The following is a 72089-nucleotide window of genomic DNA, read 5'->3' on the forward strand; positions in this document are numbered from 1 at the left end:
GTTGCGTGTACAGGTCCGTATATCCATCCCGTACACGCTACGTGTACGGGTCCGTATATTCATCCCGTACACGTTGCGTGTACGGAGTCCGTATATTTATCCCGTACACGTTGCATGTACGGTGTCCGTAAATCCATCCCGTACACGCTGCCTGTACGGGGTCCGTATATTTTTCCCGTACACGTTGTATGTACGGGGTCCGTATATCCATCCCGAACATGTGAGTGTACGGCCTCGTACATCCATACATATATTTTTGCCAAACAATGTTATGCTAAAAATATGTATTTCTTCAAAAATACGTGAAAGAAAAAAAAAATTGTCTATATACATTAATAACTCCGTATATCCACGGGTACGGGTATGGATATACGGAAGTCCGTACACGTGGTGTTCCGTATACGTATTCGTGTACGGGTCCCGTACACGTTTGTTGTACGGGTCCGAACACGCCCGTATATTCAAGATGTACGGGACCGTTCTTTCCCGTATATCCAACCATTTTCCGCAGTGTGATCTCCTACATTAATAAGAACAAGCCTAAATCCACGATAGACCTGATCTGTCAACATTTCTCACTCTAACCGTTTTGTTTACACGTCTCATTCTTCTTATTGTTTCCATTTCATTGCTTACTACAGTTCACCATTCTTCTGCCACATATCCCCTATCTCATACATTATATCTCATTTTGTTAATATTCCATTAAACAAAACAGCATTTACACCATTATGACAACGGAATGAAAGAATCACGTGTCTACATGTATTTTGCGGCTATGTCGCTTTTTATATAATGACTACAGGAATTTTGAGCAGGCTGACAATGCCACACTACACAATCTCCGTTCGAGACCATGTACCCTCAAAGCCGATAATGGCTGTGTTAAAAAATTAATGGCTGTTCTTGTTATCATTTCAACAACAGTGTTTGCCATCAATACATGTTCAAATTTCTAAATTCTTTATAAGGTATGCACAAATAAAATGAAAATATCATTCCAGGCCTGTATTTTTTGCTATTATAAAGTAAATTGTGAATTCTTCCGATAAATAGTTTCCAAATTATATATTATAAAACTATGCATTGTTCAATCGTAATTTGAGTTGTAACGTTCTATTTTTAAACAATTCGACACATTCAGTTTCCAAAATGTTCAGATCTAGATGCGGACGATTACTTCTTCGAAATATGTCAAGATAATCAGGTTACCAGTCGACTGTACTGCAAAGCCAGAAATGTTTGTGAAAGCTTATGAAATGTCAACTAAGATGATACAACTAGCAGAATAGAAACAACAAGATAACATCAAAGTAATCAATTCAATGATGCAACATAACAACAGCACATTATGTTAGCCAAATAAAGATGCACAAAGGCCAATGTGTATCAACATTACGCCACGAAACGAAGATTATACAAGTTAAAGATTGTTATTTGATAAGTTCTCAAAAGTAACTCCTAAGTAATTTTAACATTCATAAAAATGCAGTTTGTAATTATTGCGTTGCCCATGAGTCGGTTTCTTTTATTTAAAAGGAAAAAAATCCTACACCACATGCCTTGCTATGGCTTTTACATATTTTTGTGGAAAGACAAGTTTATTTTTGTCAAATTAAACTTAGAATTATTTTTTTCACTATGTCACTAAGATGTTTTGTTTTTTTAAAACAGTCACTGGTGATAAAAAAGTCATCAAAGCCTTTAAACAACATAGGACTAAACAGTTCCTAAATATTAGAAATATTAGTACAAAAACATGTCAAATAATTTAAAATGAAATGGATTAATTTCAGATATCGCATGTTGGCGAAAATGTGTTTTAACGGTGTTAAGAATGACTTTTGTTTTAATTTACAACACCATTTGCATACATATTGCTATTCAAACAAAACATCGTGACGTCAGGCCTAAACTGCCCAATGCCATTACAGTTTCAGTTTCAGGCTAGTGGCAATAGCAGCAAATACACGCCTATGCCCAAATACAATCATCCTTATGTATGCACATATGGCTATACAAAAGAAAAAATAATACATAGTAAAATCTGACAACTATATACAAACTACATATATACAGTCGAAACCCGTTGGCTCGAGATCGTTTGGCTCGATTTTCTCGTTGGCTTAAATTGGATGTAAAAGACCGACGTCTTTATACTGGAGGTAAGCATTCCAGCTTGGCTCGAATTTTCCGCGCTCGAAGTAATTTCTCTGGTCCGTGTGAGTTCAAGCCACGGGGTTTAACTGTAGCTCAAATAAATCAAGCAATACATTGCATTAAATCAAGAAGCAACGACAGCAAGAGCATCAGTACGTTTTGTCATGGGATTAAATTTTGAAAGATTTCTAATATTCTGACTGTTAGTACTAGACATTATGTATACAAATTTATTCATAGTGTTAATAGATTGAATCAGGATTATATTTAGTTCTCAGGTCAGTATACTGAGGACAACTTCACAAAAGTGGTTATCTGATTCAACCATATTGGTATTACATATTTAACGATTAAATAAACATGTTGCAATATCAAGTAACATCTGTCATTGTTTAAAAGTATTTAGAAGAAACAATCTAACTTGTAAATTTAATGTAAAATTTGTCCCTTTATCATTTTATACGTGTACACGAATTCTCAATTGATGGTAAACTAATACTTAGCTAGAAAAAAACACGTGATGGTCAAATAATGTCTACACATAAGGTCTAAACATCATTCTGCTAGTTTTTTTAAAGCTGAAATCTCATAGATGGAACGTTTTGACAACATTTTTTTTTTAAAAATTTCGTCTTGGAACGAGCCCATTTTTGCGAAAAATGCATGGAAATCAGAGATATAAGACTGCTGACAAACAATTGATCGCAGGTTTTCATATTTATGTTAAAACATGAGGTTTTAAGCATTTTTCGTAATGCGTTAGTAATGCTTTAGGCCACAAATCATTAATTTTCGAACATTAATATAAAAAACTGAGATCTAATCTTTTGTCAGCAGTCTTTTATCACTGGTTTTTAGATAGTTACCCAAAAATGGCTCATTCCAAGAAAACTTAAAAAAGCTCTTAAAACGTTAAATCTGTGAGAGTGCAGCTTTAAAGATTCAACGATATCAAATTTCATTTCGTCACACTACGGTTATATCAAGTGATTCAGTCAAGCAGTATGTGAGTGCCACAAATAAAAAAAAAATCACCTTTGAAGTCAAATAATATTTATCTTAACATACTTATATAGCTATGAATTACGGAATAACGATTGCAATATTCAAAATATGTAATCGAAATATACGATCATAGGATCTTTACATGGGTATCCTGGAAATACGTGCATAACAATTCTCATTTGAATGTAAACTAATACTGAAATAGAATTAGAAAAGCACTTGTTGGTCAAATGATGACCACACAGAAGGTCTAAACCTCATTTTGCTGGTTTTTTCAAGATTTCAAGTAATCAAACCACATTCCATCTCAACTTATAGTTCCCGGTGTGTAGTACCCGCCATTCAGGTTCGCCATATAGAAGCACATTCTGTACCACCATGCTCCCTGACAGGTAACGGCACTATTACCGCCCTAACTATCATTGTCATGGTCGAATGTGGAAAAGGCAGAACCGTTTGCGTTGGTATTTAACGGTTGAAACCAAATCGGAAGGACTGCAACTAAACATTAATATTTCGATTTATTAAAATATTGTTAATTGTTTGCATATGCACTGCAATTGTTATTTTTCATTCGAAAGTTGGCATTGTTAACGTTTACATTGAACTAGTATTGCTTTGACATAATGGTCATATAAGTTTAATGTTACAATAGAGTTTGTTACGGTACATAATGTAGTTCCATGCGAATTTGAACTTTTTTATTTCAATAAGTAATATATATATATATATATATATATATATATATATAAACATATATACAATGTGATTAATTCGCAAATTGTATATCACTTTGTAATTTAGTTTTTAAATTAGTATTGAAATTGTGTTATTTTGAGTGTTGAATACACAAGGAAAACAACTTGTTTCCTACGCTTTTCGGATGCGTAAAACATTGATATGGTTAAATGGTATCGTCATAGCCAAAATTGCAACATTGCAACAATCGTTTATCATAAAGAAATGATTTCCAATGCTATTCTGATAATTTGAATTATCAACATCTAACCTTAATGTACTTAATTTGACCGTTAACCACAATTCACAAGTATACTTACGTCCACTTTCTGAGCGTGCATTTCCTACATGTAAGGTATAATCAGACCCGGCTCCCACACTGATGTCAGCGTATACGATATAGGCGCTGCTGTCATTGGCGCGTGTGATGTCAATTCTTAAATCATGTGTTGTTCGGGATGTCATCTCATGCATCAATTTCAGACCTGAGAAACATAGTTATTTGCATTAGATTTGTGTGGTGCCAGTTGGCCTTTGTATCATTGATATATTTTCCTACTTCACGCTTTATGATACTCAGCGATTTATATTTAGTCCATTTAAAAATGTGAACTATGCAGTTCTTTAAAACGAAATTCGCCAATGTAAATTTCAGCATTTTTTAACTCACTGATATTTTGTTCGTCATAAATTTTATTGGAACTGTTCTATTTTATTTCCGAAAAATATGTATCAGAATTAAAACGATTATACTTTTTTAATCAGCAATATGTAATAAAAACGTTATCTACAAAGAATTCACATTCAAAAAATATTAAAATCCAATAGGGAGGTAAAAGCATGTCACCAACATTTCGTCAAAGAATCGAACATAATTAATATGTGTATATACATTTTGATCACTACGCTGACATACCCAACCAGAATTCGCCCTGCAGAGATCAAAACCCATTCTCGTATGAGGAGTAGTTGCGATAGAAATCCACACTTCCGTCCACACGATGTTGAAACAACTACAAAGGAAAAAGAGGTAAAACTACGATGTCTCTTGACCGAGTATTATATTATATACACTACGATCTTCTTTAAATAGTAAATACGATATGCACTGTAATATCAACACTCACGGTCCAACCTCCTTGATCGGTATCCATATCACAGAACATACTGGCATTCTTGTTTGTTTTCCATGTTGTGATGTGATAGACGCCAGAGGGAACTCCTCCAATTTTTTTCCTTATTTCCGAGCAGTCAACAAAAGCTGAAAAATAAGAAAATAATCTTATCTACAGATTATACATAAACACAAAGACATACACCAAATAAATAAAACAAGATGCTCTGCTTGAATGTAACTGAATCGTCGTGACGTGTTTAATGATCCTAAAAGTCCAGAAACGCATAACATTTAAACACGTACTCGTGGCCTAGTGAAAAACTTCAGATTAACGATTTTTGAGATTATCAATAATTAGAAAATAACAACGTTTGAGAATTACTTGTGTCGGAAAATATTTGGAAATTGCAATTTGGGCTACAAGTTACAAACACGTTACATCGTTCAGTATACATGCGCTTAAAAATACAGTATCGTTCGGGTTATTTTTTTAAAGAATGGTGTGAGATGTCTCGTTGCACTGATGTCATACTTCTTCTTGTAAGGTTTTGAAATATGGACCCGCTTAACACCCTCCCCTTTCACTTCCGATCCAGATATCCGCCCGGGGTGAGAGACATTTCAAATGATATTCAGATGTATATAAGCTTATTTATACTCGCACTCGGGCCTTGCCCATTCGGCGAGTGCCTTTAGTCATTTTATGTTTTTGGAGCATAAGGCACAGAGAGGTTAAAGCTACTCTGTTTCTTTAACTTGCACCAGTGAATAGCACTGTCTCACGGGACCCCCATTTAACGTCCAACCCGGAAGATAATTATTTTTTTCTTTGCTGCGGGGAATCGAACTTGCGATCTCTGGATTGACAGTCATATTGCAACCACTACACCAAGGATCCTCCTCGATATTCAGATTGGATAAATCAGCCAATTTATACCTATTAAGCCACCAAAAATTAATCTCTCATTTTCTGACATTGATGTTTGTTAGATACGTGTGCTCAAATTTATGCGTTACCAAGCGCTTAATGTGCTTTATTTACATTCCAAACACATGCGTGCTAATGCCGTATGGAGTGAATACGGTGAGATAATCGAGTTCGAAAAGAATACTGATAAATAGGTGTTAAATACGGAATCGGACCGTAATTTAAACTACGAAATAGCGATTTCGGCTTATTGATGAAAATCTTGATTCAAAAAGACGCAATGAAAATTGGACCGAAAAACAAATTCGAAATAGCGATTATTTCGTATGAATGATGTTCGGAATAACCATGTAACCAATGTTCCTGCACTTATACTGTGGACGCAGCGCGATTTGTTACAGCCGTTAGCTTGTACGTGATATCACAAGTATCACCTACCTTTACATATGACTTCTAAATAACAATTTAAATTAACAGTCCTGTTCATTGACAGAAACGATCCGTGCATAACTTGATACGCCCCCTTTTTACCAGCAACCCCCCATGATTACCTACTACGCCCCCTTTCACCAGCAACGCCCCATGATCTCCAACTACGCCCCCTTTTCACCAGAATTGCTCCATTATCTCCAACTACGCCCCCTTTTCACCAGCAACGCCCCATAATCACCAACTACGCCCCCATTTCACTAGCAACGCCCAGTGACCACCAACTACGCCCCCTTTTTACCAGCAACGCTGAATGATCACCAACTACGCCCCCTTTTCACCAGTAGTACCCCCCCAATATATCCAGCAGCTTCCACATATCACAAGTAATGCCCTCTTACCGTCAACAAAGCTCCCATCTAAATTTTAAAGCACTACATCCCCAGCAACGCCCCCTTATCACTAACTACGTCCTCATTTCACCAGGAACGCCCCAACATCAAATACAGCTTCCCTATATCGTAAGTATTGTCCCCATACCACCAGCAAAGCTCCTATCTGAATTTCAAAGCACTGCATCCCAAGCAGCGCCCATATTACGCCCTGTTATCACTAGCAACGCCCCGGTATCACCAGCATATTGCCCATATCACCCAAATATCCCCATATCATCTGCAATACATCCAAATCTAAAACAATTCCCTCATATTACTTGCACTCCCATATCACAAGAAACATTCGAATAATACCAGCAACGACTGATATCACTAGTTACTTTCCTTTACTCCAGCAACGCCACAATTCCACCTGTCACTCAATCATATCACAAGTTACGTCACATATCACGATCTTCACCCTCATATCACCAGCAACGACCGTATTCCACATACCAACAGCAGCGGCCAATATCACTAGCAACACACCAATAATCCCAACAACACCTAATTTTATATGTAATTCTTCCATATTATTAGTTACGTCCGCATATTATTTGCAAATTCCCCGAATCACTCCCTCATATTATCAACAACACAACCATATCATCAGCACCGCCCCTGTATCACCAGGAACGCCCCTTTATCACCAGAAACGCCTTTATATCACCAGCAAGTTCCCATATTACCTGCAATTCTTCGTATAACTTTCAATCCCGCTTTATATTAAGAAACGCACACATATCAAAAGCAACGCTTCTCTCTTATTATCAGCAACGTCAGCCAGTTATCAGTAGCGTCCCCAACAACACCACAAACGCCCATCATATCACAAGCAACGCCTACATTTAATCAGCAACGACCCAATATCACCACTTCCAATAACGTATAAACATTATTTTCGAAATCACCAGCACCACTCTCATATCATAAAAAACGTCTCCACATTACCAGCAACGCCCTTATATCACTTGCAGCGCCACCATAGGCTAACATAAAGTGTGTGTTATAACTTTGAAAACTACCATTACCAGGGCAACGGAGGCTAGCATAAAGTGGATAAGTGGATATTAGTAAAGGTATTAGCCATCAAACATTAATTTTCGAACGGAAATATGAAAATCTGCGATTTCATCTTCTGTTATCACTGGTTTGCAGTAAAAAACGATATATCTGTGAGAGTGCAGCTTTAATGAATACTTGATCTTTTGACGAGACGTCATAAAGAATTAGCGGCGAAAGAACTGCGAGCTATATGGCAACGTTTTAATGATTTAGTGGTGTAAATCATCAAATTAGTATTTTAGATATAAACCGAATATAATTCAATACGATTTCGTTAAACTTATACTGAATAAAAGAATCGCCAATACTCGTTTTTATCAATTCTAGAAAACATTTAATAAATAATTATAATAATAATAAACTCCGTATTATGTCACTCTATTATCCTCTATTTGTCACTTGTTATACCGTTTCCCGTTAAAATAGCAATTGTTTAAAATAACCATCACTTATTTGTCTTTATTATATGCCTATCAATTTCCTTTTCCATATCCAACAGTGAAAAAACAGCTCGCCGTATTGAACAATTCGTACCACCATACTGTCGTTTTCTGATTCTGAATCATGCTTGTAAGGTATGTAATCCAGGAACTACTTTGCGTTTTCAAAGATAGCGTGACACAACTTTAATGTATAAACAATATCATGCTGGTTTGTTTACTCGACTATATTAATTAATAGTTTAACAATGTCGAGGATGTCACTATGATCTTCGACAGAAATAAGGCGTTAAATCTCGAGTTAACTCATGGACGCTATCATCCATCTATTTGTGACCGCTATGCTTAATTTCGCCGCGACATTTGCTTAAGTTTAAAGTAATATGTCCGGCGATTTGGGCCAGCCAGCGCCTTTTTATGTGATTTAGACGTGTCGCTGAATGAAAATTGACGCTATCGGCCACCGTACTTGAGGTCATTATTGCATATATCCCAGTAATTGCTGTCATTAATTTGACAAATATGAAGAAGGTGTAAGCTCTATGATACCATTGGAAGTGTTTCCCTAAAGTAACGTCACAACAAAACGAAGCATGTTTATGACATTAAAATATCACAATGACTTCACATGTTATTTTTAAACGGAACATAATATGTCATGATTGAATTTTTAGTTAGAAGTAATTGTCATTTTTTAGCTGACGTATTTATAGTGCATCATTTACATTTTACGTGAGAAGAACAATCGTTGCTATTATTGTTGGTAAAAACAGATAATAACGGCGGAGTAAGAAATAGTCTCCTAAATAACGGCATATTAAAACCCGGTACATTGTTCAAGGGCGTTTGGTATTACTGAATAAATGAAAGAGCGTGCATTTTATATCTGAGATATCGATGTAAATGTACCTGATAGCACTTTTTTATTGAGGATACTCGGTTTTCTATATTGCTGACATCCGACCTAATCACATCACCTGACGACTTGTAGCTTTGCAAATGTCCCTCAGTTGAGCTCATTCTGGAGTTCAAGGATGATATTTTGATTTTCTGGTTTGTTTGGACTACGCCCATAGCATCTGACTGATTTTCAAACCTATAGTCCAGACTGCTAAGATCTGCCCTAATCGAATCACATGACGACTTGTAATCTTGCAAACTTCCCTCAGTTGAACTAATTGTAGAGTTCAGGGATGTTATTAGGTCTTCCTGGTTTGTGAATCGCAAGTTCACTTCACTTTGCATGGTTTCTAAATCCTCATTGAGTGTCTTCTATAAATTAAACGTTATATTCCTCGTTTCCTCTTTGATATCATCTATCGCTTGTTTAAGTGATTTTTGTGCATCACCAAAATTACCTTCTAGTTGTTCCCTTTCATTACGTACATCACTGATAAGTTCGCCTATATCGTCTGACTGTCTTTCAAATTTATAGTCCAGCGCTTTAGCTTGATTTGTAAAACGTTCAACCAAACTGCTTTGCGCATTTTCAAAATCAATTTTCAGTTGATTTGCATGTGTGTTTGTTTCTATCATAACATCACTCACGTTTTCTTTCTGTGCCCGAATATGTTCTTCAATTGTGATGCTCTGATTTAAAAAGCGGACTTCAAGGGTTCTCTGTATGCTTTGAAAATCGTCATCTATTGCCTTTATATGCTTATTCATTTCGGTTTTCAAATTCCTTAAAGCCAATTTTTCTCGCTTCATGGAAGTACTAATTGCAATGAAATGGGTCTTCACCATTTGCGTCACGGTGTTGGAAATTGTCGACTGAATATTCTTTGTAATTCCACCTAGTTTGGGTTCGTAGTTTTTCTGTGTCTTTGCAATACGTTCCAAACCTTCGGCTAACTGCTTCTTTAAGTCTGTAAGCGAGTTCTCAAGATTTATCTCTATATTATCCATCCTTGTATCAAGCAAAAGCACTTTTTAAATGTTTGCATCAACAACTCATTGGTATTTGCACATCGGTTTAACAGCACAATGTAACATATTAATATAACAAATAGCATATTTGCCTTGCACACAGCCATGTTAAAACCTTCCTGTAAGATGTGAGCATGATTCACAAATGAGACGAAATGGATTTCGAGCAGAATTTACGAACCGCGACGAGTAGAACAGTGTTATAGTAAATATCCCGTGATTGAGAAATACTGCATCGCGGTTTCGTGTGACTTAATTCCGAATTGCGAGTACCGTATTGTGTAAGGTTTATGTGGCATCAGATAGTTTACCAGTGTTTTTTTTATTAAAATCATGTTCGAGGTGAGCAATGCCCAAAACTGATGATTTCATATTTTCAAGACCCTTTCTGCTTGTTGTTCTACTAGTTTAAACTAGTTTATCTCCATATTACAAAAACAACATTGTTTTTTATAGGTGACAACGAGTTTTTGTAATGTTGGGATATTTTTGTTTATTCAGGTCCTAATTTTCCTTCGAATTATACAAATAAACTGGTAAATTTGGCTGTAGATTTAAATCCAAAATATTGTGTAAAATAAAAGTGTTCAATCTTAACGTAAAATACTCTAATAGATTGAAAAACGGAACAATTGCATTTTTACACGTTATTACCGTGATACGATAATATTTAGCCTTGGATATATACCGACACCATGAAGATGCATAACGTATAAGATGTGTGTATGCGTGTGTGTGTGCGTGCGTACGTTCGTGCGCGTGGGTGCGTGCGTGCGTGCGTTCGCTTGCGTTCGTGCGTGCGTGCGTGCGTGCGTGCGTGCGTGCGTGCTATTGTAGTGACAGAATGCGAAATTAAATAACTAAATGGCGTTGACAATCTTCGGCATATAATAACATAATGGCAGTGGTAGCCCGCGACATCCATTCACATAATAGCAGTGGTAGCCCGCGACATCCATTCACATAATGGCAGTGGTAGCCCGCGACATCCATTCACATAATAGCAGTTGAAGCCCGCGACATATAATAACTTAATGTATTTAAGCCGTGACATTAACAACTATAAAGGCAGTAGTAGCCGACGGCATGTAATAATATAATGGCAGTGGTAGCCCGCGACATATCAAAAGATTATGACAGTGGTAGCCCGCGACATGTAATTGCATGATGGCAGTTGTAACCCACGACATATAATAGCCTTACGCCATTTGTAGCCCACGACGCGGTAATGGTATATGGCACACATGGTCACAAAATAAATGAAATGAAAAATTTACATCCGTGCAATATTTCGAAAGAGAAACAAGACGATTTTCAGAATAAACTTGAAACATGTTCTCTGCATGTGATCGTGGCTATTCAAAACGAAATAAAAGAAAATGTAACTTGCAGGGGCGTGTATAATTACACTGTTTATATCTCAGACAGTGACATAAAACATTCTCGAAGTCTGATGCAGACTTTGTCGTGAGAGGGGACGGTTCTTAGAGGCCTAGCATCTTGGCTTGCGCTATCCCCGATAAACCGATTGTTTTTTTTTTAAAGTGTTTACTCCTTCAAAGTTGGACAATGTTTGGTCTGAACTGGTGCATTTTGAGTTTATTTATTAATTTAAATACTTTGATAATTGTTTTGGGCGGGGTCGACGGGGTTCCCTCTCTGGATCTGCTTATGTTTCTTATTATATCTGAAATATTTGTATACATCGGTAATTATATATTACAATAGGTTAATCATAAAGGTACATTTATAAAGAAATTCAAGAATTAAGAAACGCGTGTATGGCGATCCATTTGCAACAGCATTATTCATCGTTTTACAAAGAAACAAACAAAACACGATCGTTGTACAACGAAACGAACAACACACGATCATTGTACAACGAAACGAACAACACACGATCATTGTACACCTAAACAACAAAACCAGATCGTTAAACAACGAAACAATCAAAACACGATAGTTGTACAATAAAACAAATAAAACACGATCGGTGTACAACGAAACAAACAACACACGATATTTGTACAACGAAACGAACAACACACGATCATTGTACACCTAAACAACAAAACCAGATCGTTAAACAAAGAAACAAACAAAACACGATAGTTTTACAATAAAACAAACAAAACACGATCGGTGTATAAAGAAACAAACAACACCCGATCATTGTACACCTAAACAACAAAAAAGGATCGTTTAGCAACAAAACAAAGAAAACATGATAGTTGTACACTAAAACAAAAAAACACAATAGTTGTACACATTAACAACAAAACAAGATCGTTTAACAACGATAGAAACAAAACACAATAGTTGTACAAGAAAACAAAACAAAACACGATCGTTTTACACCTACATAACAAAACAAAATCGCAATACAAGCGAAATAAACAAAACACAACAGTTGTACAAAGAAACAACAAAACAATGTCGTTGTACAATAAAACAAAATAAACACGGTCGTTTTACCGAGGAACAAACAAAACACGATCGTTGTACAAAGAAACAAACAAAACACGATAGTTGTACAGAATTACAACAATACTCGATCGGTGTACAAAGACACTAACAAAACATGATCGTTGTACATAAAAACTAAAAACAAACATGATCGTTGTACAGAGAAACAACAGAACATGATCGTTGTACATAAAAACTAAACAAAACATGATCGTTGTACAGAGAAACAACAGAACATGATCGTTGTTCATCTACGTAACAAAACACGATCGTTTTACAGAGAAACAACACAACAAAATAGTTGTAGAAAGAAACAAACAAAACAAGATCGTTGTACAAAGAAACATACTAAACACGATCGTTGTACACCGAGGCAAACAAAAAGTGGAAAACAAAACAAAACAAGCTCACGGTATGTTTCATACACTTTTTAAGGAAAAGATTAGGGTCAAGTGCTGGTCAAAAATGATTTAATTATATATAGAACGTACACCGACATAAATATAAGGAAATGAGCTCATGTAAAGGTTTTGGTATTTATAAGTACTTTTCATACAGTGTGATTATAAACGACATGTTATAAATCGTAGGGAATAGCTCATTATACAATTCCAAGTACCTAAGTATTTTTCATGATAATTGCGTATTAGTTTAAGAACAACGTTGCAAGCAGCTATTAAAAATCTAGCACCAGAATCTAGTCTTAAAGTATCGGCAATGGCGCCAAGCTGACGGAGCCCTTAACCATTTTCTCTCCAATATAGCCTCCTCAAGTAGATAGATTATCAATCATCGCAACTGAATGAAACAATGTGCACAATAACACAACAGATTTAGTCTAAATGCAACTATTTTTTATAATATTATGATTTTTTTTCAGGTAATTGTATGTTTGTTCTGCTTGGAGAATAGCACTCATTTAAGGCGATTTTGTTTCAAAATGTTTATATTTGTATTGTACAGATAAAAGCTACAACATTTAAAATGCAACTATTTTCTTAATGTTATGCATTTTTTTCAGGTACTTGCACTTCAATCCTAATGTTCTATCATGGATGCCTTTTACTTGATCTTAAACTTTTAATCACAAATGATTTACCATGAAAACTAAAGAAATCATTAACATCTGCAATGATGACATAACAACTGTTCAGATCCCTGTGTAATTGTAAACTACTGTGGTTAATTTCATAAAATAAATAGATATGGTGATAATTAAAGAAGTCCAACTTCAACACAAATTATTTATTTATGAAACAAAGTTTCGGCCATTCGGCCTTCATCAGGTTGTATGTATATAATGAACAGGAAATGACGTCAACATCAAATGACGTCAACGTTGATAACGTCAAAATATAGCATACATTTTTGCGCAAAATAATGTCTTATAGGATCTAAAGAGATACAATTATACTGGTAAAATGCAATATAAATGCATAAACAAACATTAATAAACCAGTATAAACTATGTAACATTAAATAGGTTAAAACAGTTATAAACCAGATTAATTTTGTAATTTTTTTTAAAAATTCTGCAAGAAGAATTAAAATAATATTTTTTGAATTCATACCATTAGGAATGACTGTGCCAAGAATGTGCATCCATTTACTCTCTTTTAATAATCGTTTCCAATTGTTCTCAATTTTATCAATTGGCATAAAAGAAAAATCATTGATACTGTGGTCAGGAGCATTAAAATGTTCAGGACACATTTGTATATGAATCTGGAAAATGCTTTATATCAAACTTATGACTGTTCATTCTCTGACTACATTTTTGTTGTGTCTGACCAACATATTGCTTTTTACATTTTTTGCAATTGATAACATATATAACACCTGTAGAAGAACAGGATAATTCATGATTTATCTTAAATTCTTTGCAAAAATATGTACTTGAAAATTTGTCATTTTCAAAAATAGTACAACAATGTGAACATCTGGATCTATTACATTTAGTAACGAACCCGTTAGTGACAACATTTGTAAGTTTAGAATTCACAAGTATATCTTGAATATTTTTAGGCCGCTTATATGCAACAATTGGTTTGTAGTTAATGAGATCTTGGACAGCTTTTACTTTTTGAATATCTGAGTAGTCCCCAATATTGGTTTATAATTTTACCAATGTTTGGTAATGATGGATTAAAAGTACACACAAAAGGAATAATGTCTTTTTCCGATGATTTAACATTTGGCTGCAAGGCGTCCCCTGCACTGATGGAAAATGTTTTCGAAATAGCTTCATCTATAACAGAAATTGGATAGTTTCAGTTCTTCAAAATAGGTTTTTAGTTTATCACATTCCTCATGGAAACGGTCATCACTTGATGTTATTCTTCTATAGCGTTTAGCCTGGCTGTAGGGGATGCCGACCTTGCACTTTTTTGGATGACACGAAGAGTATTCTATGTATTGGTGGCAATTTGTTGATTTTTCAAAAACGCTTGTTTCCAAACCACCCTTTAAGTCTTTTTCGATATGGACATCCAAGAATGAAACACATGTTTTAGAGACATTATTTGTAAATTTAATATTTTTGTGGACTTTGTTGATATCGTGAAGAAAAGCCGTTAATTCATCTTCAGAATGTTCCCATATGAAGAAAATGTCATCAAGAAAACGCAAGCCATAGTAACGGTTTTTTGGAACAGTTTTTAAGAAAATCTTGTTCAAACTTTCCCATAAACAAAGATGCAAAGCACGGTGCCATTTTCGTGCCCATAGCTGTTCCTAAAATCTGTAGGTAGTTTACATCGTTGAATTGAAAATTGTTCTTTGTTTATACAAGTTTGATTAAGTTTGAGATGTCCTCAATATATCCAAGAGAGTTAGACTTGTCTTGTTCAAGGAAGGATCTGCATGCTGCTATACCATCATCATGTGGAATGTTAGTATAAAGAGAGCTGACGTCAAGTGTCACTAAAAATGCATCTTTTTTTAAAACGGATAAAGATCGTAATTTCTTGATGAAGTCTGTAGTGTCCTTTACAAAAGATGGCAAATTTTCCATGTGAGATTTTAAGACGCTGTCAACATATGAAGATATATTTTCTGTTAATGATTCGCATCCCGATACTATAGGTCGGCCCGGGTATCCTAGCGGTAAAGCATTGTTAACATATTTGTGAATCTTCGGCAGGACGTAGAAAGTAGGCACTCTATTGTTAGTACACGGGAGTAATTTGCTTTTAATTTTTTCACTGATGTTATTGATTTTTGACACTTCATGTATAATTTCCTTGGATAACTGTTCTTGTGGGTTGTTCGAAAGTTTACAATAATGTATATCATTTTCAAGTTGTCTGTCTACTTCATTTATATAATCTGTCCGATTCATAATGACAATAGTGGCACTCTTGTCTGCCTTTTTTACTATGATATTTTTATCTTCCCGGAGATCTTTTAAGTGCCGAAATTTCTTCAGGTGATATATTTGACTGATATTTATATTTTTTGGTTTGAAGCAAAAGTTCATTTGTAATTGCATCAATATAAAAATCCAAGGTAGTATCTCGACCTGAATGAGGAATGAATGTAGAATTATTTTGTCTCTTATTTTCCCATTTTTCAGTAGTATTCTCATGTTCTGTCGAGAGCTCACTATACTCTCGATTTCCGAAAAATTCTTTAAGCCTGAGCCTCCTTGTAAATTCAAATATGTCTTGTTTAAATTGAATTTGACTATGGGGTTTCGGAGTTACACAGTATTTCAAACCTTTTCCAAGTAAGCGGTAGTGGTTGTTATTTAAAATCTTATTTGATAGGTTTAAAACAGTTTTCTTACCCCTTTCAATTTCTTTATTTATTTTCTTGTGTTTTTTCCATTTCCTCCTGCTTGAAAGTCTGACGAATCTCCGGTTTCTTGTGGATTTCGTAGGCACTGGATTAGTCTCTCTATTGTTGATAACAAGGTTTCCTTTTCTCGATGATTCTTGTTCTTTTTGGTAACCGTTCTCCAGTGTTGTTTTGGGATGTTGCCATTTCGGTTTTGTGTTTGTTGTTGCTGTTGATAGTTGGTTTGTTGTTGTTGTTGCTGTTGTTGATTCTTTTGCTGTTGGTGTCGGTGATCTTTCTGTTGCCTTTGCTTTTTTTGCTGGAGTTGGTGTTGATGCTGCTGCTGTTGTTGTTTCCCCACATTTACGGCTTCGCTGTAACTGGTCTTGTTGGTGCCCGGGGACTGCGCGTTTTTTAATGCTGCTGCTGTTGTTGTTTCCCCATCTTTACGGCTTCGCTGTAGCTGGTCTTGTTGGTGCCCGGGGACTGCGCGTTTTTTGAATGCTTATCTTTATTTATAAGCATTTTTTTCTGGTGCATTGTTCTAAAGGTTGAACCATTTCCTTTTTTTAGTTTGAGCATTTTCCCTTCTATTTTCACATTGTTCTGGCGGAGATGTCTCTGGAGAAGGTTGTTTTGCAATACAGTCGCGTGCTTTAACAAGTTGTTTGAGCTTCTTCTCTTGTTTCGCAACAATTGCATTTTTCTTGGTGTCAACATGTTCATAGATTTCTTGTGAAATGTTATTTGCTTCACGTTCATTGTTTATCAGTTGTTTAAACTGTGTTTCAAGTTCAAGCATTTTACCTTTGGAGTTATGAAGTTGTCTGTGATGATCTTCTGCGACGAGCCGTGTAATTTCCAAAGACATCTTGTTTAGCACTCTGTCAACAGCTGCTTGAAGATGATCATTATCTCCAACTTGTACTTGAAGTTTCAGCCTCAGACCAGTTGGAGCCACGTTTTCTGATATGCAGTTCTCCAAAAAACGCATATGTGTTGATTTCCTCATTTGGAAGTCTGCCATTTTCTCTAGTTTTCTGCGCAAAATTTCTAAATCCATGTTGAAGGATCTATATTGATACCAAAGACTTCTTAAGACAGTAGATATGGTGATAATTAAAGAAATCTTACTTCAACACAAATTATTTATTTATGAAACAACGTTTCGGCCATTCGGCCTTCATCAAGTTGTATGTGTATAATGAACAGGAAATGACGTCAACATCAAATGACGTCAACGTTAATAAAATAAACAGGGAATTAGAGTGTGTTTGTGTCAAGCGGTACATTTACTTTAGGATTAAAATACTACAAATATAAAATTATAAATGATAAAGATAGACTTAGCGTCTGCAAGCGAGATTTTTATTTCAAGAATCCCACACTTCAGTGCTAGGCATCAACTGCTTTTGAACTGGAGTTCGGCAGACTACCCACTTAAAAATATTAAGACTCGTAGACATTTTCAAGAAATACAGCGATAAGAGACAATTAAATTTTAGCGGTTTTTAATATAAAATGTTCAGAAGTTTCTAGTTATATGAGAAATATCTCTGAGTTTTATACCTTTTTAACAAGAAGTAAAGAAGATGTATCTTAATGTTAAAGGGGCATTATTCTGCAGGTACTGATATGTTTTTACCGAGACATTATACTTATGTTTACATACGGCCATTGCGTTTCATTATGATTGGATAAATACTAAAGTTTTTCACACTGTTCTGTTTTATACACATATATATTTGGACGAGTACACAGCTGGGAGAACCATATTTGACAAGCAATTAGGCGATTTGGATTTCGACAACAATTTTGAATAATTGACCATGGTTATTAAAGAAAATTTATCTCACTCTAGCTCTAGATCGTTGGGCGATCCCGATTTTCATTCGGAACCTTTTCACGCGTTTCGGTCTTTATCATGGGTCTTACATGGGACCTTTGAATCATACAATACGGAAACATACAGGACATTTTGTTCGCGCGCGCGTCCCGATACAAAAATATATTGTAAGGTCACCTTTTGAAAACCAGATTCTACAATTTGAGGTATAAATTAGGTATAGAATAATGTGTGTGAGTGTCTTCACAAGACTTAACTTAACTTATCATTTTGAATGTAAAAGCGGCAAGCATTTGCAGTTAATGAGGTGATAACATAGGATCGAAATTGACTTTGAAATTATGCCCAGAGACTCTGTCAGCAAGTTTCAGCATAGCATAAATGTATGAAAAATACTTAAGGCATTGTCTTCACACGACTTAAACCTATTATTTTCAAAGTATAGAAGGGCAATCAAAAGAAAAGTTCCGATTCCTTGAGCCATGATTATGTCGAAAACATTGCAAAGTGTCACTGGATGTCACGAGGGGGACCCCTCCCGAAAGCTTCCCCATTTAACTAGTAAGACGCCGTGAATGTTTTTGAAACAATACTTTTTTAAAACATAACAAAAAAAGGAAGTAGATGCAGTTTACAATCATACCTAGTTTGAGTTACCCGGATACAAGCAATATTCAGTTATTCAAATATTGTTCGGAAACGTTGGGGTTAATTGGATAGACGGACGGACGATTAGATAACTATATGGTACACACTTTGAGGCATAACAGTCCCAGTTGTCATAAACTAGCACTTACAAGCTTAAGGTTTTAATTAATTTTAATTTTAAGTTATATGTGACACAAGCCAAGCATAAATAAGGTAAATTATTTTCTCTCCCAGTTCATAAGGACTATGATGATATTAACAGCAGCATATATGAAAAAGCATATATGAAAAGGAATTCAAAGTAACTATAACAAAATGAATGGTATTTATTATGAAAAATGAGCTTTAATAATATCTAAAATAAATTTCACATTTAATATTGCAACAATTAGCAATAATACAAAGGTCTGAATGAATAAACTGTACTGCATTGACAGTAATGTTAGATGTACCACAGGGCCCGTCCATTATAAATTTTAAACAGTTTCTATTAATTATAAAAAAAATGATAGATGCTATATTTTCTAAATCATATTAGATCTTTTAGATGTTAGAAATGCGTTAGCACGAGTATAATTGTAATATTAATGTATCCTTTAATTTAACCACGCATAACCTATATGTTTATAATCCAAGTCCTAGTATTATTAGGTAATATAAACTAATCGAAATGATTGTATATCCAAATGACTTCTCTTAACCTTTGGCATTCTGTAACCTGTTTGATAAAAAAAACATGCATTATTGCAACAACAAACTTGCCATTTAATTGAAATTAAAAGTTTACTGAAAGTAAATGTAGCGCACACAACGTCATAATACATTTTACGTATCACGTGACTTTCTTAATGCAAAATATTTTGTTTATTCGTGTGTATTGCCCGCATATATTGGCTGCATTATGGCTTGCACCCGCTGTTACGCCAGCACGACATAAATTGTGTTTTAACGCAATCACTGACATGGGATATAAAACACTGCAATTCGCTGTCAGATTAAGACTTGAAGAGTTCAAGAAATAGAATAAATTACAATGATCCAGGTGCGATAACCTAGCTCTTGTTGTTTTTTGACGTTCTCGGTGTAAAGCACTGATTCACGCGATACAACTCTCCTGGATTGAACCAGCACTGAGTAAACCATTTTTAGGTACTACCCATTTACTGCCGAGCGCTAGGCAAGGGAGCAACTGATACCATATTACAAATAATTTCGGGTTAATGCGGCCGGGGTTTTGACCATCGCCGTTCCGTTCCAAATGCGAACGCTCTACCACCGAGCCTGCGAGAAAAATAATACATTATATACTAATAAATGTCAAATCTTAACAAAGAAGTATCTCGTTAAGTTTCGTAAACTAAGCTATAAAAAACCGTCGATAACTGATTTGGGAAGAAATTATTTTATATCCATTAAATTTGTCCAAAGGTTTGTAATAATGATATAAGACATACATTTTTGAATCCTAATGTTGTTGTGTGTTTTTTTAACCAGTTTATACAATTGTTTGTTCATAAAGCTTGGTCCTTATCAAATATATTTTAGTTCCATTTTACAAAATAATGTTGGTTGGTTCATTATGGTCAAGTGACCCTCCATGGTACAACTTTGATATCCTATAAATATTGACGCCATGCGGCATCAATACATACGTGTGTCAGCATTGATATTCTATAAATACTGACGTCATGCGGCGTCAATGAAGGCAAGTGTCAACATTGATATCCTATAAATACTGACGCCATGTGGCGTCAATGAAGACATGTGTCAACTTTGATATCCTATAAATACCGACGTGATGTAGCGTCAATGAAGACACGTGTCAACATTGATATCCTATAAATACTGACGTCATGCGGCATCAATGAAAACATGTGTCATCATTGATATCCTATAAAAACTGACGCCATGCGGCGTCAATGAACATACGTGTCAACATTGATATGCAATAAATACTGACGCCTTGCGGCGTAAATGAAGATACGTGTCAACATTGATATCTAATATATACTGACGCCATGCGGCGTCAATGAAGATACGTGTCAACATTGATATCCTATAAATACTGACGTCATGCGGCGTCAATGAAGACATGTGTCAACATTGATATCCCATAAATACTGACGCCATCTGGTGTCAATGAAGACATGTGTATGTGTCAACATTAATATCCTATAAATACTGACGTCATGCGGCGTCAATGAAGACATGTGTCAACATTGATATCCCATAAATACTGACGCCATCTGGTGTCAATGAAGACATGTGTATGTGTCAACATTGATATCCTATAAATACTGACTTCATGTGGCGTGAATGAAGACATACGTCAACATTGATATCCTATAAATACTGACGCCATGCGGCGTTAATGAAGACATTTGTCAACCTTGATATCCTATAAATACTGACGCCATACTGCGTGAATGAAGACATGTGTCATTACTGAGTAGCTGTTTTCTTGCCAAATTTTACCACAACAATTTTAAGTCACGACCACCTTCTTGGAGGTCTGTTGTCGTGCAGTATAGCATTGGATGTCGACCAGTATTTTAATTATGTTATTGATCCAAAGAATGGAAGTAGTCTATTTGGTCCAAACTGCCATTTTCGATGAAATATATACATTGTATATCATATTCACTGGGGTTTTCTCATAATCCTGATACAAATATAGAATGTCAATATATTAACTAAATTAATGTTTTTCCCGGTTTAGTTCCTTTTATTTATATGCATGTTATGATATAAAATGATTATCAAGCTTGGATACAAATATTTTTTAAGCAAATGTGAAAACAAATTCGAGGCTGTTAGAGAGGGCATCTTAAAACAAATCGCGCCTCAGTCCATACGACATATGAAGATATCAGATCTTATTCAATGGCTCTCTGATCAATCATCTGTGATATAGAAGGACCGTAAAAAGACTTGAAGGTCCAGGGCTTAAAATAGAATATCAATATATAGATATATTAATAAGTTCATTAATTAATTACACGATGCTGTTTTGATAACATCATCTGGTAATGTCAAAAATAATAAAAGTATGTGTTTAATTAAAAAGTTAAAATAGTGTCCAACGCAGAAAAAAATATTACTACCTTAATAATAATAATGAATGTGGCTATTTTCTATCCTTATTAAACCAAATCGTTTAGATTTCAGAACTATTTCATAGTTCACCTTGTATCAATGCAATATATATTGTACTGAAATTGTAACCCCATATTGATACACTCGTTTTATACGCCCTTGATATAACGGGTCATATGAAAGTTATATCCTGCGTCGTACGGGCGGGCTGGCGGCGTCCAGTATGTTGTCTGATCAATGAGTTTAGAAGCCCTTGTCTAATTTTCACCAAATTTGGACTATTTGGGCATGATATATTGGACAAGTTTGATAAACAACCATATCGTTCAAGTAACTCGAGAGTAATCGCCCTCAGATTACAGAAAAATCTAAAATTGTTTTTGTCCAGTCATCACCAAGTTTGGTCAAAATGTGTATATATGTTATGCAGTTAAAATTTGAAACTATACGACAATAAAAACTCAAGTATTCATCCAGTCGAACTCAAAATATAAGCGGCACGCTGCGTTTATTTACAGGATATAAAACAATCAATTATATAACAGTCAATTCGTACAACAAGTTAGCAAATTAATGAACAGTGATATGTTCTAGATCTTTATTGAAACACCCCTTGACTAGATTTTGTTTTTGGAGGAAAATGGCCGAGGTTCTCCGATTTGTTTGAGGCTCTTCGAACAAACATGGTTATGGTTATAACAGCCTTAGTAGTAAGGGCGTTATTTAACAGTCTCAGGTGTTTAAGCAATATTTAAAACTTATATTGACATGTTTGTGTAAAGATTTAAGATTCAGGATTCAAGATTTATTTACAAAGCATACAGAAGGTCATGGCCCATGTAGACACATATATATGCAATATTGGTTTTTCAATGATTCAGCGAGTGATTCATGTATGTATACAGCAGCTACATAAAATGGACCAATAAAAATTGTATGGTTATGTTATTTCCCATGTACATTGTATGTATGTATATATGTCAATCAAATGAATGGTCGTATATTACCTTATTCAAAACGGTTATTTGAATAAAATTAAAATACTAACAATGCACATACTCAAAGTAAGCTACAATCCAAGTACTGGATACAACCATCGTGTAATCTCGGCTCGGTAGTCAATTTTATTCATTTGTCCAATGAGAAATCAGTATTTTGTAAGTTTTTCAATACAATTCTCTCAGTCATACAGCTGTTATTGATTTAAATCATGCGCAGCGGTAAATATAAACAGTGCTTGACCCATTTTGTAGGTAGTACACACAAGTAAATAATGACTAAATAAAAGTAACAAAAACGTTTAAAGTTCTCAATATGTTAATACACAAACTAAATAGCCATAAGACTGCGTCGCATCAAATCATTTAAATTTTAAATTAAATGCATGAATACATATAATAATGACATATTTACAAACAGGTAAAATTTAGCAAGAAGCATAAAGATAAACGATTGTTTTTGAGTTAGAGTGATTTTGTTTTGCAATCTCAGGTAGAATGCTTATATAAAACATAGTGTTATTAACAATTTGATAGAACAAAAATTTAAAAAAGTAATCCACTAAAGTCCGAGTGTTTGTTTAACAGAAGTTAGATGGAGTAGTATTTATCTAGTCGTGTATATCTTGAGCTAACTCGTGTTTTTGTATGTACTCAATGACTTGACACCCACGTGCTATTTGATACTACAACCAACTTTCTATGAATGAAAAGTATTATATATTTGTGAATGACATTCTAACCGTGGATATATAGTAAATTATTTAGACTGGTACCTTGCATTATCACCGAAAAAAATATTGGTGTGGGGTCGATTCGGCCGAGATATCATTTCGGCCTACTTTATTCATTAATGTTTGTTTTAAATTGTGTGAATTACGCTTTGAACATGCATTTTATATCAGTTAAATTCAAATTGTGTAAATTTCGTTATTGTGACTTATATTTGTTAGTCAAATCGTGTGAACTAAGCTTTGTACTTCCATTTTATATCACTTAAATTTAAAATAGTCAATTAATGTCGTATTAAGGCACTTATATTTGTTATCAAATGCATTATTTAAACTATTATTCACAATATGCCCGTAAATTCTAAAATGCTTATTTACTACCACAGCATGTATATAAATCGTTTTCACAGAAAGTAAATTTGTAAAATAACGAACTCGTATGACCGGCGACCAGTCAATACAAAAAAAGTGAGAATAACTTTTTTTAATCTCCTGTTTTAAACATAAGGCTTATTCGTTTTATATGACGTTTTGGAAGTTTTACACGCATCAAAACGGTTATTGACGACAATTTTAAAGTAAAGTTGAAAAAGAGTTGATATCATTAACAAATCTTCTTTTTCATAACTAAAATGTATCCGTATACACTTCCCCATTGACAATTGCAAACATGTATCCCTATAAACGCGGCCTCCAGTTTCATAATAATGAAACATGTATGAATACATATAATAATTAGACACATATAATACTTACACAGTGAAACTAAAGGATGCATGAATCTGTATAATACCATTAGTACTGTAATATGTACCTTAATGCTTTAAACGATTCCCTCGGTTAAAAGATGAGAATAAACAGCTTTTAGATACATTCAAGATACCAAATACACCATATGAGTCTATATCTTAACATATCTTATTTTACACCCTATTAATTTAAGCATGTTTTAAATGTAAATGTATCACTTACAGCAGCAGCACACAAACATTTTCAGAACATAACATTAAAACTTTATTTTATGAATTTAGATCTTCGGCTGAGTAAAGGCATAACTAGATTTATTCATCATAAAAATACCGATGCAGTTGACCATATGACTTTGACAATTGTTTGCAAATAGTTTGTGGTCTTTATAATTGCAGTTATAGGATGCATTGATTAAAGTGTCCAATAATTACATTATTAGCCATGTTTTGTTTTATCTTATTTTAAAAATACGCCCCGTTAATGCTTACTCTATACACACATTGTAGCATCTCATCTTATCGACAAGCGTACGGCAAAATATCGAATATATCAAGAAATTCAGACAAACATTTGACTTGTGAGGGTCACAAATAAATCTAAAATATATTGCTATCATAGTCATAGACAACTTGGGCTGTCAATATCGAAAAAAATATATCACAATATTCAGAAATGTGCATTCGAAAAAGTGACCACATGGCATGTAAATTATTGTACTTTTGTATTTATCCTTTTAACGTACAAAAGTACAATAATTTTTAACTGAATGTAAACTGATACCTAACACGAACAAGAAATACAAATGCTCGTCAAATGATAGCTACAAAGCAGGTCTTAACATCATTATTCTAGTAATTATCAAATGATGACTACACAGAAGGTCGGAACATCATTCTGCTAGATTTTAACGGTTCTGCTCTATCAAATATCATAGCGGTAGAGTTGTAAACAACAGATCCAGGTGTGTAGTACCAGCCATTTAGGTTCGCATAGTAGAAGCAATTCTTGTACCACCATCCTCCGCGATATATATCGGCACAATTAGCTCCCCAACTATCATTGTCATGGTCGAATGTGCTAAAGGCAGAACCGTTTGCAAAGGTGTTAAACTGCCCGTTTTTCGGAAGCACTGCAACTAATCATTAATTAAATTAATGTAAAATGTTTGAAAAGGTAATAAAATTGTTTATTATTATACGAAATGTGGCAGTGTTAAGTTCAACGTTATATCAGTAGTGCAATGTCATGCATGCCATGACATTTTTTGTATTACCATTATGAGGTGAGTCTGTTATAGAATGTAAAATCATAATGTAGTGCCATGCGGATTAGAAATTCTGTTTGAACCTAAAAGCGAGCAATACATAAAATGTCATATAAACATGAATAATTCCTATATTTTATGTTGGTGATTCTTACATTGATTCATTTCTTTAATATGTTTTTTTTTTCAATATACAACAACAACGATTGGTTACTTATGAAATCGGCATGACAGAGCTTCAATATTTTGCCGCATCGTAAAAATCATGAAAAAGTTTTTTCACTGCTATTCACAAAACTCGAATGATCAATGCTTGACATCAATCATAAAACAATTCCTTTCATAAATATACTTACGTCCACTTTCTGACCGAGTATTTCCAATACGTAAGGTATAATCAAACCCGGCTCCCACACTGAAGTCAGCGTATACGACATAGGCGGTGCTGTTATTGGCGCGTGTGATGTCAATTCTTAAATCATGTGTTGTCCGGGATGTCATCTCATGCATCAATTTCAGACCTGAGAAACATAGCCATTTGCATCTGATTTGTTTGGTGCCAGTTGATCTTTGTATCATTTATTATTTTTCCTATTTTACGCTATATGATACTCAGCGATTTAAAGTTAGTCCATTTAAAAAAAAAGAACTTTGCTTTTCTATAAATCGGAATTTGACAAAGTAAATATAGGCAGTTGTTACCTCACTTATATTTTGTTCGACATGTATTTTATTGAAACTGTCCTATTACATCTCCGAAAAATATGAATCAGAATTAAAACGGTAATCGTTTTTTAATCAGCAATATGTTATAAAAAACATATCGTCAAAGAATCCACTCCAGATTATCCACATTCAAACAATATTATATTCCTACAGGGAGGTGAAACATTTCACAATGAAACATAATTTATATGTTTATATACATTTTGATCACTACGCTTACATACCCAACCAGAATTCGCCCTGCAGAGATCCAAACCCATTATCGTATGAGGAGAAGTCGCGATAGAAATCCACACTTCCGTCAACACGATGTTGGAACACCTACCAAGGTTAAAGAGGTAAAACCACGATGTCTCTTGACCGTGTATTATACTATATATAACACTTCGATATGCTTTAAATAGTAAATACGATATGCACTGTAATATCAACACTCACGGTCCAGCCTCCTTGATCGGTGTCCATATCACAGAACACACTCGCATTCTGGTTTCTTTTCCATGTTGTGATTTGATAGACGCCAGAGGGCACAATGCCAAGGTGCTGCCTTATTTCCGAACAGTCAGCAAAAGCTTGAAAGAAAGAAATCTTGTTAAAGCCTACAGAAATGTAGTCAATAAAACAAGATATACCTTTAAATTGAAACTGCTGATAAAGAAAAGTGGAAAATATACCACTAGCAACGCATACAATCATCAGCTTAAACGTTATTTTATTTTCAAGAATCAGCATGATGTTTTTTTACCCTGGAAGACTAGAAATACATCACATGTAGCTATACTATAGACGAAGCACGACTTTTTACAGCCATAACCCAGTAAGTTATACCACAGGTAGTACCTACATTAACCAACGACTTCTATAGTAAAACTAATATTTACTGTCCATTGGCAGAAACGATACATGCACAATTTGCTACGCCCCGTTTCACCAGCAACACCCAATTTCAATTGCAGCTTTCCTATGCCACAAGTAAAGCCCACATATTACCAGCGACAATCACATATAACTTGCAAGGCACACCAACAACACCAACTACACCCTCATATCACCAGCAACGCCCTTATATCACCAACTACACCGTCATATCACCAGCAACGCCCCCACATCACCGACTTCAACCTAATATAACCAGCAACTCCCCTATTCGCAAACTACACACTCATTTAACCAGCAACTCCCCCATATCACCGACTACACCGTCATATTACCAGAAACGCCCATATTTCGCCAAATACACCCTCATATTACCAGCAACGCACCTAAATCGCCAACTACACCTTCATATTACCAGTAACGCTCCTATATCGATAAATACACCCTCATATTACTAGTTAAACCCCTTATTCACCACCTACACCATCATATTACCAGCAACGCCCCTATATCACAAACTACAGCCTCATATCACCAGTCACACCCCCTTATTCACCAACTACAACCTCACATTACCAGAAACGCCCCTATATCAGCAACTACAGCCTCATATTACTAGCAACACCTTCATATCACTAACTATAACCTGATATTACAAGCAACGCCCCCTTATTTACCAACTACACCCTGATATTACCAGAAACGCCCATATAACACCAACTTCACCCTCATATTACTAGCAACGCCCCCTTATTCACCAACTACACCCTCATATTACCAGCAACGCCCTATTTTACCAACTACACCCTCATACTACCAGCAACGCCCTCTTATTCACTGACTACACCCTCATATTACCAGCAACGCCCCTATATCACCAACTACAACCTCATATTACCAGCAACGCTTCCATATCACCTACTTCACTGTCATATTACGAGTGACGTCCAGCTTATTCACCAACTACACCCTCATTTTACCAGCAAGGACTCTTATTCACCAACTACAACCTTATATTACCAGCATAGCCCTATAACACCAACTTCACCCTTATATAACCAGAAACTTCCCTATATCACCAACAACATCATTATATTACCAGCAACGTCACTTTATCACCAACTACAACTTTATATTTCCAGCAACGCCACTATTTCACCAATTACAAATTCACTTCACCAGCAATGCCCCTATATCTCTGACTACTCCCTCATATTACCAGAAACATCCCTATATCACTAGCTACACCCTCATATAACCAGCATCGCCCCTTTATCACCAACTTCAACCTCATATTACCAGCAACGCCCCATACATCAACAATTACAACCTCATACTACCATCAACGCCCCTATATCACCAACTACAACCTCATATTACAAGCAACACCCCTATACCACAAACTACACCCTCATACTACCAGAAACTCCCCTATATCACCAAATACACCCTCATTCAACTAGCAACGCCCCCATATCACCGACTACACCGTCATATTACCAGCAACGCCCCTTATTCACCAACTACAACCTCATACTACCAGCAACGCCCCTATATCACCAACTACACCCTCATGTTACCAGCAACGCCCCCATTATCATCAACTTCACCCTATTATTACCAGCAACGCCCCCTTATTCACCAACTACACCCTAATATTACCAGCAATACCTTTCATCACCAACTACACACTCATTTGATCAGTAACCCCTGTATATCACCAACTACAACCTCACATTCCCAGCAACACCCCTTTACAACCGACACCACCCTCATACTACCAGCAACGCCTCCATATTACTTGCAGCTTCTCCATATCACAAGTCATTCTTAAATATCAACAGCAAAGCTCCCATCGAATTGCAAAGCGCCCAATCCCATGCACGACCCGCAACAGCAAGCCACCTTATCATCAGCAAGGCCCCAATATCATAAGCAAGGCCCTTATCATCAACAACACCTATCTCATCAGCAAGGCCCCGATATCAATTACCAAAGCTTAAATCTTCAGCAACGCCCATATCATCAGCAACGCCCTATATCATCAGCAATGCCCCCATATCATTAGCTTGTCGCAATATCATAAGAAAGCCCCAATATTATCAGCAAGGCAACCATATCATCAGCAATCTCCCATATCACTTGCAAGGCCCCATATGATGAGCAAGGCCCCTTATGATTAGCATGGCTCCAATGGCATCAGCAAGCTCCAATATTATATGCAAGGCCCATAGTAACAGCAAGGCCCCATATCATCAGCAAGGACTCCAAATCTTCTGCAAGGCCCTCATATCATCGGCAAGGAACCATTTCATCAGCAATGCTCCCATATCATCAGCAATGCCCACATATCATCAGCAAGGCCCCATATTATCAGCAAGGCTGCCATATCATCAGCAATATCCCATATCATCAGCAATGCCCCATATCATCAGCAAGGTTGTCGTATCATCAACAATCCCCATATCATCAGCAACGCCCCATATTATCAGCAAGGCCCAATATCATCAGCAATGCCTCCATATTATCAGCAATGCCTCCATATTATCAGCAATGCCTCCATATCATCAGCAATGCCTCCATATCATCAGCAATGCCCACATATTATCAGCAAGGCCCCAACATCATCAGTAAGGCCCCAAATGATATGCAATGCCCCATATCATCAGCGATATCCCATATCATAAGCAATGTCTCCATATTATAAGCGATGCTCTAATATTATCATCAATGCCCCATAACATCAGCAAAGCACCCATACCATCATCAAGGCCCCCATATAATCAGCAATGTCTCCATATTATCAGCAATGCCTCCATATCATTTGCAATGCCCCAATATCATCAGCAATGCCAAATAGATTCAGCAAAGCACCCATACCATCAGCAAGGCCCCAATGTCATTTGCAATGTCCCATATCATCAGCAATGCCCCATATCATCAGCAAGGCTGTCGTATCATCAACAATCCCCATATCATCAGCAACGCCCCATATTATCAGCAAGGACCAATATCATCAGCAATGCCTCCATATTATCAGCAATGCCTCCATATTATCAGCAATGCCTCCATATCATCTGCAATGCCTCCATATCATCAGCAATGCCCACATATTATCAGCAAGGCCCCCACATCATCAGTAAGGCCCCAAATGATATGCAATGCCCCATATCATCAGCGATATCCCATATCATAAGCAATGTCTCCAAATCATAAGCGATGCTCTAATATTATCAGCAATACCCCATAACATCAGCAAAGCACCCATACCATCATCAAGGCCTCCATATAATCAGCAATGTCTCCATATTATCAGCAATGCCTCCATATTATTAGCAGAGCGGCCATATCACTAGCAATGCCCATTATCATCAGCAAGGCTGCCGTATCATCAGCAACGTCTCATATCATCAGCAATGCCCTATATCATCAGCAATGTCTCATATCATCAGAAATGCCTCCATATCTTTAGCAAGGCTGCCGTATCATCGGCAATGCCCCATATCATCAGCAATGCTCAATATCATCAGTAATGTCCCATATCATCAGTAATGCCTTTATATCATCAGCAAGGCTTCCGTATCATCAACAATGACCCCATATCATCAGCAAAGCTGCCATATCATCAGCAATGCCCCATATCATCACCAATGCCCCATATCATCAGCAAGGTTGTCGTATCATCAACAATCCCCATATCATCAGCAATGCCCCATATTATCAGCAAGGCCCAATATCATCAGCAATGCCTCCATATTATCAGCAATGCCTCCATATTATCAGCAATGCCTCCATATCATCAGCAATGCCTCCATATCATCAGCAATGCCCACATATTATCAGCAAGGCCCCCACATCATCAGTAAGGCCCCAAATGATATGCAATGCCCCATATCATCAGCGATATCCCATATCATAAGCAATGTCTCCATATTATAAGCGATGCTCTAATATCATCATCAATGCCCCATAACATCAGCAAAGCACCCATACCATCATCAAGGCCCCCATATAATCAGCAATGTCTCCATATTATCAGCAATGCCTCCATATCATTTGCAATGCCCCAATATCATCAGCAATGCCAAATAGATTCAGCAAAGCACCCATACCATCAGCAAGGCCCCAATGTCATTTGCAATGTCCCATATCATCAGCAATGCCCCATATCATCAGCAAGGCTGTCGTATCATCAACAATCCCCATATCATCAGCAACGCCCCATATTATCAGCAAGGACCAATATCATCAGCAATGCCTCCATATTATCAGCAATGCCTCCATATTATCAGCAATGCCTCCATATCATCTGCAATGCCTCCATATCATCAGCAATGCCCACATATTATCAGCAAGGCCCCCACATCATCAGTAAGGCCCCAAATGATATGCAATGCCCCATATCATCAGCGATATCCCATATCATAAGCAATGTCTCCAAATCATAAGCGATGCTCTAATATTATCAGCAATACCCCATAACATCAGCAAAGCACACATACCATCATCAAGGCCTCCATATAATCAGCAATGTCTCCATATTATCAGCAATGCCTCCATATTATTAGCAGAGCAGCCATATCACTAGCAATGCCCATTATCATCAGCAAGGCTGCCGTATCATCAGCAACGTCTCATATCATCAGCAATGCTCTATATCATCAGCAATGTCTCATATCATCAGAAATGCCTCCATATCTTTAGCAAGGCTGCCGTATCATCGGCAATGCCCCATATCATCAGCAATGCTCAATATCATCAGTAATGTCCCATATCATCAGTAATGCCTTTATATCATCAGCAAGGCTTCCGTATCATCAACAATGACCCCATATCATCAGCAAAGCTGCCATATCATCAGCAATGCCCCATATCATCACCAATGCCCCATATCATCAGCAAGGTTGTCGTATCATCAACAATCCCCATATCATCAGCAACGCCCCATATTATCAGCAAGGCCCAATATCATCAGCAATGCCTCCATATTATCAGCAATGCCTCCATATTATCAGCAATGCCTCCATATCATCAGCAATGCCTCCATATCATCAGCAATGCCCACATATTATCAGCAAGGCCCCCACATCATCAGTAAGGCCCCAAATGATATGCAATGCCCCATATCATCAGCGATATCCCATATCATAAGCAATGTCTCCATATTATAAGCGATGCTCTAATATCATCATCAATGCCCCATAACATCAGCAAAGCACCCATACCATCATCAAGGCCCCCATATAATCAGCAATGTCTCCATATTATCAGCAATGCCTCCATATCATTTGCAATGCCCCAATATCATCAGCAATGCCAAATAGATTCAGCAAAGCACCCATACCATCAGCAAGGCCCCAATGTCATTTGCAATGTCCCATATCATCACCAATGCCCCATATCATCAGCAAGGTTGTCGTATCATCAACAATCCCCATATCATCAGCAACGCCCCATATTATCAGCAAGGACCACTATCATCAGCAATGCCTCCATATTATCAGCAATGCCTCCATATTATCAGCAATGCCTCCATATCATCAGCAATGCCTCCATATCATCAGCAATGCCCACATATTATCAGCAAGGCCCCCACATCATCAGTAAGGCCCCAAATGATATGCAATGCCCCATATCATCAGCGATATCCCATATCATAAGCAATGTCTCCAAATCATAAGCGATGCTCTAATATCATCAGCAATACCCCATAACATCAGCAAAGCACCCATACCATCATCAAGGCCTCCATATAATCAGCAATGTCTCCATATTATCAGCAATGCCTCCATATTATTAGCAGAGCGGCCATATCACTAGCAATGCCCCATATCATCAGCAAGGCTGCCGTATCATCAGCAACGTCTCATATCATCAGCAATGCCCTATATCATCAGCAATGCCTCATATCATCAGAAATGCCTCCATATCTTTAGCAAGGCTGCCGTATCATCGGCAATGCCCCATATCATCAGCAATGCTCCATATCATCAGTAATGTCCCATATCATCAGTAATGCCTTTATATCATCAGCAAGGCTTCCGTATCAACAACAATGACCCCATATCATCAGCAAAGCTGCCATATCATCAGCAATGCCCCATATCATCACCAATGCCCCAAAAAATCAGCAATGCCCAATATCATCAACAATGTCCCATAGCATCAGCAATGCTGATATCTTCAGCAATGCCCCATATCATCAGCAAGACCCCAAAATCATTAGCAAGGACCCCTTATCATCAGCAAGGACCCCTTATCATCATTAAGCCCCCCATATCATTAGCAATGCCACAATATCATCAGCAAGACCCCATTATATCAACAAAGACTCCAAATCTTCTGCAAGGCCCTCATATCATCGGCAAGGCTCATCATTATCAGCAATGCCCCCATATCATCAGCAATGCCCCCAAATCATCGGCTAGGCCCCATATTCTCAGCAAGGCCAAGTATCATCAGCAAGGCCCTATTATATCAGCAAGGAATTCATATCATCAGCAAGCCTCAATATCATCAACAAGGTGCCATATCATCAGCAAGGCCCATATACTATCAGCAAGGCCCACATACTATCAGCAAGGCCCCAAACCATCTGCAATGCCCCATATCATCAGCAATATCCAATATCATTAGCAATGTCTCCATATCATCAGCAATACCTCCATATCATTATAAATCCCCATATCATTTGCAATGCCCCAATATCATCAGCAATGCCCAATAGATTCAGCAAAGCACCCATACCATCAATAATGTCCCATATCATCAGCAGTACTGATATCGTCAGCAATGTCCCATATCATCAGCAAAGCTGCCATATCACCAGCAATGCCTGTATCATCAGCAAGGCACCATTATATCAGCAAGGATGCCATATCATCAGCAAAGCCCCCATATCATCAGCAATGTTCAATATTATCAGCAATGCCCCATATCATTAGCAAGGCCCCCATATCATCAACAAAGCCCCCATATCATCAGCAAAGCCCCCATATCATCAGCAATGACCCCATATCATTAGCAATACCCCCATATCACCAGCAAGGCCCCAATATCATCAGCAATGCCTCCCTATCATCAGCAATGCCCCCATATTAGCGTCAATGTACCAATGTTACTTTCACCGCTACCTTTCAACAGCGACGCCCCGATATGCCAGCAACGCCAAATAGACTTTGCAAGGCCCTACTGTCATCAGCAAGCCGTCATATCATCCGCAATGTCCTATATCATCAGCAATGCCCCATATCATCAGCAATGCCCAATATCATCAACAATGTCCCATATCATCAGCAATACTGATATCGTCAGCAATGTCCCATATCATCAGCAAGGCTGCCATATCATCAGCAATGTCCGTACTATCTACAATGCCCCATATCATCAGCAATGTCCCATATCATAAGCAATGCACAATATCATCAACAATGTCTCCTATCATCAACAATGCTGATATCATCAATAATGCCCCATATCATCAGCAAGGCTGCCATATCATCGGCAATGCCCGTAATAATCAGCAATGGCCCATATCATCAGCTAGGACCCATATAATAAGCAATGCCTGCATATCATCAGCACGGATTCCATTTCATCAGCAAGGCCCCCATATAATCAGCAATGCCCCATATCATCAGCAAGGCAGCCATATCATCAGCAAGGTTGCCGTATCATCAGCAAAGCCCCCTTGTCATCACCAATTCCCCATATCATCAACAAGGCAACCATATCATCAGCAAGGCTGCCATATCATCAGCAATGCCCACATATCATCAGCAATGCCCCATGTCATCAGCAAGGCCGTCATATCATCTGCAAAGCCCAATTTCATCAGCAAAGCCCAATATCATCAGCAATGTCCCATAGTATCAGCAAGGATGCCATATCATCAGCAAGGATGCCATATCATCAGCAAGGATGCCATATCATTAGCAAGCCCCCAAATTATAAGCAATGTCCATATATCAACAGCAATGTCTCCCTATCATTATCAAGGACCCATATCATCTACACTGCCCCATATCATCAGCAAGGCCCGATATCATCATCAAAACTCCATACCACACGCAACGCCCCCATATCAGCGTCAATATACCAATGTTACTTTCAACGCCACCTTTCAACAGCAATGCACCAATATCACCAGGAACACAACAATAGACTTTCCAAGGCCCTACTATCACCAGCAATGTCCCTTAAAACGCACACAACATGGTACGCCTTATATGTACAACGGCTTCCATATAGCACTAGCAAAGGCATCATTTGAACAGCAGTGCCCATATCTGACTACCAAAGTTCCTATGACAACGCACAAATGCCATAAACTCCATCATATCCCCAGCAATGCCCCCAACATCTTAAACAGCGCTTCCATGTTCCCAGCAACGCCTTTATTTTTGTTCTCACGCTCACTTTTGACAAACAACGCACACATATCACCAGCAACGTCCCCCAGTTACCAGCAAGACCCCAACATTACCACAAACGCCCATCATATCACAAGCATCGAGCCCATATAACCAGCAACGTCCCAATATCACAAGCAACGCAGATATATCACTTCAAAATCAACAGCAAAACTCCCATATCATCAAAAACGTCCCCATATTACAAGCAACGCCCTTTTATCCCTTGTAGCACTAACGTAGGCTAGACTAAAGTGAATGTAATGAGTTTGAAAACTATCAAGAATACCATTATCAGGGCAACGGAGACTAGATTTAAGTGGATGTAATGCATTTTACAACTTTAACAAAGACTATTGCTCGGGCAACGGATGCTACCACGAATTGTATGTAATTAATTTGATTTACTATGAAAACAACATATCACGGGCAACGGATACTATAATAAACTACCAAAATACTATTACCATCGCAAACGATTCTCGCATGATTATTCAATTTATTTTTATATCATTTTAATTTGATCAGACATGAATCTTACATCGGATTTCTGTTCCATCTCCTGTACAATTGGAGCCTCCGTGTCGCGGGGCGGAATTGTTACATTCTCTTGTTCGAAATTGTTTTTCCTTCTCACAGTGAGTGACACAATTCGCCCATCCCATCCAAATTCACCATTGTCCGTCCACTAGCAGAGGAGAATTTGTTAGGGTTATATTTGTTATTGTGTAACTATTAATAAATGTTTGAACTAGTGCCATGTTCTGTACAGATAAACTTTCCTGTTTCAAAAGATGGCTCGTTCCTTTAACAAGTTCAAACACGATTCTTACCTCTGATTTCTATTTCTTCTCCGGAACAACTGGCGCCTCCGTATAGCGGGGCAGGGCTGTTACACTCCCTTGTACGATACCATTGTCCTGTCTTACACCGGGTGTCACACTTCATCCACCCCATCCAGTTTCCCCATTGGCCATCCACTAGGAGAATATAAATCATTAATTTATAGATTCAATCCCAAGTGAACTGTTTTCGTTTACCGTTCAAAAATTTGTACGTAACCCCTTTATGTATAACACTATTAATGACTATAGTTTTGTTTATGTATTCGTTGCCTGTCTCTTTTATTTCATGTTGATGAAAATTATAATTTCAAAATTAGTAAAAGACGTTCAATTAAACGATACGGAATATTTGATATACTCTTCGTTACCACAATTGGCCTAGTTTGGTGTTTGCTATCAAAATATTGCGTTACATAGCTGTATGTAACGGCTTGTGATCAAATTCTATGAAGACCGCTCTTGAGTTCATGCAGATTGTTCATTATATATGTGAGATAACAATGTAAATGTTTACCTGGAAGCTTTTTTTCGATTGAGGATACTCGGCTCGTTAGACTGCTAACATCCGACTTCATCGAATAACAAGACGACTTGTACTTTTCTGACTGTCTTTCTAACTTATAGTCCAGTGCTTTTGTTTGATTTGCCAAACGCTCATCCAAACTGCTTTGTGTATTTTCAAACTCGCCATCTATTTTCTTCATATGATTTTTCATTTCAGTTTTCAAACTCAATAAAGCCACTTTTTCCCGCTTCATTGCAGTATTTATTGCAATGATTTGGGTCTTTACCATTTGCGTCACGGTGTTGGAAATTGTCAACGGAATGTTCTTTGTAATTCCACCTTGTTTGGGTTCGTAGTTTTTCTGTGTCTCTGCAACACGTTTCAGCCCTTCCGCTAACTGCGTCTGCAAGTCTGTCAGTGAGTTCTCGAGTTTAATCTCCAGATTGTCCATTCTTTCATCAAGCGAGGTAAGGGACTTTCTGAATTCGGTATCTAGTTTACCGAATTCGTTATCCAGCGATAATACTTTGGACGCTGTTTGCATCAACAACTCATTGGTATTTGCACATCGGTTTAACAGCACAGTGTAACTTGTTAGTATCACAAATAGCATATTTGCATTACACAGAGCCATGTTGAAACCTTCTGGTGAGAAGCCAGCTGAAATTACAAATGAGACAAAATGGAATTCGCACAAAATTTATGTTTAGCCGCTATGAGCAAAAATGAGCAGAAATGAGTCATATAATAAATTTGACCGATCGTGAAATATGGTGTAATGGTAACCTTTGATTTACAACCGAATCGAGGCGTCAATAGTGCTGCGTTTTTAGCCAAGTCCATGTCAAATTTAAGGTTGTTCACCCTTGTTTTTTTAATGACACGCATCAAGTAATGAATCCCAAGAACGGTTTTCCTGAACATAATTTTTTTAACTCAACTTTACTCAACTAAAAACAAATTTAATTGTGTGTCTAGTTTGTGAGGACGAATACAAGACATACAACTCGAATTCAAACAGAGAAAAGCAATATGACCTGTTTACATGTACATCAAAGATTCAACTAAAATCTACTCAACTTTGAAGAGCTTAAATTTTACGTCCAGTTTGCATTCAATTACAAGGATGAATAAAATACACACAACAAGGAATCAAGCAAATTAAAACATGGCACGTTTCTGCTTGTTGTGGTTCTATAATAGTGCGACTGAATAGTTGAGAGGCATGCTTAAAGCAATCTTGATTATGCCTGCCAACTTGAGTGCTCTTTTAATGGTTTTTAAGTGTTCAGCTGTGGAAAACAGGAAACACATGCCTGGTTATCTGGTGTAAAAATCTCTGATAAACTTGAACGTAAATTTCAAATGTGAGCTGAACTGTCTGACATCTGTGAAACTGATATATCCGCATATCACAGAATAATGTAATGATTTTTCGTCAAATTTTAAAGTTTTTAAATAAGTTAAAGAGTAACGAATCAACTCCAAAATATCGTATGAAATCTTAGTGTTAACGCCTTTAATGCGGATCGACACAGAACCAATACATTATTTCATTTTATATCCATGTCACATTTGTACAAGATGCATTGTATCCAAAGTACCGACAACAAGACATGGCATTTTTGATAAAGATTCGCCACATTTGGTAGGATATATTGGTGGTAACCTTTGGCGTCATAGAAAATGTGCGACACTTGTTATCTGCGACTTACAACAACTGCATGGTAGTGAAAGCGCGCGACATACAGTACCGTTATTGTGGTTACAGTCTGCGATAAATAATAACATACTAGCAGTTACATGTTACAACATACACGCATAAATGTTGTAATGGTGACGGTGCAGGTAATTGCGGTGGTGGTGGTGGTGGTGGTGGTGGTGGTACGAGTAATGGTGGTGTTGGTTGTGCGAGTAATGGTGATATTGGTGATAGTGGTTGTGTTGGTAATGGTGGTTGTGTATGTGCAGGTGAGGGTGGTGTTGGTGGTTGTACGGGTGGTGATGATGATGGTGATGTTGGAGGTGCGGGTAATTGTGGAAGTGGTGGTGCGAAAATGGTGGTGCTGGTTGTACAGGTAATGGTGGTGTTGGCTGTGCGGGTAATTGTGAGTGTGGTGATTGTGGTGGTACTGGAAATTGCTGTGTTGGTTTTGCAGGGAAATAGTGATGATGGTGATGGTGCTGGATCGGGTAATAGTGATGATGAGGGTGATGGTATTGCTGCGAGTAATGGAGGTGGTGGTTATGATATTGGTGCAGGTTATGGTAGTGGTATTAATTGTGCGAGTAATGGTGATATTGCTGATAGTTGTGGTGCGAGTAATGGTGGTGTTGTCGATGGTACGGGTAATAGTAGTTGTGGTTTTGCGGGTAATGGTGATGATGGGGATGGTGGTGGTGCAAGTAAGGGTGACTGTGTAGGTGCCGGTAACGGTGTTAGTGTTGGATGTGCGCTTGATGGTGGTGATAGTAATGATGCGGTTAATAGTGGTTGTGGTGTTACGGGTGGTGTTGGTTTTATGGGTAATGTTGGAGATGGCAATGGTGGTGGGGGATATTGATGATGTTGACGGTGATAATATTAGTGCGGGTAATGATGGTGGTGGTGATGGTGTTGGTGCAGGTCATGATGGGGATATTGGTTATGCGGGTAACGGTGGTGATAGTGGTGGTGCAGGTTATGGTGCTGGTAGTGGTTGTGCGAGTGATGTTGGAGATTGTGGTGATGCCGGTAATGGTGTTGGGTGTGAGGGTTATTGTGGTGGTTGTGGTGGTACAGTTGTTGATGTTGATGATGGTGGTAGTGCTGGTAATGGGGACGATGATGATGATAATGGTGGTGCGGGTAAAGGTGATCGTGGTGTTATGATTAATGGTGGTGGTGGTTGTGCAGGTAAAGTTGTTGTTGGTTGTGTGGGTAATGGTGATTCTGGTGTTTGCGTAATGTCGGTGTTGGTGGTGGTGCTGGTTGTGCGTGTAATGGTGATGCTCGTTGTGCGAGATATAGTGATGCTGGTTGTAAGAGCAATGATGGTGTTGGTTGCGCTGATAATGGTGGTGGTGGTTGTGGTGGTGCTGGTGGATGTTGTTAGGGTGCGGGTAATGGTTGTGGTTGTGGTTGTGGTGGTGGGGTGTTGTGGTGGTGTGGTTATGGTGGTGTTGGTTTGGGTGGTGCGGGTTATGTTCGTGGTGGTGCTATTTGTGGTGGTGCTTGTGATTGTGGTGGTGGTGGTTGTGGTGGTGGTGGTACGGGTAACGGTGGTGTTGGTGGTTCGGATAGTTGGGTTTTATTTTGATTGTGTCATCGCTGTTGTTATTGTTGTAATATATCCACAATTGTATACACATAACATACAGACCACAGACGTACAAACACAGCTTTAAACATAATATTCGTGCCCTTTATGACATTGAGGGAAATACGTTGAAACAATCTTATAAAGTCTACAGTCAGACTACAGACATATCAACATAGCTTTTACCATAAGGTACGTCCTTAATGTCATTAAAGAAAATTAGTTGAAACAATCGTATAAACACCACAAACAAACCGCACACGTACCAACATAGCTGTATCCATAAGGTTCGTGGCTTTTATTGACATTGAAGAATTTGCGTTGAATCAATCGTATAAATACCACATACAGACCACAGACGTACCAACCTAGCTTAATCCATAAGAGTCATGTCTTTAATTACATTGAAGAAATTGCGTTCAAACTTTAATAGTCATGAAAACCGTATTGAAATAAAATTTGGAGAACTTAATTCAACTCTGCGTCAAGATAAGTTGTGTTTTTAAAGGATATACACACCAAAAGATATATGTAACTTCTTAAACATATATAGATGAAGTAAATTAAATATTTCAATACACACTTTATATTTAAGTATATGTGTTAGGTAATATTTCACTTATAAAGTAGCTTTATTTTGTTTTGGAAAAATGTCAGAACGGAAACTTCTTAAAAAAAACATTTTTTATAAAATTTATCTGTGCTCCACATAATGATTTGATGATTTAAAAACATGAAACAGAATTATTGAATGAATGCTATTGAAAAATCTGTATCAATTAATTTGTGAGTTTTGAATATTTGGTGTTTTTTGCATGGAGATGGTCGGTTTGTATTTAACGAATAACCATATACAAAACATTGTGGTTAGGATCTGTTAAGCACTTTGGCTCATGGCATGTATACCATTTTGTAAGTGTTCTCATAACATTATGATCCTGATGATCAAAACATTTCTTTAAGTATACTTAGTTTATATTTAAGTACACATTCAAGTTACATGGCGGACATATAGAGATCCCATTGTAAATCTTCGTAGCATGTCAGACATATAGGAAACCCATTGGAAATCGTCGTTGCATGGCGGACATATATAGATCCTTTTGTAAATCGTCGTTGCATGACATAAATATATAGATCCTATTGTAAATCGTCGTTGCAAGACAGACATAATTATATCCATCCTATTGTAAATTGTCGTAGCATGGCAGACATATAGAGATACCACTGTAAATTGTTGTAGCATGGCAGACATATATGGATCCCGCTGTAAATTGTCGTAGCATGGCAGACATATAGAGATACCACTGTAAATTGTTATAGCATGGCAGACATATATGGATCCCACTGTAAATTGTCGTAGCATGGCAGACATATAGAGATACCACTGTAAATTGTTATAGCATGGCAGACATATAGGGATCCAACTGTAAATTGTTATAGCATGGCAGACATAAAGGGATCCCGCTGTAAATTGTTATAGCATGGCAGACATATAGAGATACCACTGTAAATTGTTGTAGCATGGCAGACATATAGGGATCCCACTGTAAATCTTCGAAGCATGACATACATATATGGATCCCGCTATAAATTGTTATAGCATGGCAGACATACATGGATCCCGCTGTAAATTGTTATAGCATGGCAGACATATATATGAACCCGCTGTAAATTTTTGTAGCATGACAGCAAATAGAGATCCCATTGTGAATCGTCGTATCAGGGCAAACATATAGGGATCCAATTGATAATCATTATAGCATGACAGGTGTATAGGGATCCTATTAGAGGTGCAACCATTCGCTCCGATGCATCGAAAAATCGATTTAAAACTCGCCTATTCGATTAGATACAGGAACCCCAAAAATTGATTCGATCCGCATACTATGCATGCGTGCAACAAAATGACCCGTTGTATCCGCTTTCTAAACTTTCAACTTTTGTTAAGCGGAGTGCGATTTGTTAATAGTAAATCTGGCATTCAAATATTATTGAAGTTTTATTCTTACTAGCCTGGTAGCATGGCGTCTCTCATATTAAAAAGATGCTTCTAAAACACTAAAATCATAAGAATGGGCACATTTTGTGCCTCGAGGGATTGATACAAAAAGCAACAAGATATTATATATCCAAAGTCCGGCAGCTCGACTTATCTTATTCAGCGTTTGAAAAGGAAACACTCCATCGATGGTGTTTAACATTAATTTGCGTCAAATCGTCGAATTCGACATGTTCAGAAAAACACCACACATTTGTAACAGAAGCTATCAGGTAATAAAAATTAAATGAATAACAGAACAATGCCATGTTTTGTTATTCATTAAAAATGTATTAACAGATAGTTTCTGCTATAAGTGTGTGATGTTGTTTGTTTTGTTATTTAACTTTGTAAACAGAACGTTTTGTTCATTAAAATTGTTCTTGATGAAACACTGTCAACTGCAATGGTTAAATTACCTTTAAATATACAAAGTTATGTTAAATAACAGCAATAAATCAAACATGAATCGAATCGAATCGAGCTTTCAGTGCAATCGTTGCAGCTCTAGATCCTATGGTAAATCATCGTGTCATGGCGGACATATAGGGATCCCATTTCAAATCATCGTAGCATAGCGGACATATAGAAAGCCCTTTGTAAATCCTCGTAACATGACAGGTATATAGGGATCCCATTGTAAATCGTCGTAACATAGCGGACATATAGAGATCCCATTGTAAGTCGACGTTACATGGCGGGCATATAGAGATCCGATTGTAAATCGTCGTAGCATGGCGGGCGTATAGATATCTAATTGTTAATCGTCGTAACATAGCGGATATATAGAGATCCAATTGTAAATCGTCGTTTCATGGCATATATATAGAGATCCCATTGTAAGTCGTCGTTACATGGCGGACATATAGAGATCCCATTGTTAATCGTCGTAACATGGCGTACATTTAGAGATCCAATTGTAAATCGTCGTTACATGGCGGACATATAGAGATCCTATTGTTAACCGTCGTAGCATAACAGACATATAGAGATCCAATTGTGAATCGTCTTTACATGGCAGACATATAGAGATCCAATTGTGAATCGTCGTAGCAAGGCTGACATAAATAGATCCAGTTGTTAATCGTCGTAGCAGGGAAGACATCTAGGGATCTCATTGTAAATGGTTGTACCACTGCAGAAATTTATGGATCCCATTGTAAATCGCCCTTGCATGGCTGGCATATAGATATCCCATATCCCATGTGGTTTTTGGGGGTACATCCCCAAGAAAATTAAAAAAGATCTAGTTCAAATTGGTGCATTTTGGGCGATTTTTAATACCTTTATATCCCCTATTAAAATGAAAAATAGTCTTTTGGGGATTTTAGGGGACGGGGGAGCGGGGGTGGGGAGGGGCGGAACGAACGCACTTAGTGTTTTATAACATGTGACATATATGTATACATCAGAAATAAGATTATACAATAAGATCAAAACAAATGCATTTTTTATATATATTTCATAATTATAAGTAGTGCGATGCAAATGCAATAGCGTCATAGCGTGCTACAAGATCGTTGTACAAGGAAACAAGCAAGACACGATCGTTGTACAATGGAACAAGCAAAAGCCTATCAAACAAAACATTACAAGCTCACGGCATGTGGTATTCACGTTACTAAGAAAAAAAGGGCCAAGTGCTTATTAAAAAGAATGATTGAATTACATATGGAACGTACAACCACAGTAACATTAATCATTACAGTTCATCTGAACGTTTTGGTATATAGAAGTACTTGTCATACAGTGTGAATATTAACTACATGTTACAAATTGTAGGAAATAGCTTATTGAATGACTTCAAGAATTACGTATCATTTTAAGAACAGCGTTGTATGCGGTCATGAAAATCTTACATCACAATATGGTCTAAAGGTCTCGGCAATGGTGCCAAACAGACGAAGCTCTTGATTATTTTCTCTCCAATAATTGCCTCCTTAAGTAGATAGATTGTCAGCCTTCTGAAATGAACAAAATATTGTGCACAATATATACAACGGATTAAAGCTAAAACATGCTATTGCACTTTTTCAAAATGGTATGAAGTGTTTTTAGGTACTTTTATGTTTATTCTGCTTGGAGAATAGCACTCATTTAAAGAGATTTTGTTTCAAAATGTTTATATTTGTATTGTACTACACATCTAATTTTCTATCATGGATGATTTTTACTTAACTTGCTTACGGAATAAGTATATACCAAGCAATCTATGCACGCAATCATTCATATCACTTGATTTCTAAACTTTTAATCACATATAATTTATCATGAAAAATATCAAAATCATAAGCATCTCGTTGATGCCGTTAAATCTTTTCAGGTCCCTGTGTAATTGTACACTACTCTTGCTAATTTCCTGAAAAAAGGGGAAAAGAGTGTATTTGGGTCAAGTGGTACTTTTATTTCAGAATTTATCAATTACTACTTAATGTCTAGAAGAGAAACCTATATAATGTATTTATGAAGATATTAAGTATGTTATTCATCTCGTTCCAAACTTACATTATGAAGGATAATGATAGGTTCAGCGTCTGCAAGGCTAGATATTTATTTCAAGAGTCATATAGAATCCCACACTTCGGTGTTAGGCTGTATTATCAACTGCTTTTGAACTGGAATTTGGCAGACTATCAACTTAAAAGATTCTAAGACTCCTAGACATACTCTAGAAGTTCAGCGATTAGAGATAACTAAATTTCAGCGGTTTTGTATGTGCTAGAGCACCAATTATTTAAATACAAACTTGAATATAAAATGTTCAGAAGCTCCTAGTTAAATGATAAATTCGTCCGATTATTATACTTTTAACAAGAAGTAGATCAGGTGCATTTTACTTTAAAAGGGGCATTTGTCGGCAGGTACTTTTATGTTTGACCCCATAATCGTGATTTACCAAGACATTATATTTATATATACATACAGCCATTAAGTTTCATCATAATTGGATAAAATACTAAGGTTTCTAACACATTTCTGTTCTATACGCAGATATATTTGGTCGAGTACACACCTGGGAAAATCATATTGGACAAGCCATAAGGCGATTTGGATTTTGACAACAATTTGACGTTTTGTCTGTTAACAAACGAGAATTAATAATGGTTATTAAAGAGAGTTTGTGTCATTAAGCTTAAGGGCGTGTGTCGATCCCGATTTCCATTCGGAACAATTTCACAAGTTTCGGTTTTTATCATAGGTTTTACATGGGACCTTTGAATCATAAAACGGACAAAATACAGGATATTTTGTATGCGCGTGCGTACCGATACAGACATATATTGTACGGTCACCTATTGAAAATCAGAGTCTACAATTGGACGTATAAATTAGGTATATAATGATAAATGTGATTGTCAGCAAAAGGTATTAACTTACTATTTTGAATTTAAAAGAGGCAATACTTTGCAGTTAATGAGGTTATAACATACGATCGAACTTGACTGTGAAATTATGCCCAGATCCACTGTCAGCAACATTCAGCATAAATGTATGAAACATACTTAAGGCATTGTCTTCACACGACTTAAACCTATTATTTTCAAAGTATAGAAGGGCAATCAAAAGAAAAGTTCTGATTCCTTGAGCCATGCATATGTCGAAAACATTGCTTAAAGTCACTGGATGTCACTAGGGGGACCCCCTCCCCAACGCTTCCCCATTTAACTGACAAGACGCCGGGAAGGTTTCTGTAACAATACGTTTATGAAACATAATAAAAAAGCATATGCAGTTTACTAGCATACCCAGTTTGAATTACCGGGATACAAGCATTATTTAGTTATTGAATGAAATCTAATTAACAGCTCAACCCTGGGTCTAAGCTTGATTCATATATTGTTCAGAAACGTCAGGGTTAAATGTATAGACGGACAGACCATTAGATGACTATATGTGACACACTTTGAGGCATAACAAACCCAGTTGTGATATACCAGCACTTATACGCTTAAGGTTTTAAATAATTTGATTTTTTTTTGTTTTAAATGTGACACAAGCTTAGCATAAATAAGGTAAACTATTTTCTCTCCCAGTTTATTAGGGGTATGAAAATAACAACGTTAACAGCAGAATATATAAAAAAGTATAAATGAAAAAGAATTAAGAGTAACTATATCAAAATGAATGGGTTTTTTATGACAAATGAGTATTTATGATATTTAAAATAAATTTCACATGATTGTAACACTAAGCAATAATAAAATGGTCTGCATAAATAAACTCTACTGCATTGAGAGTAATGTTAGATGTACAACAGGTCCCATATTACATATGCATCCTAAGTAAATTTTAAATATTTTCAATAAATTATAAGAAATAAAAATGCTATATTTCCTACATCATATTTGATCTTTAAGTTGTTTAAAATGCTTTAGCACAGAAATAATAGTAATATTTATGTATTTATCTCAATTTAACCACAAATAACCTACATGTTTAAAGTCCAAGTCCCAGTATTAGGTAATGTAATCTTATCGAAATGTATGTATATCCAAATAACTTCTCAAAACCTTTTTACATTTTGAAACCTCAAGTTTGATAAAAATAATATGCATTGATCGCAACCACAAACTTGCCATTAAACCGAAACTTGTCTTAAGTAACAGCGCAGACAACGTCATAATAGATTTAATATATCACATGACGTTCTTAATGCAAGATGTTTTGTTTATTCGAGGGTATTGTCCGCGCATATTGGTTGCATTATGGCTTGCACTCGCCGTTACGCCAGCACGACATAAATTGTTTGTTAATGCAGTCAGTGACATGGGATAGGAGTCACTGTGATTCGCGGTCGAATCCAGACTTTGGAAGTATTGAAAAGACAGAGTGAGATACAAGAGATCCTGTTGCGATACCCTAGCTCTTTGCGAAGAGAGACCTCTTGGTGTTTTAACGTGCTCGCGATATACGGGATAGAACGTTCATGTATTGAACCAGTAATACAAGCAGTTCCTTTTTAATGCCAGGCGCTAGGAAGGACAGCTACTGGTATCATATTTTAACGTCTTTCGGGTTAACGCAGCCGGAGATTAGACCTTCCGCACCAAAGCGAAAAACTCTACCACAGAGCCCTAGGAGAAAGCAATATTACTTTATATACTTATAATTGTCATATCTGAACTAAGAAGTAATTCGCTAAGATATTTTTAAACACAATAATAATACTTACTCTGTTATTTCCATAAAATGTTTAAACTGAACGCTAATTTATACTAACTTGAAAAAGGGAGGCAAAAATACAATAATATAGCTATGCTTATTGCATATATAGTTCCTACATTATATCATTGAAACGTTTGTATGCGATGAATTGTTATTTAATGTTCAAGTTAACCCATTTATTAAAAATCTTATTATTCATGATACGCAAAACATCCTTTTGGGGCTTTGATGAATCGGGTTCTAAGATTCGTTAGATAAGTTATTACAACCGTCGCCTACTGGTTTGTGAACAAGTTATTTTATATCGATTAAACGTGTCATGAGGTTTGTAATAACGATATGAGATATATATTATTTATATTTTTATGTTTTTGTATGTTTTATCATTTTATGCAATTGTTTGTTCATAAAGCTAGTTTTTTATCAAACATATTTTCAAGTTTCATATTACAACAATAATGTTAGCTGGTTCATTTTTGTCAAGTGACCCTCCATGGAACATTGAAATCCTATAAATACTTACGCCATGCGGCGTCAATAAAGACGTGTCATCACTCATTTGCCGTATTCTTTAATCATTAGTATTGATGATATATATAGGTATCACACTTTTTGTATTTGGCACATTCTCGTTCACTAAAATTGATAAAAAGATTCGTGAAGGCTCCTTACTATAAATTTTAGAAAACATGATTAATCAATTCTGTATTAGACGACCAAACATGTAATATCATTTTTTATCGCATGATGTAACATCTGTCCCATTTAAAATAACCATCACGTATTTTTCTGTTTAGTACATGTGCAATATAACTTAACTCAATTTTCTTTTGTCAGACAAGAATATCACTCCGCATCTGGGTAAAAATTTAATTGGAACAAAACTCATTGCTGATTTTGTAGTATTTCAGAGTGTACTTCTAATTTTGTTTTAATGATATATTCTTTGGTTCATTGACAACCTAAATTGTAATATATCATATTTAATGGAAAACAACCTAAAAGGCCTTCGACAATTTCTGTATTTAAACCAAAATTGAAAGTATGAACCAATGACACAATAATGGCGTCACATAACAGCTTGTGATAACAAGATGTCACATCACCTTCATGTTTTATGTTGTATGAACGCAGAAGGGCACTGTATTACGAATGATGACGTTGCAATCGTGATCTATGTTGTTTGGGTGCAGAAGAGCACTGGATAATGAGTGATGACCTTACATTCGTGTGTTATGTTGTATTATCTCAGGTGGGCACTGGATAAAGATAATTGAGCTTACAATCGTGTTGTATCTGTTTGAGCGCTAGAGCGCACTGGAAAACGAGAAATGGCCCTTTTATTCTTGTAATATTATGTATCAATGCTAGGGGGTACTAAATAAAAGGTCATATAATATTCGTGTTATATGTTGTATGAACACAGAAGGGCACTGGATAACGAGTGCGAGAATTATTTTCCTGTTTGATGTTGAAAATCACAAGGGGACATTGGATAACAACTCAGGATGTAACGTTCGTGTTTTATGTTGTTAGAACGCAGGAGGGCACTGGATTGCGAGTGGTGACCTTACAATTGCGTTTTATGTTGTATGAGCGCAGGAGGGCACTGGATAAAGAGTGGTGAACTTACACTCGTGTTTTACGATGTATAAACGCAGAAGGGCACTTGATAATAAGTGATGACCTAACATTCGTATTTCATGTTGTATATACGCAGGAGGGCACTGGATTACGAGTGGCGACTTTACATTTGTGTTTGTTGCTTGAGCGCAGGAGGGCGCTTGATAACGACTGATGGCCTTACATTTGTTTTTATGTTGTATGATTGCAGCGGGAAACTGGCTTACGAGTAATGACATTTCATTCGTGTTTTATGTGTTTTGAACGCAGATGGGCGCTAGATAACGAGTGATGACCTTACAGTTGTGTTTTATGTTGTATGAACGCAGAAGGGCACTCCTTATCATGTGGTGAGCTTACATTCGTATTTTATTTTGTATGAACACAGGAGGGCATTAAATTGTGTTAACTAGTGATGACCTTACATTCGTAGTTCATGTTGTGTGAAGAGGGCACTGGATTACGAGCGTTGACCTTACATTTGTGTTTGTTGTTGTATGAACGCAGGAGGGCACTGGATTACAAGTGATGACCTTACATTTGTGTTTCTGTTGTATGGGCGCTGGATGACGAATGCAGGAATAACATTCCTGTTTTATGTTGTAATCGTAAAAGGGCACTGGATAACGAATGCTGACCTTACAATCGTGTTTTATGTTTATGTTTTATTCGTGTTCTGATGACCATGCTTTTTGAAAGCTCGCAGAAGAGAAATGAATAACGAATAATTATCTTGTTGCCGTGTTGTATGTTGTATAAACAGAGGAGAGCACTCGAGGGCGAGAGGTGAGCTTACATTCGTGTTTTATGTAGTATGACCACTGGAACGCGATTGACAACGAGCAATGACCTTACATTCGTATTTGATGACCGCAGCAGGGCACTTGACAACGAGTGTTGACCTTGCATTCGTGTTCTGATGACCTTACATTCGTGTTCCATGTGGTTTCACCGCAGGAGGGCACTCAACAAGACAACGAGTGATGACCTTGCATTCGTGTTCTGATGACCATGCATTCGTGTTGTATTTTATAAGAACGCTAAAGGGCACTGGCTAACGATGGACGACCTGACATTCATGTCTAATGTTAAATGCACTCAGAAAGGCACTGAATTACGAGTAACAGTTTTCTTGTATGATTGTTTATTGAAATTTAGTATTATTTCGTTCATGCTATTCAATGGTATATGAAGTTTTACCAAATAAAATAACAACTTTTAAATGCATGTGTAGTTACTTCCCTTTGATCAAAACAGAACACTTCACTTTGAACAAGATTTTTATGCCGCCAAAAAGAAAAGGATACATAAGTTTAAATAAAGATATATTTGGAAACAACCTACCGTTTATTAGGAAAATGGTAATCCTGTTTTTTAAGCGTTTTCTTGAACTTTGTGGCTAAAAGTTCTAACATTTGCTTTCATCCCAAACAGATAACAGCCGAAAACAACTGTTTGAACATAAATAAACTGCTATACCATTGTTCAAATATGGTTTGAACTGTTTGTCGTTATGATATGTGATACGAACTTACCGAACTTACTTTTCGAGCGAATCAGACTGGTCTCTGGCACAGTGTGATGACTGAATATCAATGTAACAAGATAGTAACTCTTTAACGAAGAAACCTATTTCATATCCAATGATTTCCCGCAATTGTTTTGCTAACACATTCGACCTTTACAATGTTCATTCAATAAATGGAGAAGAGTCAATTGGTTATGTAACCTGTTTAATATTAACGTGTTTTCGTTATGTTTTTAAAATAAAAAGTAATAATACTTAATTTATATTTATAAAGTTTTTGCACTTAAAAAGAGCGAAAAATATGCTATAAAAGAATATCAGGTAACTTTTACTCCACAAACCGGAAATGGAAAATTGGCATTGACATTGAAATTTGCCTAATAAAACTCCGAAAATAAGCATAAACGATCATATTTAATTTCACCCGTGATAATATGTTTGTCTATGACACTTGTGAAATAAAATACGACCCTACACTGAAATAAACAGATATACTCTATATATATATTTTTGAAATGACCACATGTTATGTGGGTTTTTTTTTAAATTAAGAATAACTCAATAAATCATTTTTCTACGTGTTCAGCTATTAACAGTCTTGTTATCAGTTATCAGCAATTCCCATTATTGCATTATTTAGCATATTAAAAGGTTTATCATTTAAAATTTATTTCTGTAATACATGTGTATGTATTGATTTTGAATAAGAGAGTTACTTTAAGGAATACTTACGGGCGCTAAAGAGAAACTAGATTTATGCGGTTGAAATCATAATAATTGTGTTATCAAAGGCAATGACGAAAATTCTCAAGACTTCGTTACATAATGTTGTACTATAAATAATTGCATTGCGATAAGGGTACGTACCAGTTCAGCTTTACCTTTCCGCTATATCATGCTCATTTGACCAGTTATCCAAACATAACCTTTTGGATCAGGGGAGCCCATTCTTCAAACACATACAGTGCTGTTCAAGCCTGTTCAGCTCTATATTCGACAAACTAAACGTTTCTGATTTCCTACATTAATAAGAACAAACTAAAATCCACGATTGACCTGATCTGCCCTCTCCCCCCTCTCTCATAGCTTTTCCCGTCTCATCCTTCTTTTTATTTCTATAGCATCGCTTACTCCACTTCACCATTCTTCTGCCTGATATCGCCCGTCTTATACATCATTATGTTAAAGTGACACTCTTATTCAAAAAAAAAATAAACATGTATAACAAACATCAATTTTGACTGATAAACCCTTAACTACTTACTAAAAATGCATTTATGGACATATTAGTTACTGATAACAAGTTTGTAACCGTGTATTTATTAGCAGAAAGCGAAAAACCATTAAAGGATTGGTGAATGTTGAAAGATTTACTGCGGTCTACTTTAGTCTCATGAGGTTGAAATACCGTATTTTATGCTCATTGCTGTCAAATTAAACTCGGTATCCTCCCTAAGAACCATTATTTTCGACATGTATTCCTCTTTGTTTGGAAAATTAAAACAATATTATTAATTGCTCTAAATCTATTTTTGGGAGTTAGAGTGCATCTTTAGTATTCGATAACACAAAACAGCCCTTACACCATTTTAAGCAGCTTGAAGGAATGACAGAATCATGTATATACATGTATTTTGCGGCTTTGTCGCTTTTTTGCAATGACTACAGGAATTTTGAGCAGGCTGACAATGCCACATTAGTCATCTTAGTTCGAGGCCATGTACAACTTAAAGCCGATAATAGTTGTGTTAAAAACTAATTGCTGTTCTTGTTAACATTTAATCAACAGTGTTTGACATCAATAAATGTTCATATTTTTATACTCTTTATAAGGCATGCACAAATTAAAATGAAAATATCAATCCAGGCCTTACGAAAAGCCTAAGTTTTGCAATAGAAAAAGTAAATTGCGAATTCTGCTGAAAAATAGTTTACAAATTATTTATTGTCGAAATATGATTAGTTCAATCGTAACTTCTGTAGTGATGTGCCTGATATTGAAGGCTCCAATATGTTCAGATCTAGATGCGGACGATTACTTCTTCAAAATATGTTATCAGGAGTATCAGGGTTCAAGTCTACTGTATAAACATACGTCTCCAGAATTATTTGTTAACGATTTTCTATCACCAGGCAAAGTTAGAGACCTGCCAGCATGGACTTACGAAAACAACAATCATTTGAAATTTCAACGCGAACAGTAAAACTAGCAGAATAGAATAAAAACAACAACAATATAACATAAAACTAATCGTTTTAATGATGCAATATAACTACGTCCAATTATGTTAGCAAAATAAGATGCACAAAGGCCAATATTTATTAACATTACGCCACGAAACGAAGTTTACTCAAGTTCAAGATGAGAAGCGATTTATTGATAATCATTCAAAAGTAACACTTAAGTAATCTTAACATTCATAAAAATGTTTCAATTGGTTATTATCGTGTTGCCCTTGAGTCGGATTTTAAAAAAAAAAAAGAGTTTGTACATGTTTTGGGTGGATATACCAAATTCAACTTTTTAATTTATTTTCACTATGTCACTAAGGTGTTGTTTTTTTAAAACAGCCACTGGTGATACAAAAGGAACAAAAGCCTTCATCAAACATATGACATATCCTAAATTTAAGAAATAATACATAATACAAAAACATGTCAAAAACTACAAAATGAAAGGGATTACTTTCAGATATCGCATGTTGATGAACATTTGGTTTCAATTGTGAACATATTGACTTTTTTAATTTATTTAAATCTGCAGCCACAAGTTACTCCTATAACGAACGAACGAAATATTATCTAAAAAAGGCCTTCAGCCCATAATACATGTTAAAATGCAAATCAAATATAAAAAAATGCATTTATGTAACATGAGTTTATGACCGTAAAGAGAAGTGGATTTAATATGGGGAACATTTTCCGATGCCATCAGATTATAGATTTGAACAATGTCAGTATTTCTACGATACCAAGAAAACAAATAATTTTCGCGAATGTTATTAAGTCTTGAACACTTAAAAATACTATGTATTCATCTTCAATAACAAGTATGTCTTTGTCCAATAAAAATAAATACAGACGCGATCATCTCTATTAATACTATAAAATCGAACAACTCTAGGATGGAGTTTATGACTAGAGGTTCAAAATCTAGCCAATGATTTTTGTACAGAAAAAAATGTATATTGTTATTCAAAAAGAGCATTGTGATACCTAAATCGCCAAATGTCTTTACAGTTTCAATTTCAGGCTGGTAGCAATAGCAGCAAATACACGCCTTTGGTCAAACACAATCATCCTAATGCATACACATTTGGGTATTCAAAAGAAAAAAGTAACTATATTAATATCTGACAAGTATATACAAACTATACATATATACAGTCAAATCCCGTTGGCTCGAGATCGCTTGGCTCGAATTCCTTGTTAGCTTGATTTGGATGTAAAAGACCGACGTCTTTATCCTGAAGGTAAGCATTCCCGCTTGGCTCGAATTTTAGAGCCTCGAGGTTATTTCGCCGGTCCGTGTGAGTTCGAGCCAACAGGGTTCTACTGTATCGCAAATAAATAAAGCAATATATTGCATTTAATTAAGAAGCAATGACAGCAAGAGCACCAGTACGTTTTGTCATGGCATTAAATTTGAAATATTTCTAATATTTTTTTCCGATAAATACACATTCGTTAATAGTAAAAAAATGATCAAGTCACGATATATTGAGTTCTCAGGTCAGTATACAGAGGACAACTGCACAAAAGTAGTACACTGATTCAACCTTATTGGTATTACATATTTAACGTTTAAATAAACATGTGGCAATATGAAAAAACATCTGTCATTTTATAAAAAAAAAATATTAAGAACAAAAATTCTAATTTGTTAAATTTAATGTAAAATTTGTTCCTTTATCATTTAATGCGTATGCAACAATTCTTAATTGAATGTAAACACTTAGCTAGAAAAATAAAAGCACGTGTTGGTCAAATGATGACTACACAGAAGGTCTAAACATCATTCTGCTAGTTTTTAAAGATTCTTTACTGTCAAATATCATAGCGTTTCTGTTTTCGACATTCATTCCGGGTGTGTAGTACAGGCCATTCAGGTTCACCATATAGATGCAGCGTTTGTACCACCATGCTCCGTGATGATCAACGGCACAATTTCTGCCCCAACTGTCATTGTCATGGTCAAATGTGGAAAAGGCAGAACCTTTCGCGTTAGTATTAAACGTTTGATACCCACTCGGAAGCACTGCAACTAAACATTAATATTTGATTTTATTAAACTCATGTTAATTGTTTACATATGTACTGCAATTGTAATGTATTATTTGAAAGGTGGCAATGTAAACGTTTACTTTGAACTAGTATTGCTATGACATAATGGTCATATAAGTTTAATGTTTACACAGAGTGTGTTACGGTGCATAATTTACTTCCATGCGAATTAGAATCTTTTATTATATATTAAAAGCTACAAAATAAAATGATACAAAATAATATAACAACGTGATTACTTCGTAAATTGTATTTCAACTTGTTGACACAGTTTTCAAATGATATTGACATTGTGTCATTTTGAGTGTTGAATACAAAACGAAAACAACTTGTTTCCTACGCTTTTCGGAGCAGTGAAACATCAATAAGGTAAAATGGTATAGTCATAGCCAAATTGCGACATCGCAACAATCGTTTATTATAATAAAATAATTTCCAATGCTATTTACAAAATTTGAATTATCATTATCTAACCTTTATGTACTTTTTTACCGCTAATCACAATTTAATGTATACTTACGTCCCATTTCTGTTCGTGAATCTCCAATATGTAGGGTATAATCAGACCCGGCTCCAACACTGAAGCCAGCGTATACGACATAGGCGGGGCTGTCGTCTGCGTGTGTGATGTCAATTCTTAAATCATGTGTTGTCCGGGATGTCATCTCATGCATCATTTTCAGACCTGAGAAATATAGCTTTTGCATCAGATTTATTTGTTGCCAGTTGGTCTTTTATATCATTTTTCATTTGTTTTTCTTAACGCTATACTTATAATACTCAGGAATTGGGAGCTATTCAAATGAAATATATATGAAAATTGTTCTTCTATGAATTGATGTTGCCAAGTGAAAATTAAAGAATTAGCAAATTATTTATATTTAATTCGTTATGTGTTTCATGGCATCTGTGTGAAGAATAATGAATAAGAATTAATACGGTTCAACGTTATATGAAATCAGCAATATGTTATAAAAACACCCATATTGTCAAACAATCCTCTTATTTGTTCGAGTTATGTGATATTAGATGATCTTCAATAAAAACATCTGAAACGTAAACTCTAAATTCAAATCCGCTGGTGAAAAAATATGATCAACATTTCATCAAAGAATCAAAACTTAATATATATGTTTATAAACATTTCGATCACTTCGCTGACATACCCAACCAGAATTCGCCCTGCAGAGATCCAAACCCATTCTCGTATGAGGAGAAGTTGCGATAGAAATCCACACTTCCGTCCACACGATGTTGAAACACCTACAAAGGTATAAGAGATAAAACCACGATGTTTCTTGACCGTGTATTATACTATATATAACACTTCGATATGCTTTAAATAGTAAATACGATATGCACTGTAATATCAACACTCACGGTCCAACCTCCTTGATCGGTGTCCATATCACAGAACACACTCGCATTCTGGTTTCTTTTCCATGTTGTGATATGATAGACGCCAGAGGGCACAATGCCAAGGTGCTGCCTTATTTCCGAACAGTCAGCAAAAGCTTGAAAGAAAGAAATATTGTTGGAGCCTACAGAAATGCTGTGAATAAAACAGGATTTACCTTTAAATTGAAACTGCTGATAAAGAAAAGTGGAATATGTACCACTAGCAACGCATAAAATCATCGGCTTAAACGTTATTTTATTTTCATGAATCAGCATGAGGTTTTATTGACCTTGAAAGACCAGAAATACATCACAAGTAATTATACTATAGACGAAGCAAGACTTTTTACAGCCGTAACCCAGTAAGTTATACCACGGGTAGTACCTACATTAAAAAACGACTTCTATAGTAAAACTAATATTTACTGTCCATTGGCAGAAACGATCCATGCAGAACATTCTACGCCCCGTTTCACCAGCAACGCCCAATTTCAATGGCAGTTTTCCTATGTCACAAGTAAAGCCCACATATTACCAGCAACAATCACATATAACCTGCAAGGCACACCAACTACACCAACTACACCCTCATATCACCAGCAACGCCCCTATATCACCAACTACACCGCCATATCATCAGCAACGCCCCCACAACACCGACTACAACCTAATATAACCAGCAACTCCCCTATTCGCAAACTACACCCTCATATAACCAGCAACGCCCCCATATCACCGACTACATCGTCATATTACCAGCAACGCCCATATTTCGCCAAATACACCCTCATATTACCAGCAACGCACCTAAATCGCAAACTACACCTTCATATTACCAGTAACGCTCCTATATCGATAAATACACCCTCATATTACTAGTTAAACCCCTTATTCATCAACTACACCATCATATTACCAGCAACGCCCCTATATCACAAACTACAGCCTCATATCACCAGTTACACCCCCTTATTCACTAATTACAACCTCACATTACCAGAAACGCCCCTATATCAGCAACTACAACCTCATATTCTTAGCAACGCCCCCTTATTCACCAACTTCACCCTCATATTACCAGCAACGCCCCTATATCACCAACTACACCCTAATATTACCAGCAACGCCCTATTTCACCAACTACACCCTCATACTACCAGCAACGCCCTCTTATTCACTAACTACACCTCATATTACCAGCAACGCCACTATATCGTCAACTACAACCTCATATTACCAGCAACGCTTCCATATTACCTACTTCACTGTCATATTACGAGTGACGTCCAGCTTATTCACCAACTACACCCTCATTTTACCAGCAATGACTCTTATTCACCAACTACAACCTTATATTACAAGCATAGCCCTATAACACCAACTTCACACTTATATAACCAGAAACTTCCCTATATCACCAACTACATCCTTATATTACCAGCAACGCCACTATATCACCAACTACAACTTTATATTACCAGCAACGCCACTATTTCACCAATTACAAATTCACTTCACCAGCAATGCCCCTATATCTCTGACTACTCCCTCATATTACCAGAAACGTCCCTATTTCACTAGTCACACCCTCATATAACCAGCGTCGCCCCTTTATCACCAACTTCAACCTCATATTACCAGCCACGCCCCCTACATCACCAACTACAACCTCATACTACCAGCAACGCCCCTATATCACCAACTACAACCTCATATTACAAGCAACGCCCCTATACCACAAATTACACCCTCATACTACCAGAAACTCCCCTATATAACCAAATTCACCCCCATTCAACTAGCAACGCCCCCATATCACCGACTACACCGTCATATTACCAGCAACGCCCCCTTATTCACCAACTACAACCTCATACTACCAGCAACGCCCCTATATCACCAACTACACCCTCATGTTACCAGCAACGCTCCTATTATCATCAACTTCACCCTATTATTACCAGCAACGGCCCCTTCTTCACCAACTACACCCTCATATTACCAGCAATACCTTTTATCACCAACTACACCCTCATTTAATCAGTAACCCCTGTATATCACCAACTACAACCTCACATTCCCAGCAACACCCCTTTACAACCGACACCACCTTCATACTACCAGCAACGCCTCCATATTACTTGCAGCTTCTCCATATCACAAGTCATTCTCAAATATCAACAGCAAAGCTACCATCGAATTGCAAAGCGCCCAATCCCATGCACGACCCGCAGCAGTAAGCCGCCTTATCATCAGCAAGGCCCCAATAACATAAGCAAGGCCCATATCATCAGCAACGCCCATCTCATCAGCAAGGCCCCGATATCAATAACCAAAGCTTAAATCTTCAGCAACGCCCATATTATCAGCAAAACCCTATATCATCAGCAATGCCCCTATATCATTAGCAAGGCGCAATATCATAAGAAAGCCCCAATATTATCAGCAAGGCAACCATATCATCAGCAATCTTCCATATCACTTGCAAGGCCCCATACGATGAGCAAGGCCCCTTATGATCAGCATGGCTCCAATGTCATCAGCAAGCTCCAATATTTTATGCAAGGCCCATAGTAACAGCAAGGCCCCATATCATCAGCAAGGACTCCAAATCTTCTGCAAGGCCCTCATATCATCGGCAAGGAACCATTTCATCAGCAATGCTCCAATATCGTCAGCAATGCCCCCATATCCTCAGCAAGGCCCCATATTATCAGCAAGGCCCAAAATCATCAGCAAGGCCCCATTATATCAGCAAGGACTCCATATCATCAGCAAGCCTTAATATCATCAGCAAGGTGCCATATCATCAACAATCCCCATATCATCAGCAATGCCCACATATTATCTGCAAGGCCCCAAATGATATGCAATGCCCCATATCATCAGCGATATCCCATATCATAAGCAATGTCTCCATATCATAAGCAATGCTCTAATATCATCAGCAATGCCCCATAACATCAGCAAAGCACCCATACCATCATCAAGGCCGCCATATAATCAGCAATGTCTCCATATTATCAGCAATGCCTCCATATCATTAGCAAAGCGGCCAAATCATTAGCAATGTCCCATATCATCAGAAAGGCTGCCGTATCATCAGCAACGTCCCATATCATCAGCAATGCCCTATATCATCAGCAATGCCTCATATCATCAGAAATGCCTCCATATCATCAGCAAGGCTGCCGTATCATCAGCAATGACCCCATATCATCAGCAATGCCCCATATCATCAGCAAAACTGCCATATCATCAGCAATGCTCCATATCATCACCAATGCCCCAAATAATCAGCAATGCCCAATATCATCAACAATGTCCCATAGCATCAGCAATGCTGATATCTTCAGCAATGCCCCATATCATCAGCAAGACCCCAAAATCATCAGCAAGGACCATTAAGCCCCCCATATCATCAGCAATGCCACATATCATCAGCAATGCCTCAATATCATCAGCAAGACCCTATTATATCAGCAAAGACTCCAAATCTTCTGCAAGGCAATCATATCATCGGCAAGGCTCAATATCACCAGCAATGCCCCCAAATCATCGGCTAGGCCCCATATTATCAGCAAGGCCAAGTATCATCAGCAAGGCCCTATTATATCAGCAAGGAAATTATATCATCAGAAAGCCTCAATATCATCAACAAGGTGCCATATCATCAGCAATCGCCATATCATCAGCAAGGCCCACATACTATCAGCAAGGCCCCAAACCATCTGCAATGCCCCATATCATCAGCAATATCCCATATCATTAGCAATGTCTCCATATCATCAGCAATACCTCCATATCATTAGAAATCCCCATATCATTTGCAATGCCCCAATATCATCAGCAATGCCCAATAGATTCAGCAAAGCACCCATACCATCAGCAAGGCCCCAATGTCATCAGCAATATCCCCATATCATCAGTAATGCATCTATATCATTAGCAAGGCTGTCATATCATCAGCAACGCCCCATATCATCAGCAAGGCTGCCTTATCATCAGAAAGGCTGCCTTATCATCAGCAATGCCCATATCATCAGCAATGCCCCATATAATCAGCAATGCCTCATATCATCAGTTATGCCTCCATATCTTCAGCAATGCCCCATATCATCAGTAATGCCTCCAAATCATCAGCAAGGCTGTCTATTCATCAGCAATGCACCATCTCATCAGTAGAGCCTCCTTATCATCAGCAAGGCAGCCATATCATCAGCAAGGCTTTCATATCATCAGTATTGCCTCCATATCACCAGCAATGCCTCATATCATCAGTAATGCCTCCATATCACCAGCAATGCCCCAAACCATCGGTTATGCCTCCATATCATCAGCAAGGCAGCCATAGCATCAGCAAGGCTGCCATATCATCAGTAATTCATCCATACCACCAGCAATGCCCATACCATCAGTAATGCCACCATATCATCAGTAATGCCTCCATATCATCAGTAATGCCTACATATCATCAGCAATGCCTCATATTATCGATAATGCCTCCATATCATCAGCAAAGCTGCCATATCATCAGCAAGGCTGCCATACCATCAGTAATGCTTCTATATCATCAACAATGCCTGATATCATCAGTAATGCCTCCATATGATCTGTAATGCCTCATATCATCAGTAATGCCTCCATATCATCAGCAATACCCATATCAATAGTAATGCCTCCAAATTATTAGCAAGGCTCTCATATCATCAGCAATGCCCAATATCATCAGTAATGCCTCCATATCATTAGCAAGGCTGTCGTATCATCGGCAATGCCTTATATCATTAGAAATACCTCCATATCATCAGCAAGGCTGCCATATCATCAGCAAAGCCCCCTTGTCATCAGCAATGCCCCATATCATCAACAAGGCAACCATATCATCAGCAAGGATGCCATATCATCAGCACTGCCCACATATCATCAGCAATGCCCCATATTATCAGCAAGGCCGCCATATCATCATTAAAGCCCAATATCATCAGCAAAGCCCCATATCATCAGCAATGTCCCATAGTATCAGCAAGGATGCCATATCATCAGCAAGGATGCCATATCATCAGCAAGGATGCCATATCATTAGCAAGCCCCCAAATTATAAGCAATGCCCATATATCATCAGCAATGCCTCCCTATCATTATCAAGGACCCATATCATCTACACTGCCCCATATCATCAGCAAGGCCCGATATTATCAGCAAGATAATCTTAATCTTACCTCGGATTTCTGTTCCATCTCCTGTACAATTCGAGCCTCCGTGTCGCGGGGCGGGATTGTTACATTTTCTTGTTCGAAATTGTTTTCCCTTCTCACAGTGAGTGACACAATTCGTCCATCCCATCCAAATTCCCCATTGTCCTTCCACTAGCAGAAGAGAATTTGTTAGGGTTATATTTGTTATTGTGCAACTATTGATAAATGTTGGGACTAGTGCCATGTTCTATACATACAAACTTTCCTGTATCAAAAGATGTCTCGTTCCTTTAAGGAAGGCTTAACAATGTGCAAGATCAATAATACGTTATTTTGTATTATCATTTTAATTAGTTCAAACACAATTCTTACCTCTCATTTCTATTTCTTCTCCGGAACAACTGGCGCCTCCGTATAGCGGGGAAGGGTTGTTACACTCCCTTGTACGATACCACTGTCCTGTCTTACACCGGGTGTCACACTTCATCCACCCCATCCAGTTTCCCCATTGGCCATCCACTAGGAGAATATAAATCATTAATTTATAGATTCAATCCCAAGTGAACTGTTTTCGTTTACCGTTCAAAAATGTGTAGGTAACCCCGTTATGTATTAAACTATTAATGAATATAGTTTTGTTTATGTTTTCATTGCCTGTCTCTTTTATTTCATGTTGATGAAAATTATAATTTCAAAATTAGTAAAAGATGTTCAATTAAACGATACGGAATATTTGATATACTCTTCGTTACCACAATTGACCTAGTTTGGTGTTTGCTATCAAAATATTGCGTTACATAGCTGTATGTAACGGCTTGTGATCAAATTCTATGAAGACCGCTCTTGAGTTCATGCAGCTTGTTCAAAACAAAAGAGGTAATTGCTTATATTAACAATGCAAATAATTACTAATATTAATTGAAAAGATTAGCCAATATGTAAGAACTTTTTAATATATAGTCTAAAGATAATCAGTGTAATTACTTTTAACGTGGCAGCATTAGGGTGTAACGTTGAAAATAAGAATAAAGAGACTTTTTGTGTATTTTTACGCTGCAAATGATAACATTACTATTGATGCTATAAAAAATATTATTTAAGTTCTTGATTAATATTACATCATTATAAAATCATGTTTTAACAGTGCAGCATTTTCTGTTTCACTTGAACAAGCAAATCCATCGTTGCTGTTGCCGTTTACAACCTAATAATATAAACTCCCTAAAACTACTAAATGGGCTTATATATGACAGATTGTTCATTATAGATCTGAGATAACAATGTAAATGTTTACCTGGAAGCTTTTTTTCGATTGAGGATACTCGGCTCGTAAGACTGCTAACATCCGACTTCATCGAATAACATGACGACTTGTACTTTTCTGACTGTCTTTCTAACTTATAGTCCAGTGCTTTTGTTTGATTTGCCAAACGCTCATCCAAACTGCTTTGTGTATTTTCAAACTCGCCATCTATTTCCTTCATATGATTTTTCATTTCAGTTTTCAAACTCAATAAAGCCACTTTTTCCCGCTTCATTGCAGTATTTATTGCAATGATTTGGGTCTTTACCATTTGCGTCACGGTGTTGGAAATTGTCGACGGAAAGTTCTTTGTAATTCCACCTTGTTTGGGTTCGTAGTTTTTCTGTGTCTCTGCAACACGTTTCAGCCCTTCCGCTAACTGCGTCTGCAAGTCTGTCAGTGAGTTCTCGAGTTTAATCTCCAGATTGTCCATTCTTTCATCAAGCGAGGTAAGGGACTTCCTGAATTCGGTATCTAGTTTACCGAATTCGTTATCCAGCGATAATACTTTGGACACTGTTTGCATCAACAACTCATTGGTATTTGCACATCGGTTTAACAGCACGGTGTAACTTGTTAGTATCACAAATAGCATATTTGCCTTACACAGAGCCATGTTGAAACCATCTGGTGAGAAGCCAGCTGAAATTACAAATGAGACAAAATGGAATTCGCACAAAATTTATGCTGAGCCGCTATGAGCAAAAATGAGCAGAAATGAGTCCTATAATAAATTTGACCGATCGTGAAATATGGTGTAATGGTAACCTTTGATTTACAACCGAATTAGGGCGTCAATAGTGCTGCGTTTTTAGCCAAGTCCATGTCACATTTAAGGTTGTTGACCCTTGTTTTTTTTAATGACACGCATCAAGTACTTAATCCCAAAAACAGTTTTCCTGAACATGAAAGTTTTAACTCAACTTAACTCAACTAAAAACAAATTTAATTTTGTGTTCAGTTTATGAGGACGAATACAAGACATACAACTCGAATTCAAACAGAGAAAAGCAATATGACCTGTTTACATGTACAGCAAAGATTCAACTCAAATCTACTCAACTTTGAAGAGCTTAAATTTTACGTCCAGTTTGCATTCAATTACAAGGATGAATAAAATACACACAACAATTAATCAAGCAAAGAAAAACTTGGCACGTTTCTGCTTGTTGTGGTTCTATAATAGTGCTGACTGAATAGTTGAGAGGCATGCTTGAAGCAATCTTGATTATGCCTGCCAACTTGAGTGCTCTTTTAATGTTTTTTAAGTGTGCAGCTGTGGAAAACTTGAAACACATGCCTGGTTATCTGGTGTAAAATTCTCTGATAAACTTGAACGTAAATTTCAAATGTGAGCTGAATTGTCTGACATCTGTGTTACTGATATATCCGCATATCACAGAATAATGTTGGCTCTTTTTGCGCGATATTGCAGTGCTTAAAGCGACAGCGGCTTTAACATTTTCGTGAGACTGGTATTGTTTTCGATTACATTTTTTAGTGGTAATGATTTTTCGTCAAATTTTAAAGTTTTTAAATAAGTTAAAGAGTAACGAATCAACTCCAAAATATCGTATGAAATCTTAGTGTTAACGCCTTTAATGCGGATCGACACAGAACCATTACATTATTTCATTTTATATCTATGTCACATTTGTACAAGATACCTTATATCCAAAGTACCCACAACAAGACATGGCATATTTGATAAAGATATGCCACATTTGGTAGGATATATTGGTGGTAACCTTTGGCGTCATAGTAAATGTGCGAAACTTGTTATCTGCGACTTACAACAACTGCATGGTAGTGGAAGCGCGCGACATACAATACCGTTATTGCGGTTACAGTCTGCGATAAACAATAACATACTAGCAGTTGCATATTACAACATACACGGATAATGGTTTTAATGGTGACGGTGATGGTGCAGGTAATTGTGGTGGTGGTGGTGGTGGTGGTGGTGGTGGTACGAGTAATGGTGGTGTTGGTTGTGCGAGTAATGGTGATATTGGTGATAGTGGTTGTGTGGGTAATGGTGGTTGTGTAGGTGCAGGTGAGGGTGGGGTTATTGGTTGTACGGGTGGTGGTGATGGTTGTGATGTTGGAGGTGCGAGTAATTGTGGAAGTGGTGGTGCAAATATGGTGGTGTTGGTAGTGCGGGTAATTGTGAGTGTGGTGATTGTGGTGGTACTTGAAATTGTGGTGTTGGTTTTGCAGGGAAATAGTGATGATGGTGATGGTGCTGGATCGGGTAATAGTGATGATGATGGTGATGGTATTGCTGCGAGTAATGGAGGTGGTGGTTATGATGTTGGTGCAGGTTATGGTAGTGGTATTAATTGTGCGAGTAATGGTGATATTGCTGATAGTGGTGGTGCGAGTAATGGTGGTGTTGTCGATGGTACGGGTAATAGTAGTTGTGGTTTTGCGGGTAATGGTGATGATGGGGATGGTGGTGGTGCGAGTAAGGGTGACTGTGTAGGTGCCGGTAACGGTGTTAGTGTTGGATGTGCGCTTGATGGTGGTGATAGTAATGATGCGGTTAATAGTGGTTGTGGTGTTACGGGTGGTGTTGGTTTTATGGGTAATGTTGGAGATTGCAATGGTGGTGGTGGGGGTATTAATGATGTTGACGGTGATGATATTAGTGCGGGTAATGATGGTGTTGGTGATGGTGTTGGTGCAGGTCATGATGGGGGTATTGGTTATGCGGGTAACGGTGGTGATAGTGGTGGTGCAGGTTATGGTGCTGGTAGTGGTTGTGCGGGTGATGTTGGAGATTGTGGTGATGCGGGTAATGGTGTTGGGTGTGAGGGTGATTGTGGTGGTTGTGGTGGTACAGTTGTTGATGTTGATGATGGTGGTAGTGCTGGTAATTGGGTCGATGATGGTGATAATGGTGGTGCGGGTAAAGGTGATCGTGGTGTTATGATTAATGGTGGTGGTGGATGTGCAGGTAAAGTGGTTGTTGGTTGTGCGGGTGATGGTGATTCTGGTTGTTTGCGTAGTGTTGGTGGTGGTGGTGGTGCTGGTTGTGCGTGTAATGATGATGCTCGTTGTGCGAGATATAGTGATGTTGGTTGTAAGAGTAATGATGGTGTTGGTTGCGCTGATAATGGTGGTGGTGGTTGTGGTGCTGGTGGATGTTGTTAGGGGCGGGTAATGGTTGTGGTTTTGGTTGTGGTGGTGGGGTGTTGTGGTGGTGTGGTTATGGTGGTGTTGGTTTTGGTGGTGCGGGTTATGTTCGTGGTGGTGGTATTTGTGGTTGTGCTTGTGATTGTGGTGGTGGTGGTTGTGGTGGTGGTGGTGGTACGGGTAACGGTGGTGTTGGTGGTTCGGATAGTTGGGTTTTATTTTGACTGTGTCATCGCCGTTGTTTTTGTTGTAATATATCCACAATCGTATACACACAACATACAGACCACAGACGTACAAACACAGCTTTAAACATAATATTCGTGTCCTTTAAGACATTGAGAAAAAACAAGTTGAAACAATCTTATAAAGTCTACAGTCAGACTACAAACATATCAACATAGCTTTTACCATAAGGTACGTCCTTAATGGCATTAAAGAAAATTAGTTGAAACAATCGTATAAACACCACAAACAAACCGCACACGTACCAACATAGCTGTATCCATAAGGTTCGTGGCCTTTATTGACATTGAAGAAATTGCGTTGAATCAATCGTATAAATACAGATACAGACCACAGACGTACCAACCTAGCTTTATCCATAAGAGTCATGTCTTTAATTACATTGAAGAAATTGCGTTCAAACTTTAATAGTCATGAAAACTGTATTGAAATAAAATTTGGAGAACTTCATTCAACTCTGCGTCAAGATATGTTGCGTTTTTGAAAGATATACATACCAAAAGATATATGTAACTTCTTAAACATATACAGATGAAGCAAATTAAATATTTCAATACACACTTTGTATTTAATTATGTGTGTAAGGTAATATTTCACTTATAAAGTAGCTTTATTTTGTTTCGGAAAAATGTAAGAACGGAAACTTCTTAAAAAAAACATTTTTATAAAATGTATCTGTGCTCCACATAATGATTTGATGATTTAAAAACATGTAACAGAATTATTGAATGAATGCTATTCAAAAATCTGTATCAATTAATTTGTGAGTTTTGACTATTTGGTGTTGTTTGCATGGAGATGGTCGGTTTGTATTTCAAGAATAACCATCTACAAAACATTGTGTTAAGGATCTGTTCAGCACTTTGGCTCATGGCATGTATACTCACAAACATGCAAAGACACTTAGAACTTGCCTACTTATTTTGTAAGTGTTATCATAACATTATGATCCTGATGATCAAAACATTTCTTTAAGTATACGTAGTTTATATTTAAGTACACATTCAAGTTTCTTCTTGAGCGCGCGTACAAACTATTCAGGCAAGCTGACGTGGGTTTTTTTATTATAATTTATATGTAAACAACAGCAAAGTCAATACAAAACATGCTTCAACAGAAATAGAAGAGAAAAAAAAGCAATATCACTTCAGATCATAATATTTGTTAATGTTGCATCTATATGAGGCTTATTTCTTGTGGCAAATTTCCATGTTAGATATTGAATTGTTCTGCAAAAGTTTACTTTAAAGGGCGGGGGAAACAACATACTAGCATTTTATGTGTGGTTGTTTATTTTGTTATGTTTTAAAAATCCATATATGCGGAGTATTAATTTGTTTTTCATGATGGCTATTTCAATATGCAAGTTATTTTCAAAGCTACAAAAGTTTGGTATCACTTGTCGGTATTTTGAACAGAAAATAAAACATTTCATTAATAAAGTAATAAAGTTTGTGCTGCTATATTTACTACCTGTGTCTGTGTGAACCCCAAAATCAACTGTTAATATATTTAGTTAAAGAAGTATACCCTTAGTCTGAAGAGGTCTTATCGGTTATTCCAAATATCTTGTATTATAATGCATCCTTAAAACATACCAGTTTTTTTATCTGCACATAACGACCAAATAGGGATCCTTTTATAAATCGTCGTAGTATGTCAGACATATAGAGATCCCATTGTAAAACGTCATTGCATGACAGTCATACGTCGATGCATTGCGGACATTTAGAGATCCCCTTGCAAAGCAATTTAGCATGGCAGACATATAGAGATCTCATTGTCAAACGTCGTAGCATGGCGGACATATATAGATTCAATTGTAAATCGTTCTATAATGGCGGACATATATATATCCCATTGTAAATCGTCGTAGCATGACAGACGTATAGGATTCCCATTGTAAATCGTCGTAGCATAACAGACATACAGGGATCTAGTTGTAAATCACTGTTGCATGGCGGACATATATAAATCCCATTGGAAATCGTCGTTGCATGACATACATACAGGGATCCCGTTGTAAATCGTCGTAGCATGTCAGACATATAGAAATCCCATTGGAAATCGTCGTTGCATGACGGTCAAATATAGATCCTTTTGTAAATCGTCGTTGCATGACAGACATATATAGATCCTATTGTAAATCGTTGTTGCATGACAGACATAATTATATTCATCCTATTGTAAATCGTCGTGGCATGGCAGATATATAGAGATACCACTGTAAATTGTTATAGCATGGCAGACATATAGGGATCCAACTGTAAATTGTTATAGCATGGCAGACATATAGGGATCCCGCTGTAAATTGTTATAGCATGGCAGACATATATGGATCCCGCTGTAAATTGTTATAGCATGGCAGACATATATGGATCCCGCTGTAAATTGTTATAGCATGGCAGACATATAGGGATCCCGCTGTAAATTGTTATAGCATGGCAGACATATAGGGATCCCACTGTAAATTGTTATAGCATGGCAGACATATAGGGATCCCGCTGTAAATTGTTATAGCATGGCAGACATATAGGGATCCAACTGTAAATTGTTATAGCATGGCAGACATATAGGGATCCAACTGTAAATTGTTATAGCATGGCAGACATATAGGGATCCAACTGTAAATTGTTATAGCATGGCAGACATATAGGGATCCCACTGTAAATTGTTATAGCATGGCAGACATATAGGGATCCCGCTGTAAATTGTTATAGCATGGCAGACATATAGGGATCCAACTGTAAATTGTTATAGCATGGCAGATATATAGGGATCCAACTGTAAATTGTTATAGCATGGCAGACATATAGGGATCCCGCTGTAAATTGTTATAGCATGGCAGACATATATGGATCCCGCTGTAAATTGTTATAGCATGGCAGACATATAGGGATCCCACTGTAAATTGTTATAGCATGGCAGACATATAGGGATCCCGCTGTAAATTGTTATAGCATGGCAGACATATAGGAATCCCACTGTAAAATGTTGTAGCATGGCAGACATATAGGGATCCCACTGTAAAATGTTGTAGCATGGCAGACATATAGGGATCCCACTGTAAAATGTTGTAGCATGGCAGACATATATGGATCCCTCTGTAAATTGTTATAGCATGGCAGACATATATGGATCCCTCTGTAAATTGTTATAGCATGGCAGACATATATGGATCCCGCTGTAAATTGTTATAGCATGGCAGACATATAGGGATCCCGCTGTAAATTGTTATAGCATGGCAGACATATAGGAATCCCACTGTAAAATGTTGTAGCATGGCAGACATATAGGGATCCCACTGTAAAATGTTGTAGCATGGCAGACATATAGGGATCCCACTGTAAAATGTTGTAGCATGGCAGACATATATGGATCCCACTGTAAAATGTTGTAGCATGGCAGACATATATGGATCCCTCTGTAAATTGTTATAGCATGGCAGACATATATGGATCCCTCTGTAAATTGTTATAGCATGGCAGACATATAGGGATCCCACTGTAAATTGTTATAGCATGGCAGACATATAGGGATCCCGCTGTAAATTGTTGTAGCATGGCAGACATATAGGGATCCCGCTGTAAATTGTTATAGCATGGCAGACATATAGGAATCCCACTGTAAAATGTTGTAGCATGGCAGACATATAGGGATCCCACTGTAAATTGTTATAGCATGGCAGACATATAGGAATCCCACTGTAAAATGTTGTAGCATGGCAGACATATAGGGATCCCACTGTAAAATGTTGTAGCATGGCAGACATATAGGGATCCCACTGTAAAATGTTGTAGCATGGCAGACATATAGGGATCCCACTGTAAATTGTTATAGCATGGCAGACATATATGGATCCCACTGTAAAATGTTATAGCATGGCAGACATATATGGATCCCGCTGTAAATTGTTGTAGCATGGCAGACATATAGGGATCCAACTGTAAATTGTTATAGCATGACAGACATATAGGGATCCCACTGTAAATTGTTATAGCATGACAGACATATAGGGATCCCACTGTAAATTGTTGTAGCATGGCAGACATATAGGGATCCCGCTGTAAATTGTTGTAGCATGGCAGACATGTAGGGATCCAACTGTAAATTGTTATAGCATGGCAGACATATAGGAATCCCACTGTAAAATGTTGTAGCATGGCAGACATATAGGGATCCCACTGTAAAATGTTGTAGCATGGCAGACATATAGGGATCCCACTGTAAAATGTTGTAGCATGGCAGACATATAGGGATCCCACTGTAAATTGTTATAGCATGGCAGACATATAGGGATCCCACTGTAAATTGTTATAGCATGGCAGACATATAGGAATCCCACTGTAAAATGTTGTAGCATGGCAGACATATAGGGATCCCACTGTAAAATGTTGTAGCATGGCAGACATATAGGGATCCCACTGTAAAATGTTGTAGCATGGCAGACATATAGGGATCCCACTGTAAATTGTTATAGCATGGCAGACATATATGGATCCCTCTGTAAATTGTTATAGCATGGCAGACATATATGGATCCCGCTGTAAATTGTTGTAGCATGGCAGACATATATGGATCCCATTGTAAATTGTTATAGCATGACAGACATATAGGGATCCCACTGTAAATTGTTATAGCATGACAGACATATAGGGATCCCACTGTAAATTGTTATAGCATGGCAGACATATAGGGATCCAACTGTAAATTGTTATAGCATGGCAGACATATAGGGATCCCACTGTAAATTGTTGTAGCATGGCAGACATATAGGGATCCCACTGTAAATTGTTATAGCATGGCAGACATATAGGGATCCCACTGTAAATTGTTATAGCATGGCAGACATATAGGGATCCCACTGTAAATTGTTATAGCATGGCAGACATATAGGGATCCCACTGTAAATTGTTATAGCATGGCAGACATATAGGGATCCCGCTGTAAATTGTTATAGCATGGCAGACATATAGGGATCCCACTGTAAATTGTTGTAGCATGGCAGACATATAGGGATACCACTGTAAATTGTAATAGCATGGCAGACATATAGGGATCCCACTGTAAATTGTTATAGCATGGCAGACATATAGGGATCCCACTGTAAATTGTTATAGCATGGCAGACATATAGGGATCCCACTGTAAATTGTTGTAGCATGGCAGACATATAGGGATACCACTGTTAATTGTAATAGCATGGCAGACATATAGGGATACCACTGTAAATTGTAATAGCATGGCAGACATATAGGGATCCCACTGTAAAATGTTGTCGCATGGCAGACATATAGGGATCCTGCTGTAAATTGTTATAGCATGGCAGACATATATGGATCCCGCTGTAAATTGTTATAGCATGGCAGACATATATGGATCCCACTGTAAATTGTTATAGCATGGCAGACATATAGGGATCCAACTGTAAATTGTTATAGCATGGCAGACATATAGGAATCCCACTGTAAAATGTTGTAGCATGGCAGACATATAGGGATCCCACTGTAAAATGTTGTAGCATGGCAGACATATAGGGATCCCACTGTAAAATGTTGTAGCATGGCAGACATATAGGGATCCCACTGTAAATTGTTATAGCATGGCAGACATATATGGATCCCGCTGTAAATTGTTATAGCATGACAGACATATAGGGATCCCGCTGTAAATTGTTATAGC

General features: G+C 37.1%; 4 protein-coding genes across 4 annotated transcripts; 2 read left to right on the forward strand and 2 right to left on the reverse strand.

The window, feature by feature from the left end:
• Positions 1-23393: 23393 nt before the first annotated feature.
• LOC128222318 (angiopoietin-related protein 7-like) lies at positions 23394-37820 on the reverse strand. Its single transcript, XM_052931299.1, has 6 exons — positions 37194-37820; positions 36668-36814; positions 26986-27119; positions 26772-26868; positions 26178-26342; positions 23394-25692 (listed from the first exon to the last, which is right to left on the reverse strand). The coding sequence occupies exons 1-6, from the start codon at positions 37816-37818 to the stop codon at positions 25427-25429; spliced, it is 1434 nt and encodes a 477-aa protein (XP_052787259.1). The 5' UTR covers positions 37819-37820; the 3' UTR covers positions 23394-25426.
• A 948-nt stretch (positions 37821-38768) lies between these two features.
• On the forward strand, positions 38769-39748 carry LOC128222320 (loricrin-like). Its single transcript, XM_052931300.1, has 2 exons — positions 38769-38784; positions 39156-39748. The coding sequence occupies exons 1-2, from the start codon at positions 38769-38771 to the stop codon at positions 39746-39748; spliced, it is 609 nt and encodes a 202-aa protein (XP_052787260.1).
• A 13335-nt stretch (positions 39749-53083) lies between these two features.
• Positions 53084-63642, reverse strand: LOC128221182 (angiopoietin-1-like). The gene is made up of 7 exons (XM_052929651.1): positions 63016-63642; positions 62094-62240; positions 61746-61892; positions 56506-56639; positions 56292-56388; positions 55646-55810; positions 53084-55105 (listed from the first exon to the last, which is right to left on the reverse strand). The coding sequence occupies exons 1-7, from the start codon at positions 63638-63640 to the stop codon at positions 54837-54839; spliced, it is 1584 nt and encodes a 527-aa protein (XP_052785611.1). The 5' UTR covers positions 63641-63642; the 3' UTR covers positions 53084-54836.
• LOC128222321 (uncharacterized) lies at positions 63639-66180 on the forward strand. The gene is made up of 4 exons (XM_052931301.1): positions 63639-63654; positions 63986-64054; positions 64958-65821; positions 65984-66180. The coding sequence occupies exons 1-4, from the start codon at positions 63639-63641 to the stop codon at positions 66178-66180; spliced, it is 1146 nt and encodes a 381-aa protein (XP_052787261.1).
• The last annotated feature ends 5909 nt before the right edge of the window (positions 66181-72089 follow it).

The sequence above is a fragment of the Mya arenaria genome, chromosome 16 (assembly GCF_026914265.1).
Source record: "Mya arenaria isolate MELC-2E11 chromosome 16, ASM2691426v1".
Classification (NCBI taxonomy): domain Eukaryota; kingdom Metazoa; phylum Mollusca; class Bivalvia; order Myida; family Myidae; genus Mya; species Mya arenaria.

Bases quoted from the DNA above. Each gene is read 5' to 3' on its own strand.
- LOC128222318 (XM_052931299.1), bottom strand. From the start codon at position 37,818: ATGGCTCTGTGTAATGCAAATATGCTATTTGTGATACTAACAAGTTAC. The intron at 27,120-36,667 runs GTAAGAATCGTG...CTTTCTTTCAAG, and splicing joins AGAAGAAATAGAAATCAGAG to CTTTTGCTGACTGTTCGGAA. The intron at 26,343-26,771 runs GTATGTAAGCGT...TATGTTTCTCAG, and splicing joins GCAGGGCGAATTCTGGTTGG to GTCTGAAATTGATGCATGAG.
- LOC128222321 (XM_052931301.1), top strand. The intron at 64,055-64,957 runs GTACAGCAAAGA...GTGATGGTGCAG, and splicing joins GCAATATGACCTGTTTACAT to GTAATTGTGGTGGTGGTGGT. The intron at 65,822-65,983 runs GTAATGGTGTTG...GTGGATGTGCAG, and splicing joins TGGAGATTGTGGTGATGCGG to GTAAAGTGGTTGTTGGTTGT.
- LOC128221182 (XM_052929651.1), bottom strand. From the start codon at position 63,640: ATGGCTCTGTGTAAGGCAAATATGCTATTTGTGATACTAACAAGTTAC. The intron at 62,241-63,015 runs GTAAACATTTAC...ATATTCTCCTAG, and splicing joins AATCGAAAAAAAGCTTCCAG to TGGATGGCCAATGGGGAAAC. The intron at 55,811-56,291 runs GTATGTCAGCGA...TATATTTCTCAG, and splicing joins GCAGGGCGAATTCTGGTTGG to GTCTGAAAATGATGCATGAG.